Raw genomic sequence first — 72,089 nt, forward strand, 5'->3', positions numbered from 1 at the left:
GACACTTGAGGGACCGGGCTCGGGCCTGGTCGGGCAGAGGGGGAGCGGCCCTTCACGTGGCCTGTCCAACAGGTGGGCAGCGAGAGGCTGTGGGCAAACAGATGGACAACAGGGGGTCTGTGGGCAAACAGACACTGGATGGTGGTTGGGGTTGGGATTTTGTATACCTTAAGGGGAAAGGTAACTTTAGAAAAATATACTTTATGATTCCTGAGTGTCACAGCCCTGCTGGTCCACCACCTTCTTCCAATTATTTTCAGTAAGCAGAGGAATAGGAACCTCCAACCTACGGTTCGTAAGAGGATAAACTGTCGATTGGAAATGAGAGAGAATAACACCCTGGAGAGGATGTGACATTTCTCAGGTGTTTTAGATGACTTGGGCTGGATCCTCTCTCGGGGAGGTCTTTAAAGGAACCACACACCACTAGTTCAGCAAGTCTCACATTAATGACAGAGGCAAATGGCAAGTAATAATAGTGGTAATAACAGCCCTCTTGTTCTTACCTGATGCTCCATGATGGAGAACCGATAATGAACCCAGGAAGAATACGCTTTCCTTCCCTAAGCTTGGGAGCACCAGTGGATACTGAGAAATATGGTTGCATCGAATATCACACAACAGATAAAAGTCAAAGATGGGTAGATCTTCAGAGGCATATAAAGGAAGAACAAGTAGAAACACACGGGGAAAGGTAGAACAAAACAAAGGTGCCGGGAAATCTCATAAATGGTTATTTAAATAAGTGAGCAGAAACCATACAACTAAGCAGTTGTGACTCAAATTTCTACTGTCACCTAGCTGCTTAATTTACTGGAATGTGATCTTGCTGCAACCTGATTGGCTTGCCTTCTCAGTCTACCCCGGAAGACCAGGCTCCTGTTCTTCAGCTCCAGTTTCCCATGAACCAGTCTCCAAAATCTCCGTGCTCATGGCACGAGCAAGAGATTTTGGGGCATATTATCAAGCCTGGGCGATAAAATTATCGCTGCTTTATCCGCAGGAAACTGCCGATAAAGTGGCGATGATGGGCTTGATAATATGCTCTATGGAATTCCAATCGAAGCTCATGTTAGTTGTCCTTCACATTTAACATGAGCTTCGATTGGAATTCCATAGAGCATATTATCAAGCTCATTATCGCCACTTTATCGGCAGTTTCCTGCCGATAAAGAGGCGATCATTTTATCGCCCAGGCTTAATAATATGCCCCTTTGTTCCCATTTTTCCCATTCTGTTCTTGTCCCAGATATTTCATCTTTGCTCTGTAGTCTCATTGAGTCTCTCAGTGTGCCCATCTGCCTGCGGGTAATAGCAGGCAAATTTAACAATCACAATTACGAGTTCCAATAATGGACGTAAGCTGTGTTCCTATGTTAGTTATGATGACTTTGGATAATCCATGGAGCTAGACCACTTCCTTAAGAAATTCTTTAGCCAGTTACACAGCTATGGGTAGTTTAAAAAAGGGTACCATATGGAGCAGTTTGGAAAAAGAATCTATAATAGCCTATAGTATTGTATTTCTCTGGAATTCTGCTAACTCAAAAATGAAGTCCATTGATAAGCGATACCAAGGTGTCTGTGTTTATGTGGTAGACTGTGGTTGTAATAACCCCAAGGCATTCTTATTAACAATCTTATTTTTGGCTTAAACTACATATTATTGTGAATAGGACTCCATGGTCTGTTTTAAGTAAGGCCTCAAAATATTCAGGTTATCACTTCTAGAGTTTGTTATACCCCAGGATGTCCTCCCTAAAGAAAGTCAAGACAAATGTGTAGGAATTTTTGCTACAAATCCTTCCCTGGGGCAAAGAGTTGACCATCATGGAACAATAGCCTCTGATCTTCCCTTCTTGAGTCTCCCTTTTTTTCCTAACAAAGTCTCGCCTTCTAAATCTTATAGTTTCAGCCTTATCTGTTCCAAAAAGGAGTCTGCCTTACATAGCAAGGATGGTAGGAGGGTCTTCTACTTGAACTTCCTCAGTACATTGTCTGCAGAGTCATCAGCCTTTACCTCTTGAAAACCAGGTCTATAAGTGATGTCATACCATTAATGTGAAAAGAAGGGTACTATCTGGTGTGTCTGGGATTATCACACATCATACTCGTTAGAAAACTGTTTTTTTGTGTTCGGTCCAGACTGTGATGCTATGTGGAGAGTCCCCTAAATAATGTCTTCAACATAATGAGGCTATTTTAATCTTGAATAATTAACAATCCTATATGGTGTCATTTTGTCCAAGCAGTCTGACAAGGAAAGAGAAAAAAAATTCACTTGGTGAAGGTATTCAGTTTCGGGATGTTTCTGAGAAAATATTTCTTCTTTTGCAAATGAAGAGGCATCCGTTTCCACATGAAAACAGGTTTGGTGCAGTCTGTATATCTCATGATCTGTGCTTTCAAGAATTCAGTTTGTAAGGTTTGGAAGCCTTTTTCTTGTTTCCTTCCCCTGAGTTCTAAAATGTGCTTAATGATGTACAAAGTTTCAATAAAAAACAGTAAAGACCAGATCTTTTATATTTGTTTCACAGTCTTAGGAGAAGCCCATTTTTCAACAGCTTTGACCATGACTAGGTCCATCTCAATCCCTTGATTGAAATTATAAATCCCAGAACAGATAACCGATTTGTCTTGAAGATACATTTATCAGCATTTGGATACAGGGAGTTTTTCCACAATAACTGACACCATAGATGTCTTTAAAGTTCTTCTAGATTTGAAGTGAATAATAACATACAAATAATTTAAAAGGTGTATAAAATGTCTAAAATCAACAAAATGACGCAAGGCAGCCAGGATATAGGGAGTATATACTAGAATGTGGAACGGAGGCTACTGGTTGAAGATCTATGACATATTATTATAACTCTGTGGTGTGGATTGGATGTATGTGGGGTTTAGTAGAATTGTGTTATGTAGTGGAATTGCGAGGTCTGTTGTGAAACTGTGGGGTGTTGAATGGAAATGTGAAGTGATTAATTTGTTCCAATTTTAAGAACAGGGTTGAAACCTCCTGAAGCAACGCTGCATGTAGGATCACCAGAAAAGCTGTCACATAAGCCAATTCTAAGTGTCATGTTGATTGAGTAACGGATTTGCTACAATTATGAGGTCAATATAGTACAAAGCATTCCAGACTGAAGTAACATGAATGGTGCTAATGATCTGGCATGAGTGTTTAAAATATACACTTTTGAAAATGTTCTTAATTTGTTCTGTGAAGAAGGTAATAGAGCTAAACTGAACGCCATCTAAATGAAGAGATGCTGGAAGGCAATGGATAGATTTCCAATAGACTAATTCAAAGAGAGCATTGCAATTCCTGTGGCATATACCTTATTGGCCACACTGATAAGAGTTGTAAAAAGATCTGCCAGGTTGACACTTTTTGGTCGTCTTTTGAAAACGTCTGTTGGCTTAACCTGGTACACATCTTGAGCAAGGTATATGGGAATTTGTGAAGGGAATATCAAAGTTATTGGGCCCAGTTAAGCTGAATGGATCATATTGACTGTGAATGTACTAGCTGTTGATAATCATAAAGTTCTCTAGTTTGGAGGTTGGTAGGATCATTTGTTATTTTAGTTCATGAGTGGATCAATTACTTTAATACAGAGGCATAGTTCTTTGGTTGTTCCAGTTAAGATGCAAGTCAACAAGAAAGAAGTTGAGACAAAGTCATTGCATCAATTTTTGGAATATCATCTGTATTATTTTTTATATTTTGACAAGATTCAGTGATGACAAGAAGATGTAGACTAAAAGAGTAAATACACACCTTTTGTTACAAGGGTGTGAGCTGAATATTCATTGAAGAGCATGCATTGTAGTTATGTGATTTCACTCAATTTGGATTCAACGCCACTACGCTATGTGACACACTCCCACAGTCAAACCACCGTTGTGACCTGTTGCCCCGCCCTTCTCTATGAGCAGCCAATAATGAACAGAGCAACTTAACAGTGGGACGGGATAATTAATTGCAAAAATGGAGCTCAGAGCAAATTTAAACACCAGTGCTCCTGGGGAGGGGGGCTGGTAATGGAGGAAAAAATAAGTACTTAAATTGGTAATAAGATAAGGGATAGTGGAGAAATTGTGTACTTAGTCTCTACTCTTGGTGAGGAGTAAACAGAGTTGGAGGCATGACAAATGCATGCCACGGACAAATTGGGAGAAAGAATGGCAGAGCGACAATGAGTCCAGCAAATAGCAAGCCTTTGGGCGGGCTGAAGTCCCTAAAGTACATCCAACAGGTCTCTTTTTGAGCAGCGCATGCACGCCATCTAGTGCCAAGACCTAAAAAGGAAACTCTATGATATTGTTTTGCATTGAAAGTAAATTAGTCTACATCAGTATTTCTCACACTGTGGGTTGTGACCCACTAGTGGGTCCCAAGCCTAGCCAAATCAATAAATAAAGATGCCTTTAAATTCTGTATTTATCCTGTCGTATTTGCTGTGCTTCAAAGGCTGAGGTTAAATGTTGGGTTGGGTCTTCTGACAAACTGCTGCTTATTTTTTAACAGGGGGGCTGATGTTTTAGGAACCCAACTCACTTTGAAGACAGAGAAAATAAATCGTAACTTAATATGTGACAAGCCTGCTGGGGTACATGAAGTTGAAAGGTAAGTGTGGGAAGCTGTCTCTTGATGTAGTATCTCAAAAAAAGATATACTGTGCAAAGACTTCAGGTATTCCATTATGAGTGGACAGGGGTTTGCTCTAGAAATCCCAAGGTGCTCCTTTAGGGGGTAGTGCAATTGAGCAACCATAGGCTTATTGGAGAGGAGTGTTAGACATCCGCAAGTACACAGAATAGTCAAAAAATTATGCACACAACTCCATACGGAGATACACACCAATTAAAAAAATAACACATATCTTCAGTTATGAGTTAGCAAGTCACGTAAAGCGGCACGAGGGCAGTCGCGTACAGTGGTGCAAAGCAGTGTCGGGAGTCCAATGCATACCAGTGGGGATCGGTCTTTGTGAACAGAGGCTCCAGGGTCAGACAGGGAACCCAATCGGGCTGAACCAACAGGGGGCCTCAGGCCTCACAATGCTTGGGGACCTAGGGACACCTTTGGCCCTTTTCTCCATGGGCCAGGGGCGACAGGTGTAGAGATGCCCTTATGCGTGAGTTTTTGTCACCGGGAGCAGTAGCAGAGAGGGGGCCTGCAACAGAGGCAGCATGCAGAGTTGAAAAGTCCACAGCGAGCAAACCAAAGGTGAGATTTGAGTCTCGAAGATGTTGGGTACCAGGTGACAATGGTGGCATTGTAGTCCCACTTCTGCTTAGGATAGTTGGCTCTGGTGCAGTGGTGCTTTCCGGCGTCGGGTTTTCGCAGTCTTGGACCTCACAGCTCAGTTGTTGATACCTGCAAGATGCAGGGGACAGCTATGCTGTTCCACTGGTGTTCCTGCGTCTTTAGAGAAGTGCTGGTGGTCCTCCCTGGCTTTGAAGGGTCAGCAGCTGGCAGGGTGAGACGACTTTGGCGTAATGGTCAAGAATAGGTGAACAGACCAGCAGGGCAGGTGCCAAGTCAGTTGATTCTTCTGTAGTTCTTGCTTTCACAGCTCTTTGGACCTTCTTGTTCATTTGGTCAGGAGGATCAGAGTTTCAGGTGCCAGGTGATCCCCTAAATACTGAATTCAGGGGCATAAGGGAAGTTTAGGGAAGTTACCCTGTCCCAGAATTCTTCAGTTTGCTATCACCAAGATGGTTAACTTTAAAAAGTCACCTCCACTTGAAGTAGCCCACCATAGGGGTGGCACTGGCCAGCGGGTGGTCACCTTTATCTGACTAGCTCATGTTTCCGCAAGTCCAGGTGCCAAAGAGCTCTGGACAAAGTGGGTGGCTTGCTCTCCTGTGAGAGAAACCAGATTTGCATACCAAAGGTAGTGGGCTTTTTGAAGCTTCCCTGTCTTGGAGTGCTTATTTGCAGGTCTTCATGTGGGAGGGGGTGAAAACACTCCCTGCCAAGCAGGCTTGTTTTCTGGCTCCTGAGAGCAACGGCCCTCACCCTTTGGGGTCAGAAGTTCATCTCTGGTGGCAGGCTAGTAAAAACCAGTCGGTCAGCACACCAGTAGCTGATAGATTTTCAGGGTGCACCTCTGAGGTACCCGCTATGTGCAATTTTAAAATGGCTTCCCCGATCACTTGTACTGGCAGTAATTGAACTGACCAGCACCGGGGCATACCTGCTCTTGCAGTTAGGCACTCACATTTAGTATAGTGTACCCTGTTTTAGGGCAGTAAGGCCTGCTATAGGGGTGACTTACTTATACCACATGCAGTGTTGGCAGGTATTACACACAAGCTGTGTTGTGTTTTCACTTTTGTCTGCACCCAGACATGCAGCCTGCAGTGGCAGTTTGCATGAGCTTGGTGAGGGTTCCCTTAGGGTGACACAATTTGTGATGCAGCCCTTAGGGACCCCCTTTAGTACCCCAGGCCCTAGGTACCAGCGGTACCATTTACTAGGGACTTACAGAGGGTACTAAAAGTATTGCCAATTGGGTAAACAATTGCACATTTTTGGGAAAGAGATCTGTCACTGGGGATCTGGTGAGCAGGAACCTAGTGCACGTCCAGTCAAACTCACATCAAATACCTGTCAAAAAGTGGGTTGACCACGTCAAAAAAATACACTTTCCTACAGTAAGGCTGTTGGATGTAATTTCTCCCTAACACACAACAAAATGTAAATACTGTAAACAAACACATTCAGCCGTTAAGAAAGCAAAAATGAAGCACATATTTTATTTTTAAGAAGTGTGATGGAAATAAAGATTTCAATTGGATCAGAACGAATCAAGATCCTTTATTTGGTAAAACACAACTAATAAACATTCACTGAAACCTGATCTCCACACTTTATCATGTGTGTGCAATTTAATTTTATCTTTAAAACTGTGTGTCTGCAAATTTACTGCCCATTTAAATAGAAATAGTGCTGGCTGCAAATAACAATGTGCTACCACCCAATGCTTTACTTTAAAAAATCATCTGCCTAATGACCATTGAAGCTAGATCGTCCACAAAAGATTGTTGTACTAAAAAGTGCGTTTAAACATTCGGGAACCACTCAGCTTAAGTGCTTTAGCATATTAAATTGAAGGTAAACGGTGAAATAAAAGCAATGCCCTTGCAAACACCACAATCTAAATGATCCGACTTTAGCTATGAAAATGCTTCTTGAAAATGTACAGCTGCCAGGAAAATCACTATGTGTGATGATTATATTTATTCCTGTCTGTACATGTATGATCCCTTTTTTTCAGCTTTCTAGCTCCATTTTATACTTTTTAACCATGTATTGTTGTCCAGTGTATGCCAGAGTATGTTCCCCTTCCTCCTTAACGAATTATTCCCGAGTTCATTTGAGTCACTTTGTTTAGAATAATTACGTGCGCAATGAATTGTTTCTAGATGTTTTATGCTTGTATGATTTGTATTTCTCAAATCGAATAAAAGCTTATGACTTGCTTCTTATGTCGTGACGCACCAATGAAATCTGGGCAAGGAGCAGCATTGAGTGACTCTTGCTAGCATGTGTGAAGGCGATAGGTGTGTACACTCGTGCAGGAATTATAAACACGGAATGGGTGAAAGTTAGGGCCTGATTTATGTATTGGCGGAGAAGGTACTTCATCACAACAGTCACTGAGTTCCCTCCCTGACAACATAGTGGTCAGCCTGTTGATTTTACTTGCGGTGGACCTTAAAGTTAATCACAGGGGAGAGTACTCAGTTTCTGCTGTGATTAATCCCCCCTGCAATTTAGATGGGCGGACATGTAGTCATTTTCACCGCCAGCTAAAACATGCCACTGAGGAACAGTAAAAACATTATAATACTCCACCCCGCCATGGGAGAAGGCTCATATGGCGAGGGGAGGATTACTTTTCAAAAACAAAATCCTGTTTCAGGATTTTCGAAAAGAATATTCATTGTTGCATGGCCGCATTCTTTCGACCCAGCCCTGTAGTAAACAGTTAAATGCATTTAAAATTGCAGCTGCTCTCATAAACGCACGTTCTATGAGTAAACATGCCGCTGATATTTTTGAACTCCTGTCCGATGGCCACCTCGACATCTTGTTTATAACAGAAACATGGCTTACCAACACCAGTGCCCCATTATAGAGCTCGCCATTCCAAGGGGTTTTAAAATCATCGGGGCTGATCGAGCAACGGGGAGAGGGGGTGGGGCTGCTATTGTTTTTAAAGATATTTGGTCCTTTCACAGCGAATCCTCCAATGAGCTAGGAGGTGGGGAGGTTCTTCATTTCTCTCTTACCCTTTCACCTCATTTAACGCTGGGAGGCACACTGGTTTATCGACCTCCAGGTCCGTCTGGACCGTTCCTCAGGGCATTGGCGGATGTTATTGTGCCCCGAGCCCTGAGGTTCTCTAGATTTCTTCTTCTGGGCGATTTTAATATCCACGTGGATGCGGATGAGCTACCTGATTCCGTAAATCTGTTAGAATCTACTAGCCTAGCCCAACTAACCCAATGGGTCTTATTGCCCACACACTCAGGGGGCCATATTTTGGCCGTGGTGTGCTCCAATTTTCCTCTAACAATATTTGACCCTGAAATACTTACCTGGTCTGATCATATGCTGACCAGGTTTTCCTGGTCTTTAGAAAAACCCCCTTCCAACAGTATGCCTAACACCTGCCATCAGAAGATCAATCTACCTGCCCTGTCCAATGCTCTTCAGCTGGGTCGCCCAGCGTTAGGCCCTGAGCTGACCACTGTGGTGCAGCTCTTGAACACCTGGATTTGCTCGGGGTGGAGAACTCCGCTAAACGGAGCGTTAGTTCTAAAAAACGTTCCGCCCCCTCTAAGCCCTGGTTCTCGCATGCTCTAAGGGAGCTGAAGCTCGGCTGCAAGAAACTGGAAAAATGCTGGCAGTGCTCCTCTTGCCCTACTGCTAAGGGGATATTACGTACAGCTCAGAGGGAGTATTATGCTAGCATCAGGACGGCTAAGAGTGAATAGTATGCGGGTAGGATCTCTAAGGCCAATAATAATAGTAGGGAAATTTTTGCTATTGTCAACAGCTTCCTTTACCCCTGTGCTGAGCAACCAATAGTGCCATCCTCTGCGGATTGGTGCGAGGATTTGTCCTTATTCTTTGAAAATAAAATCCAGGCTAGTCTGCGCACCACCTGTCTCAGTCATAGATTCTCAGCCCCAGCTCATTCCCCACCTTCTTCTCCCACTATTCACTACTTTAGGGAATTTTCCCCACCATCTGCAGTTCACACCCTAGCAGTTCTAAAAGCTATGAAATCTGGATCACCTACTGACCCCTGCCCCGCGCGTGTTCTTGGAGGGGTGGCGGAGGTGCTCTGTCATGAGGTCACTGAAATCTTTAGTCTCTCTTTTAGGACGGCGACAGTCCTCGATTGCTGAAAAAAGGCCAAACTTCTGCCTCTGCTAAAGAAATCGGGCTTGGACCCGGCAGCTCCTACTAACTATCGGCCAATTTCTCTGTTGCCAGTATTGGCCAATGTATGCAAGAAGATTGCTTTCCGGCAACTGAACACTTCTGTGGAAACCTCTCATCCCCTCCATTCTGCTCAGTCCGGATTCTGTGCTGCACACAGCACGGAATCTGCCTTGCTGGAAATATCCGAGGTTATCAGGGAGTGTCTGGACTTGGGCGACAGATAATATTATTGGACCTCTCTGACGCGTTCGACACGGTTTCTGAGCCATCTCTATTTCTAAGTGATTTAATACTAAAGTTATTGAGTGCTTGTTTTGAGGTAAGCACACGTAGTGGATACTTACAAGTTGGGTTTTACTTCACCTGGTTAACCCACATATATGTAATTAATTAATTTCCATTACTACAGAGCGGGGCCTCTATTTCCTGAGCAGTGGCCAGGAGAGGTGAGGTTTACTCCCAAGAATTTTTTGGGTGAGTAATATAAAAATTATACAATCTTTTTTTGAAGCACTATCTCTGTGAAGGTTGATTTAGAAGCAAACTGATAAATAAACAATTTCCCTTCTTTGACAGTAAGCATGTTGTATATATCTGTGTGTTTTTGAATTCTTGCAGGAAGAATGCCTTAGAAATTCTGGAAACACCGACGCAGAAAGTAGTTCGCGGACGGTAGAGTATCCAGTATCATTTGGTAACATTAATTTATTTTATTTTTTGTACGTTATTGCAGTAGTGTATCTCCAAGGTCCTTATGAAAGCCTGGTAGGGGAGATGTCCCTCCATGGCAGAAACATGTTGACCACCTAACCATCTAGCTTGGGCAGCCATTATTTCAGACGGTCATACACTTCTTTTAATCTTGACACCATAATTCACCCCCATTAAAGTTTTCCCATGTATTATGGTAGCCAATTTTAATTAGCACTTTTTGAGTTCTGTTCATTTTCTCTTCACTGCAATCTTTTTTCCCACACCATCTTACCCACACAGAATACTTGGGGTCGGATCCATCACTGGAGGTCTTGAAGAACTGGAAAAAAACACATTATCATTAGGTGTGTCTCCTTATCTAGACCTTGACCTGTCACATTCCCAGATGATGAGGCTCCGCCACTTGGGTGGGCTGATGGGATTCATTTCCGTGCTTGCACACACATCGTTTCTCCGACACATAGTTTCTTGCTTCTGTCTTCTTGTACAGTCTTTGTTGCTTCAATGCTGATCACTACTAGCCTTTGTGTTTTTGTTACATGTGTACTGGGGGTATAGACTGGTATCTGTGGTCATTAAATATAATTTCCCCTTGGACCCTGTCAAACTTGTTGTGTTACACGCTAAAATAATAGCCTACGCAGATGACACGCAGCTGCTGTTCACCTGGTCGGCCACGGATCTGGACACCTCATCCACCCGGACATGTCTTTCCTCAGTCTTCAATTGGCTGGCTTCTGCCCAGCTAAAATGTAATGAAGACAAATCTGAAATTCTACTCTACGGGCAGTTCCCCCCTCATTTCAGAGAATCTTTGTGGCCTTTGGACATTTCATCTCCCAGCTCTGTGGGCAATCCGGCAAAGAACCTGGGGGTATGGTTCGGGGAAGATTTAAAATTTGAGAAACATATTAAAAAACTCACATGCGGTTGCTTTGGTACTCTCAAAGCCCTCAATCACAGCATTTATATAGCGCACTACTCACCCGGAGGGTCTCAAGGCGCTAGGGGGGGGAAGTGGGGGGGGGGGGGGTCCGCTACTGCTCGAACAGCCAGGTCTTTCTTGAGCTGCTTCCTGAAGGCGAGGTGGTCCTGGGTCAGGCCGAGGTTCGGTCGGGAGGGAGTTCCAAGTCTTGGCGGCCAGGTAGGAGAAGGACCTTCCTCCTGTGGTGGCTCTTCGGATCCGGGGGACGGCGGCGAGGGCGTGGTCGGTCGATCGAAGTTGACGTGTGGGAGCGTAGAAGTTGAGGCGGCTGTTGAGGTATCCTGGGCCTTGGTTGTGTAGGGCCTTGTGTGCGTGGGTGAGGAGACGGAAGGTGATTCTCTTGTTGACCGGGAGCCAGTGCAGATCTCTCAGGTGTCCGGAGATGTGGCTGCGACGGGGGATGTCCAGGATGAGTCGTGCTGAGGCGTTCTGGATCCGCTGGAGTCTCTTCTGGAGTTTGGCGGTGGTTCCGGCGTAGAGAGAGTTGCTGTAGTCCAGACGGCTGGTGACGAGGGCCTGGGTGACCGTCTTCCTGGTCTCGGTGGGGATCCACCTGAAGATCTTGCGTAGCATGCGCAGGATGTTGAAGCATGACGAGGAGACGGCGTTGACTTGTCTGGTCATGGAGAGAGAGGAGTCCAGGATGAAGCCCAGGTTGCCTGCGTGGTCTGTTGGTTTGGGTGCGCTGCCCAGGGCGGGGGGCCACCAGGAGTTGTCCCAGGCGGAGGGGGAAGATCCCAGGATGAGGGCTTCCGTCTTGTCCGAGTTCAGTTTCAGGCTGCTGCTCATCATCCACTTGGCTACATCTGTCATCCCTTCGTGTAGGTTGGCTCTGGCGGTGGTGGGGTCGTTGGTGAGGGAGAGGATCAGCTGGGTGTAGTCGGTGTAGGAGATGATGTTGAGGTTGTGCTGGCGTTCCATTGCTGCGAGGGGGCTCATGTAGACATTGAAGAGGGTTGGGCTGAGCGAGGAGCCTTGAGGAACGCCGCAGATGACTTCGGTGGCTTCTGATCTGAACGGGGGGAGGCGGACTCTCTGTGTCCTTCCGGTGAGGAACGAGGTGATCCATTCCAGTGCCTTCTCCTGGATTCCGACGTTGCTGAGGCGCTGCACTAGGGTTCGGTGGCAGACCGTGTCGAAGGCCGCGGAGAGGTCTAGGAGGATGAGGGCCGCTGTTTCTCCGTTGTCGAGCAGGGCTCGGATGTCATCGATAGCTGCGATCAGGGTGATCTCGGTACTGTGGTTGGCCCGGAAGCCAGACTGGGAGAGGTCGAGGGATCCGTTTGTTTCGAGGAAGGCGGCCAGCTGCTTGTTGACAGTCTTATCGATAACTTTTGCCAGAAACGGGAGCAGCGAGATGGGGCGGTAGTTCTTGAGGTCGGTGGGGTCGGCTGATGGCTTCTTTAGTAGAGCACTGAGTTCGGCGTGCTTCCAGCTCTCCGGGAAGGTGGCGGTGTCGAAGGAGGTGTTTATGATGTCCCGCAGGTGGGGTGCGATGACAGCGTCGGCCTTGTTGAAGACGTGGTGGGGGCAGGGGTCGGCCGGGGATCCGGAGTGGATGGAGTTCATCGTGCGGATGGTGTCTTCGGTGCTGATCGGGGTCCAGGCGCGGAGGGTGGTGGTGGGGGGCGCTGGTTCAGTCGTGGCGTGCGTCGGTTGAGAGCTGAAGCTGTTGTGTGTGTCCGCGATCTTGTTGTGGAAGTAGGAGGCGAGGGAGTTGCAGAGGTCTTGCGAAGGGGTGATGTAGTTGTTTCCGGCGTTGGGGTTGGAGAGCTCTTTAACGATGTTGAAGAGTTCCTTGCTGTTGTGGGCGTTGTTGTCCAGTCGTTCCTTGAATGCAGTTTTCTTGGTGGCGTGGATCAGTTGGTGGTGTTTTGGGGTGGCGAGCTTGAGGGCAGTCATGTTGTTCGGTGTTGGGTCTCTGCGCCAGGCTTTCTCGAGGGCTCGGCAGTTCTTCTTGGAGCTCTTGAGTTCGTCGGTGAACCATGGGGCTTTCTTGTTGCCGGGTCTGCTAGGCGGGGTCTTCAGGGGGCGAGGTCGTCTGCGCAGTTGCTGATCCACTTTGAGAGGTTGGTGGCCGCCTGGCTCGGGTTCGTTGCGCTGGTGGGAGGGTTCATGTTCAGGGAAGTCGCGAGCTGGTCGGCTGTGATCTTGTTCCAGCTTCTGCGTGCAACCTGTTGCTGGTGGTGGTGGATCGTGGTCCTTCTGAAGCTGAAGTGGACGCAGCTGTGGTCCATCCAGTGGAGTCCGGTGGCATGGCTGAAGGCGATGTCCTTGCTGGAAGAGAAGACGGGGTCGAGTCTGTGTCCGGCGTAGTGGGTGGGGGTGGTCACCAGCTGCTTGAGACCGAGGTTGGCGAGGTTGTCCAGCAGAGTGGTGGTGTTGCAGTCGTTGTTGTTCTCCAGGTGGAAGTTGAGGTCCCCGAGGAAGATGTAGTCAGCGGAGGGGAGGGCGTGCGGGCTGATGAAGTCGGCGATGTCTTCGCTGAATTGGGTGCGTGGTCCCGGGGGTCTGTAGATGAGGGTGCCTCTGAGGGTGGTCTTGGGGTCGGTGTGAATCTGGAAGTGCAGGTGTTCGGCGGGTGCGAGGTTGTCGTCGGTGTTGGTCGGGATGCGGATGGAGTTCCTGTGGATGATGGCGATGCCTCCTCCTGTCTGGTTGATGCGGTCCCTCCGGATGATCTTGTAGCCGTCTGGGATGGCGATGGCGATGTCGGGTGCTGAGGAGGCGTTCATCCAGGTTTCCGTGAGGAAGGCGATGTCTGGGGCTGTTGTGCCGAGCAGGTTCCAGAGCTCGACGGCGTGTCTGTGGACGGAGCGGATGTTGAGCAGGATGCACTTGAGGTGGTTGCTGCTGGAGTTCGGCTTGGTCGGTGCTGGTGTGGTGCAGGTCCGAATGCAGGTGAACTTGCAGGAGTGGCAGCAGAAGGGCCCGTGGGTGCGTCTCGGGGTGGCTCGATAGCAGCCCGGGATTCTACCGGCGTGGAGTGCGTAGAGTTCGGTGGCGTCGTAGGTCCGGCGGGTGGGCTGGTGTCTGCGGGAACCAGGGGTCCTGGCACTGGGCGCAGTCCAGGCGCGGACGGGCACAGACGGGCTTACCTTTGGCGCACCTTCGGCGCTCAGTCCGCGCTCCTGCTGCGCACGTCCGCTGCGCGGTCGCTCTGGGGGCGTCATAAGAAGGGAGCCGGGAGGGAGGGTCTGCTGGGAGGCGGGAGCGTGGGAGCCAATCGGCTGGCGTGGGGGCGGGGCCGCATGCAGCGGCGGGAAAACAGGTGCAGGCTTGGCGGGCGGCCCTGTGGCGGCTGGGGCGCTGGAATCGGCGTCGGCGCTAAGCACAGGCAGCAAGTGAGGCTCAGGAGGCAGGAGAGGCGAGGAGCGTGGGGGCGACCAGGCCGAAGGCGCAGTGACGAGAGCTCTCTTTCTCTCTCGCCTCGATTATGCTAATGCCCTGTTCATCGGCATCCCGGCATATCTGACTAATCGCCTACAGATAATACAAAATGCGGCTGCCAGACTTCTTTTTAACATCTCAAGAAAGACCAGCGTCAGTTGCCATCTGCGCAGCTTGCACTGGCTTCCAGTTTCTCAACGGATTGTATTTAAGTCACTTACCTTTGCACACAGAGCTGTTTATGAGCAGGGCCCACTTTACCTGAGGAAACATTTTTCGTTATACCTTCCTACTCGCCCCCTCCGTTCTGCCACTCAGTATCGGATGGCTGTTCCACGCTTCAAACGGTTCCGTCTTGGTGGACAGTCTATTGCAGTGAAAGCAGCAGATGCCTGGAATTCTCTACCTCTGGCTCTTCGTGCTACTCAGAACCTTAATCTCTTCAAAAAAGCACTTAAGACCCATCTTTTCAAAATGGTGTTGTAATTCTCTTTCCTCGTCTGTAGTGTTGCCTCTCCATAACTCCCTGAATGCGCCAGGATACTCTTGAGTAATTGAGTGCGCTATAAAACCACCCATAACATAACATGCCATAACATTTACAAGAATCACCGTGATGGCGGTTCCTGCCAATGCCTTTTTAAATGGCCGCCAGTAGTCTCAGCCTGGTGGACATAAACTCCTCAGCCAGGCCGTGGGAGAATACTTTGTTCACCAGAAATTAAATTGGGCCCGAAGTCCTCGTTCATTGTTATGGAGACACAGTAGTTGTTACTGGGGAACTAAGTGCAGCTGTTACACTTTTCATCTATTCAGACTAAAACAACACTAATCTTTATTTACTTAGAACGTGACGAATCCTTAATCATTTTCATTTGATTTACCTACTTCATACCCTTAACTTAATTTTTTAGCTGGATGTCTGTATATCAATAAATACAGTGTTCCATCCTGTTTATTCAAACCTCCAAACTGACTCTACATATTCATTTAAACTATACACTGCTGTGTGTGAATATGTATGTGTACTATGTATACATACATGTATATATGTGATCAATTGGCGAGGGGGTGAGTCTTGACCAGCCAAGATGGAGGACACTCGTCCCTAGAGTTCCGAACCATCAGCCCTGCCATTCACCATAAACACAAACCCCGGGCCCGGCTCCAACGATGATCTGTGTGGTCTGATATCACCTGCACCAGAACCAGGCAGAAATCCCGCTGGTGATGGTTTTTGGGCCCCACGGATGAGCTGCTTCTGGTGTGGTGGTGTCTCTGCAGAGAATGCCTCATGACTACTCGGAACACAGCCCGCTGAGAGGGGATGAGCCGCTGTCCCTCATTACACAGGGGCTACCTCTTCCTCCGATTACTGCTGCGGCACATATTGGCACTCAGGTCAGAGCGCAGAGGCGACGTGCGAGCCAGAGTGGGCAGCCTCAGTGACAGCAATGTCCAGCGACCCACCCTCCAGCGCCAGTGACGCAGGGAGGCTTACGAGGTGGACAGCCTTCTTTACATTGCAATATGGACCACCAGGACCTGGGCTGCTAGAGGGGAATTGTGTGCTTCGCTTCACTTTCCACCCTGTATTGATCTGAACCCCCCCTCCAGCAGCTCCTGCTATGTCCCAGGGTACCCTCAGCCCCCGGACATAGCTGTTTGCTTTTGTTCGGCTGGAGATTTGACAGCTCCCAACAAACAAAAGCTAACACTCAGGTTCCAGCGGGCATGACCTGTCAAAGTGCTCCCGCTTGCTGAAAGCAGAGGTTTCATCTCTTCCCCTGCCCAAAGACATGTGGAAAGGGAAAAAAGGAGGCAATGGTCTTGCATGCAGGGTGCTGTATTTCCAGTAGATTTCTGTGTGTAAAAGTAATGCCGGATCCTGCAGAAGACGGGGAGCAGCTGGGACCGCGGGGGCCTTGAGGCTCCCACAAAGTCCTATAACACACAAAAATTAAACCTCAACAGTAAGTACTTACACCTAGAAACATAGCAGGTGACCCTGTTGAAGCTCCACTTCTGTAAAGAACATATGATGTTAACTCCTGTGCTTGGCGAAGTCAAACCAAGTGTGTTTTATCTGCAATTCCATAATGAAAAATGATCTGAATTCCTTTGTGGAGGCGAATGCATCGTTGATCTATTGGAGTGCAATCTGTAATGACTGTGACAGGTGGGTCTTTGTTGTCCTGTCCTGGTGAGAGCAAACTCCATGATTCTTCATTTAAATTGCCAGGAGTATTCAAATGTAGAAATCACTTGGATGCTTCACCGTTTGGCCCTGCCCACCTTAGTAGTTTCCAAAGGTCTTCTGACGTTTCCCAGGATAGTGGACAGCTTAAGAAGTGCTCCCATCAGTGCGTTACCCAACGGTTTTGGTGAGTATTTTGTGATGCCGAGGAATATGAGGAGATCTCCACGAAGCAAAGAAGCACTTACTTAATATAGTTAAGAGGAGGAACACTTGTTTGGTAGAGATGTACCTCTTTGTAGTCTCATCATCGTTTCTATAGGAGAATTCGCGTTATCACATATTTCTGGCTAAAGACGTATCAGGAACAATCACATTGCCAAAAGGCACACAAGGTCACTGGTGATAGTTCATCATGCTCCTGTACACAGCTGTAGTGTAGAATACGTACTAGACATTTACCCAAGGAGGTAGCACTTAGTAATTAACCAGTAGTAATAACTCCACTGCATCTATAGTGCATATTTTATTTATTTGCCCGGTTTATAAAAAACCGAGGCACAAGTGGCTTAAACCCATTTGTATGTCCAAGGGCATCACCACTGGCAACGAAGCATTCAGGATCCTAAACACTGATGCAATGGAACCAATAGTAATTGCGGTTGCCAAATTTTTACATTGGATGTGGGCCATTAGCGCCTATAAGATGAGACTGTGTTAACTTGTCTCTTTTTACTGTAGATACCTGGTCTTTTAAAAATAGTCACATACCTGCATGTGGTACCCACCGCAATCCGATCTGGGGATTTTATTGCTAATTTTATACTATGTTTTAGACTTATTTATGGCATAATTCTTGTACACAGGGATGGAATGGCTAGAAGATGTATTTTCCTACTGTCTCAGTTTTGTACTATTCGAGAAATTGGAATGTTTTAATATTTTAAATGTAAATGTCTTTTATGATTTTTGTTGAATTGAAATAAAGACTTATCGAATCCAAAGAACTCCACATGGGTATATATTTTTTTGCCAAACTGTGGACTTGTTAGATCAAAGGGCTGGTGTGGTTCATTTCTGGCCAAGTCACTCACACGGCTACTGACACATTCACACAGACACTTAGAAAACCACTCATATCGTCAGGCATTCACGTACCCACTGACAGACCCACTCAGACACTGATACAGTCACAGTCACAGACCCACACAGCCCCTCACAGACCCAAACAGGCATGCACTTAGACACCCACTCAGACATCCATTCAGACACTCACGCATCCACTCATAGACCCACTCCGACACTCACATAACCACTCACACACCCAGTGAAACACTTATGCAACCACTCCCAGATCCATTAAAACAGTCATACACCCATTCACACACCCATTGAGACACTCATGCACTCACTCACTCTTAAACTTTACAGGTTACAGTTAGGAAATAACATTTTTAAAAACCTTAGAAAATCACTTGAAAAAACTTAGTTTACAGGGACGTTATTGTTAGGAAACAATATTAAATAAACCTTAGAAATTCACAGAAAAAACAAACGTTACAGGGATGTTATAGTTAGAAAATAGAATTGAAAAACCTTTGGAATTCACTGAAAAAACAAAGGTTACAGAGACACAATAATAAGGCTCAGATCTCACTCGTACAAATCCATTGAAATCCAACAGTTGTTACATGAGTTAACCACAACTTATGTCCCCGCAATGCACTGCTTATTACCTCACATATTACATCACTCATGACATGGTCAATGACATCACTCATGACATCACTGATAACATTTCAAATGACATCACTGATGGCATCATCCACAGAACAACTCATACACACACTCCCACCTCTATACAACGTCTCACATACCCACTCAAACATCCACACAAACACTCACATACTCATTCACAGACCCATAAAAGTACATACATATCCACTCACTTCTCCATAGAGCCACTCACACACCAACTCCCTCACTCATTCATACAGCCACTCACACAACCATTCACTCACCAATACTGCCACTCATACAACTATTCACTCAACCATACACCACTCACAGACCCATATACTCACCCATAAGCTACTCACACACAGACCTATTCATCTATACAACCACTCACACACCCACCCACTCACCCATATAGCCTCTTAACACAGCCACACACTCAAACATACAAGCACTCACATGCGCGCTCACACCCATACAACCACTTACATAGCATTCACACATCCATATAAGCACTCCCATATCCAATCACTCATCTATACAGCCATTCACACAAACACTCACTCTCCAATATAGCCACTGACGCACCAACACACTTAACACCCACTCACACAGCTACTCATTTACCCATACATCCACTTACACAACAAGTAACTCACTCGCACAGCCATTCAGATACCTGCTCATTCATCCATAGTCACTCACACGCCCATTCATCCACCCATTCAGCCACTCACTCATACAGCCAATGACACACCCACCCACATGCCCATACATAAATATATATATACATACACATATATATATGCACTTAAAAAAGTTACAGTAATGTTATAGTTATGTGAGAAATTCAGTGACAACGTAAAGTTTTAAACATAAAAAAACATTCAAATTCATCAGTTATAGTTACCTCAAGTAATTATAACTTGTGTCCTAAAGTAACTTTAACGCGCTCTCTGCCTGGCCTAGTTTTCTTATCAATAATTTAATTTCAAATGCTGCAGTGATATTATCAATGATGTCATTGAAGATGTCATGAGTGATGTCATGAGTTATGCAATATGTGGGGTAATTAGCAGTGCTTGGTGAGGGCGTGAGTTAGAGCTTCTATATGGCACAAGCCATAGTTGCTGGACATAACTTTAACTGGTGAATTTCAGTGGTTTTGTACATTTAAAATGTCACAGTGTCACTGAAATTCTCACTTAACTACATATAACATCTAGAGTTTTTTTTATGTAAAGTAATATTTTGTTACCATACATAAAGTTAGCCCCATGCGCTGGCCCTGGTGTGTGCCAGGCCCTGAAGCCAAACCTACACTGACTTGGCTTCATGGCTTGGCCTGAAGCCAACCCTTATTAGGCCCCATGGACCCTATTCCCCAGGGACGAATTTCATATCATAAGGGTAGGATGCCACATGCCCCCTCCCATTTTTTGTGGAATTCAGCCCCGGGGGCTGGGGTCCCAATAGTCTTTTTAGGCTCATGGAGGAGGCCGCAGTGGCCCACTCCCCATATTAAATGGAATTCAGCCCCGGGAAATGGGGTACACAGGCCCTCACTGAGGCTCTGGAGGGGGCAATTAAATGATTTGAGCCACCCCCTGGGACTTGTCCCACCATGGAGGGTTTTTAGAGTAGCATAGGAGGTGGCACGTTATTACAATTGATATAAGCAAACCATATAATGCATTTCCTATGAATAAATGATCCTAAATATCCTAAATGATCCTAAATATAACAACCCAGTGGTAACCACAGACACATAAATCTAGACACACACAAATAGATACACATAGACTGCAAATTGAACACATGTCAGTTAGTCCAACCTAAAGATATGGAAACTAAATGAATCCGATCAGATGACATACTACCAGCAAGGATAATACTACAGGCTGAGAGCCAGCATGCAAGATTAACCTTTGGTTGGACAAGTACCTTGCGGTGTCCAGCCTGACATACGCACTTCAGGCCTATCAAACCTGTGCTTTGCTAGAGAACCGAAGGTATGCAGCTCAGATCCCCAGCCTCTTGTGCAGTAGTATGTTGGCTTACCCCAACAATTGTTTTGTGTCAATGTGGTTGGCCTGTCCCCACTGGCCTGGGATCCCAGAATGTGGTCAATCACTCTGTGGGTTTATCTTGAAGCCACACAGTTTCCAACACTTGTGAATGATCTGATGCTCTTCCCGTCATGCACATAGCCAGTGACGGCACTGCACATGACGGGAGTGGAAGAAAGCAGTCACTTTGCCATCTCACCCTCCTACTGACACAACACATGCTTGTAGGTTCTACTTGAAAGCCAGTCCAACATGTACTGTTGGAACTCAATGGCAGTTGGTAGATATCTATTTTGGTTGCACCCAATTTCATTTCACATTTCTGATACTATTAAAAAAAATACAATTAAGTATGCTGAATGTTTTCCATTGCTTCCAAGGGGTTGACAGTGCTTTGCAAGGAATGAGTTAGAGGGCTGTAGGAGGGTCATTAGAACATTTGGGCGTTGATTTGTAGCTGCCACTATTTTGTTTTGTATTAAGCTTGCTGCCACTTACTGACCATACAACGGTCCTGGATAGAACGCCTTAGCACTAGAATGAAATACTGTGATACACCATGCACTCCAGACTACCTGCTGCCCTTCTGCTTCGAGCATGGCTGTATTCCAATAGACTTTATACGTACTGTAACTTTTTTTTTTAATATATCGATTGCTACTAGAACATACATCGGAAGATTTTAGAAGAGGAAAATGGGAGATTATAAAAAGAAATAATCGGGAGAATGTATTTCTCATATTGACTTCTTTTGAGGCCTGAATCTGGGCTTTTGGCATGTATTGGACTTGTAAGTGTGCTGCTGCAGGATCAGATATCAGAAATGCAAATATATGTTTTTCATTACCTGTCAGGAGCATGGAGGAAGCGCTATGGCAGGCAGTGAGTGTGTGACAAACATGTTGTGCACTGGCCTGCAGGGGGGAAACATCTATAGCAACGCAGGCATTACAAGGTAGTACCTTTACAACGGAGTCAGTACCACAACTGCGACGTTACCATGAGTTCCATTACAACGCAAGTTATTACAATAACCTGCTTTTGGGAATACGGTGTTGGACTGGTGTTGGATTTTAAGTTCAACACCTTCCCTACTGATACACCGACTGGAGTTGGAATAGACACTCAAATTATTTCAAAGTCGAGCGCTTCCCTAAAGCAAGTCATTGCAATGACTTGCATTTAATGGAACTTGAGGTAACAACACACTCGTAATATTGACTGTATTGTTTTAGCATTCGTGGTAACAGATGCTATATATCGCCGGGTTTCCTTGGAGGCAGCGCCAGCACAAGTCATGCTAGAGGAGAAACGCCGCAGAAGGCACCCTCGCCCTCCTAATTTAACCCCTTGAAGTGTGAAAACATCACGTTCAAGGTATAATGAGACCTTCTTGAAACAAAAGAGAACAGGTCACATTACTTCTTTCTCTTTTATCTTTATAATTAGAAAGTACTAATTATAAGACACTCACTATTAATCACGCACCCCGGTCCTGAAGAAAGCCCGATAGACCTACCTAGGCAATAAGGGCAGAAACATGTCGACCATCTTTTAATTACCCGAATACGTGCATATGAATTCCTAATAATTCACCAAACGCACGATTTTTTCATTAAACGGGTTATCCAAATCCAGACTGAATAAAGTATAGAATCTGGCTGTCCGGATATTTTAATCCCATTTTCCGCACTGTCACATCACTTATCACTACTGCTTTTAACCATGGGTAAGAACCTCCGGGTGGAGGCTGCATAACCAATCAACCCAATGATTATGCACACAAGTGTATGAAGAGTGGAGAAACAAGATATACCGCTACCTCGACCTTCCCAACACGTGCATGAGGGTTTTTTATTTGCGACTCACGAATCATAAAACCTGCATACCCTGGTTGTGCAGGACCAGTGATCCTTCCCCCTTTGATTAGTATATACTTAAACTTAAACCTAGGAAGCTGAATGGATCAGTAACTTCCTCCTCCCCCATTTGATTGAAATATAAATGTAACAGATGCTATTCGCCTGCAGGAGAAGGTTACTGGCAGTGCATGCTCCGATTCACACAAGACCAATCTCTGCTGGCTGAAGCCCACCTAGGAATTGGGTTTTTGCATGCAGGAATTGGGAGGCAGGAGACTAGCCTTTAAAACTGTAGTCTCCCACAGAATCGGGAGGGTTTGCATGTACGCTAGAGATGGCCGAGCCAATGAAATATCAATCCAGATGCCTTGCTCTGGCTCAGCCCAAGGGCCTCCTGGTCCCTTGAGCCCAAAACAAGACGAGATTTCCTGTGGCTTCTGCCTGCCATCCACTCTTTAATCTTATGTGCCAATAATTAAAGAACAAGCATTGATACACCCAATAGTTCTCCCCTCAGAGACCTATTGGCTTTAGCCATGTGGTACATCATCATCGATGTTGGGTCACATCAGAGCTCTTGACACGGCCAGCTTTATCATTTTGGAGGTGCTCACACTACACAAGTGTGAGCCTACAAAATTTCATGGCTGTTTTTCTTTTTGTGTTTAGAAACCGATCCAAGTGGGATCTGTAACTAAAAAGAAAAAAATGCACAAAAGTGACCCTTTTTAAAAAAACATGTAGTGAGAACTACAAAGGGGCGCTGCTGGTGGCAGATTTTTAAAACTGGTGGGAGAAGCTACCCTCAGCCAGAAGCAACACAGGGTGGAAGTGACATGGGGTGTCGTGGGGGAATCAACACTAGGGCGCAGGTGGGGAGATCAAATGAGTGAAAAAAAGCAATGTGGACCTGGTGGGAAGAAAACACAAAGGCAAAAAGACAATACAGGGGCGTGGGGGCACACAGGTGAGAGAGGAACACAGAGCTGGGGTGGAAGGAGAAGTTCACAAGGGAGACAGCAGGACAGCACTTGAACTCTGGTAGATATATTAACTTGTCCATGCTCCTGGGGCGGCGCAAATACAAAAAGAGCAAAGAAATCCTACATAGCTAACAAATAGGAAGCAAGCACATCACATGAGAGTTACAATGAAGCCAACCAATCGTAAGGAATGGGGAGGGCTCAAAGGACACTGTAAGATAACAATATGTCTTGCAACACCCAGCAGTTGCGCAGTCTTAGACGAGACCTAAAATGTGTTAACCTTTGATGTAAAATAGGAGAGCAGAAGAGATAAACAAAACACCTAGTGGCTGGATTGCACAATGAGAAACAAGAAAACCTGGGATCAGTTTTGGCTTTCCAGCGTGGCCAAATTCGGTGATCCTAAATTAATGTTTTACTTCACCAACCCTTCTCCTTCTTTATTATCACAAATGACAGCACTTTCAAATATGTGGGTTCAGAAAGTGTGCTGTACACAAATCTCTTTTGTTTGATTTAATGGCCTATAATCAGTGCTGTAGCTTCGGCGGGGGGTGTTTGGGGTGTTACCCCCCCCCCCTAAAAATGCATTCTATAGTAAATAGTTTTGTACAAGTGTTTTCAGTCGGGTTAGTGTCTGTCCGATTTCACTTGAGATTTTTACATGTCCACAGTGACAAAAACACACACACTCTCTCTCCTCTATGTTTTGAAGGCCTTAAAATATTGATTAGTTTGAAACATATAATGGTACAATCTGATATCCTAAGGTAAAACACTTCCAGTTGTTAAAGAAATACATTTTTATCATATTTTGTACATGATGTTTTTTTTGTTTCTTTGTCCTCAGTTATGATTGGGGCCAGGAAATTCTGAGACTTTTGCGGGGGGGGGGGGGGGGACGATCTCCCCTCAAGGGAGGTTTGTAAACATATCTCTCTTCCTGCAAGCAAAATTAAAACAAAGATGACACTTTTGTGTCTTAAGAAGTTTCGATTTCTCTCTCCCCCGCAACCACCCGAAAAATTACCAAAGCCAGGCTTACCTTGATCTCTTGACCCATACTTACCGAGAGGATCTTACCTACTTTATGCCAGAAGGTCTGGATCGAGGGGCACTGCTGAAACATGTGGGCGTCATCAGCTTTTTCTCCACCACACTTGGGGCACTTTCTTTCCACCTGATTTCCCGGCTTCGACTTCTTCCTTGGCGTCCAGTAAGACTTGGGGACAGTAAGCAGATGGTTTTTCCTGAGCAGCGCGGACTTTGTAGATAGCCACAAAAAAGACACAGATACTTGCGAGAGCGATTCGAGGTCTTGGTTTGGCAGTTCCCTGTTCCACATCTCTGTGGGCAGGGTATACTTCTCCTCCCTAGCCTGGACTAACATCCAGTACCATTCTGAAATTAATTTTTGCTAAAGTGGTCGTTTCTGTATCCTGTCCTCCCAAAAATGATTTCCATTGCCATCTTAACCTAAGCCCTCTGCCCACCTTGCTAGTTGGTAATATTTAAATTTCGATAGACTGCCCTCTGTAATTTCTGTCAGACACTTCCAAGATACAAGCTGATTATCTTCTATAATTTGCTCCCATTTATGTATACCCCGGTCCCTCAAGGGAGATGCAAGTTTATCGAGGAGGAAGACTGGTGTGCCGGGGAGTCCCATATCGGGGCAGAGCTGCTATAATAACAAATTCCTAATGACAGTCTTATTCGGTACCATATCTTACTCGCGTCCACAAGGATCTTGAGTCTCACTTTCCTGAGGTAATTTGGGTCACCAAATTTGAAAAAAAAAAAGCCCTGCGCCTAGGAAAACCTGTGGTAAGAGACCTCAATAACGGGGAAAAGGGGGAGCTGTCCATAATTAGCTGCCTTACGTTCTTTCGGTGAAAGGCACTATAATATGGGAAGAGATTGGGGCTTGCAATGCCACCCTGTTCCTTTTTTCTACAGAGCTTCCTCCAAGCGATTCTCACCCTTTTGGCCCTCCAAATAAAGCTGCTAAAATCTCCTTGCAACTTCTTAAACCATGTTGGTTTGAATTCTAGAGGGATTGCATTGAAGATAAAGGTGAATTTGGGAAGAATTGACATTTTTTAAAGGTAGCTCTACCTATTCATGAAAGAGGGAGACCTCCCCATACCTTAAGTAATTTTCTGGCTCCGGAAGCTACCTTGTTGAAATTAAGCTGAGATTACTTCTCTAAATCATGCATTACTTGGATTCTCAGATACCTTATTTCCTGTCTAATCAAATTACTAAGATGTTGAGTATTCCATCCCATTATCTCGGGTTTCTGTTGATTAATACAATACCTGATACTCCTCCAAAGTCTTCCCAGATATTCAAGATTACTGAAAGGGACTTTACCAGATCCCCTGTAAGTAAGTAAATTAGTAAATTTTATTATGCTTGATTAATTAAAACCGTGCATATAGTACATGAACAATAAAATCCAAATTACGATAAATGAAGAGTTTACATGGCTAAAATAACTGCGTTGTGTTATCCATAAAAAAAGTTTTTAAAAAAAATTACATTCCTAATTGAATCATACGTGCTAAAATCACTGGTGCAATTAATGCTCAGTCTATAAAAAAGTCAGTTTGATTAGGGTTATCACTTTGAACTGATGGGATGCTCCTGCACAGCGTGAGACGACTGCCTGGTGTCTCTGCTTGTAGTTTCACAATGGCAATTTGGGAAGCCATAAGGTAGCATTACTGGGAAAGGTCTTGAGGAACCACGGCCGTTAAGCGGATCTAGTCCATAACAACTGAAGATAGATTTTTCAGCCTTTTTCCAGTAAATTCGAAGAATTTAGCAAGACGGCAATTTAGCTGTACTAAAGTTGGATTAACGCACAGCATCACCGCTTGTCTACAAGACCTAACGCCATGCAGATTAAAGAATGGTTTCAATAAGGAGATCCGTATGTCCTTTAAGTTCTTGCAGATACATATGATGTGAATAAGACTCTCCGTGCCACAGGTGCACAAACGGCAAAGCTGGTCACCTCCTTTTCTTTCCAAAGGCGGTAGGAATGGATTAATCAGACCGACTCCCAAACCGAAGTCTTAAGAACTTTTCCTTGGTGGCAATCTTTGTATATGCTGTAAGGTAGGGTTGGGGTTTAAGGATATCGTAATTATTATGGGGAGAGCACTGACCTGTGAGACGCCGCCACCGCCAGGAGTCACAAAGGGGCCGCCATTATCACGCCGCCACCGCCAGGAGTCAAACGAACGCTGACATACCGCGCCGCCGCTCCGGGACTTCAATTCCCAGCAGCCTTTGTGGCGGCGCGCTCCGTGACACCGCGCCAGCGCCAGGAGGCGCCAGGGGGCATAAGAACAGGCTACGCCCGGCGGAGTGGGGGAGAGCACTTACCTGTGAGACGCCGCCACCGCCAGGAGTCACAAAGGGGCCGCCATTATCACGCCGCCACCGCCAGGAGTCAAACGAATGCTGACATACCGCGCCGCCGCTCCGGGACTTCAATTCCCGGCAGCCTTTGCGGCGGCGCGCTCCGTGACACTGCGCCAGCGCCAGGAGGCGCCACGGGGCATAAGAACAGGCTACGCCCGGCGGAGTGGGGGAGAGCACTTACCTGTGAGACGCCGCCACCGCCAGGAGTCACAAAGGGGCCGCCATTATCACCCCGCCACCGCCAGGAGTCAAACGAACGCTGACATACCGCGCCGCCGCTCCAGGACTTCAATTCCTGGCAGCCTTTGCGGCGGCGCGCTCCGTGACACCGCACCAGCGCCAGGAGGCGCCAGGGGGCATAAGAACAGGCTACGCCCCGCTTCGCGGGACGCCCGGGGCAAAACCCGGGCAAAGGGCGGGCCCTCTACGGCCCTCATCGGCAGGAAGAGACAGGGACAGGGCCCTGACCCCTGACCAAATCGTACAAGTAAGTCGTCTTATCCCTATTATTCTTGCAAGAGGCTGTGATACCTCTCAGCGTACTACATTACACGGATTTATATAGACGCTGCTCGATAAAGCTGCCCTCCAACATGTCTAAAGCAAAATTGACTGTCCCCCTTAATTCCATAGACAATTATATGGTCCAGAAAGTTGCCAAGATTAATAACGACAGGAGATCATCCTTGGGGCTGAGCCTTTCCCCTGAATTGCCTTTTGACAATACGCCCTTACCTACTCCGGCTCTTGATATCAGTAATGAGGTGTTCCAGACCCCGGAGAACAATCCTCTGACCCAGCTTCTAATAGCTATTGCCGATCCAGTCCCCGAGAGCATACCTGATGAAGAAATAATCCTCCTAGAAGAGGAGGCCCCTGCACCGGTCCCAGCACCGAGAGCAGTGAAGGGAGGGGAGAAGAGTATATCTAAACGGGGCGGCCTCCGATCAAGTAAAAAGCGTCCTGATGCATCCCCCCTGGAAAATGGTGAAGATGATACAAGGGGAATCACTGGAGGGAAGGTACACTTGGACGAAGATCAATTCAAGAAGTTGTTAAATGCCTTAGATAATAAGATTAAAACTATAACCAAGCCGCTCCTAAGCAAAATAGACCAGCTCACAGAAGAGGTGTATAGATTGGGGGGTCTCCTGCAAAAATCAATAGAAGAGAAAGCGAATATTCCAATGCCGAAAACACTCACAGTTGAAACAAAAAATACCCAAACCGCCCCCAGATTAGAATTACTTAAAAACACTCCCCTGATCTCCATAGAGAGGACTTATCTAGGGAGGGGGGGCCCCAGGGATCTAGATACCAACAAGGGTGATTTTGAAGGGCTGAGTCAAAGGGACAGTAGGGTAGATTGTAACCTAGAGAAGGGGCCTGTAGAATTAATAGTAGAGGCATCTCCTTTAATACTGGTACTGGCAAATGTCCCCCATCTGGAACCAGGGCAAGTGGAGAACATCCCTTCCCTGATAAAAAAAATCACTCCATTGGTTATCAAGAAATATGGCTTTCACCCCGGGAGGCAGGGACCAGTTGGCGCAAGAAGTAGTTAAAGCTAGAAGAGTTGAATGGATCGGGGGTGGCACTAAAAAATTCAAGGGGGATTGCGTGGTGCTACACCTCTCAGATCCAGAAGTGCTGCCAAACATTCTAGCGAATATATACCCCCCCCAGCGTAGATCAACTGAAATAGTGCCACTAACACTGGATTTCTTTTATACGAAAAGAGGAGGGAACACTTTAAACCCAACAATGTTGAAAACTAAATGGATCTCTGTATTAAAAAAAGCCAAAACCCTTGATATAAGGAATAATTGGGGAATCCCGATGGAAAATAGGTTCTCTGCACTTTCTGGTCTTAATGAGTGTGATTGACTGGAAGTACGGATGAGCATAGAAAAGAATAATGTTGCAGAGCCCCAAAAAAATGGAAATGATGTCTCTATAAAGCTCTTAGAAACAAATCATAGTGATGGTAAAACATCTGGTCTCAGGGTAGATTCCCTTAATATAGTAGAACATTTGCCACCAAATCCCCGCACCATTACAAGCAATGGGGAAAGTAGTCCCACACTCCCCTTGTTCCACCTTAAGCAGAGTGTTTCTTTATAAGAGCGGATTACTCAGACGAAAGCTAGTCTCAAACTTATTTCCTGGAACTTGGCGGGAATTCACCATAAACTTGAAACCCCCGAATGGTGTGAATTTATTGATTCCCATGATGTTATTATGTTACAGGAAACTTGGGCAGTGGCACCTGTTTTTCGGCAGGGCTTCTTAAATGTTTTTGTTCCCGCAAAAAAGAATACTAAAGGGCGGCCCTCAGGGGGTCTAACTATTTGGGTACGACAATCCCTACAATGTACTATCAAGCAGAGGCTTGTCTCCAATTGTGACCTTCTTCCAATTGTGATCGCCTGGGCCGATGGCCATAATATGGTCTTATATAATATCTAAGCCAGGGGAACTCAAGAGGGCAAAGCCTCGGAAGTGTTAGGTGCATTGGATAATGATTTAGAGACCCTCCCTTCACATTATACTATCCTAGTGGGGGGAGACCTGAACACAACATTTGAACCACTAGGAGTCGAGGATAACGAACTGGCCCTAGAGGAAGATACCAAATGGGGGAATGGACAGAAGTGGCAATACAGGTGAAGAGCTTGTGCTTGGCCAGGGGGTTGAGGGCAGTAAATGGCCGCACCCCCTCAGACCTACAGGGCACGCATACCTTTGATAATTTAAGGTCAAGCAGTCGGATACACTACATCCTCATAGATGTTAGAGACTGGTACAAAGTAGAAGACATGAAAGTGACATTGAGATTGGAGAGTGATCACAATCCGTTGTGCTTGCTCTTTAATCAGGATCAAGGTAAAAGCTCATCTAACAAGGAAAGGGGTGTCATGACACTAGAAGTTATCCCAACTAATAATCTCCGTCACATTAAATGGGCAACTTTGGTAGATAAACCCGGGGATATGCAGGACTTATTGGAGGTAGTTAGCAAAGAGGTTAGCAGACTACAGATCCACTGTAATGAATCACATTTTAATCAACTTATTGAAGAGTCACAGCCAATGTTTTTTACTAACCTACAGAGGTTTTTCCTAAAAAAAACAAAGCAGGGGAAGGGTGCTGGTCCCCCGAGAAAAAGAGGGTGGTATGACCACTCTTGCAGATTGGCGCAACAGAACCTCAGTTCAGCATTGAGGACTAAAGTAGGAGTATTAAAGGCCAGGGAGGATTACAGGAAAGCCCAAACCAGGGCAAAAAGATTGTGGGATGAGAATTTATGGTTAGACCTTAAGAAGGCATGTGTAGCCAAACAACAGAAAGAGTTTTGGGCCATCTTAAAGTGGGGTAGTGGGGAATAGCAGACTGCCCGAAAAACCATGTAGCAAAGGAAGCATGGGTGGACTTTTTTAAACCACAATATGCTGACAATCTGCCCCCACCAACCGAATTGCCGCCAGAAAGGGTATTCTATAGTCATGGAATATTCTCACTGAAAGATGTAAACGAGGCAATGGATGGGGTAACTAGAGGTAGGGCACCAGGAATTGATGGAATACCAGCGGATGTATTTTTATCTGACAGGGCCAATTGGTGTAAATATTTTGTATGGCTTGCGAATTCTATCGCACAAGGAGCAATGATTCCAGCAACATGGAAGGGGGCAGAGATTATACCGGTCTTCAAAAAAGGGGATAAGGCTTTACCAAGCAACTACAGGCCCATTAGCCTTATCGACTCGGCACAAAAACTGATGGGCAGGATGATTCAAAATAAAATTCAAGCCTGGATAGACGATAAGGATATCCTGTCCCCGTACCAAGCTGGTTTCCGCCCATTAACTAGCTCTGCTGACCAGGTATTCCATTTTTTAACTTTGTTTTGGAAAAATGTAACCTTGACAAATGGACCATTATATGCTGTTTTCGTTGACTTGAAGTCAGCGTTTGATCTAGTACCCCGACAAAAACTATGGATTGTTTTGCGCGATCTCGGAATAAGCCCCGAACTGCTGACTTTGCTTGTGTGTATGCACGAAAACAACTACGCCAGGATTAGGTGGGGAGCACAGGGAGACGTTACTGAACCTTTCCCCGTGGAACGTGGGGTTAGGCAGGGTTGCGTCCTGGCCCCCACCCTATTCTCCCTTTATATCAACGGCATAGTAGATTTTTTAAAGCAATTTCCGACAGATGCCCCGATTCTAGATGGGGAGCGGGTCCCAGTATTAATGTTTGCTGCTGACACTCTACTGGTCTCGCGGACCCCTAGTGGCTTACAAAAGACAATCAACGCTTTTGGAGATTTCTGTCGGATTCGGGGCTTGGAACTAAATACGACAAAGACTAAGTTCATGAACCTGAGTCCTGCTAAGCAATTTAAGGGAAAAATGCATTTTAATGGGTCTATTTTGGAGGAAGTGAATGATTTCACCTATCTAGGTATCTCTTTACAGGCCAACATGAACTGGAAATCCCATATGGACTCTGTGGTGCTAAAGTTCAATCAACTGGCCGGGGCTATAGCACAAAAACATAAATCTTCATTTACAAAACCAATTCAGCCAATAATGGAGATTTACAGTATGAAAGTGCTGGGCGCTTGCCTAAATGGATCAGAGCTATGGGGCTTCACCAACCTGAGTACTTTGGTTACTGAAGAAAACAAATTTCTCAGCCGAATGGTTGGTGTCCCACAGAGCACTCCCTCGATCCCGCTTCAATACGATCTTGGGAGGAAAAAGATCGAGGACATGGCTAGATTGTGTCCTCTTTTATATTGGAGGCGCATAAAGACTACTCCAGAATTAGGCCATTATGCATCAGCTCTCATGGACATCATTAGCTCTGATCGGTTTCATAAAATACCCTGGCTTAAAGAAATTAAGAACTTGCTTCAAAAACTGCACCTAGATCACCTGTGGACTGCAGTAGACCCCCAGGTCTTCCCATCTAAGGAATCATTGAAAAAATGTATTGGGACATGATATACAATACTGTTTTAACTTCCAATCAACCTTCCATGTTGGCATCCCAGTTCTTGGATTCTAAAATAACCCCTAAATGCGAACAGTACTGGGACTTGATTACCAAACCCCTAGATAGAAAGCTGTATTTCCAGTTTAGAATTGGTTCCCTACCCCTTAATGCTTTTACTGTCAAATGGTCCCCAGGCAATGTAAACACATGTTGTCATTGTAAAGAACACGTAGAGGACATCCCACATTTCCTGTTTGCCTGCCCATTATATGCTGCCCCGAGAAGTAGATGGCTAAAACCGGTTTGTAGGAATCTGGGGATAAGGAAATATCTTGAGGCACTAAGAATATTAAGATCAAATTGTGCCCCCAATCTTGCTATCGCCTTAGCCAAATACCTGGGTTGGGCCTGGATAATACGCACGCGCACTTTAAACTGTAACTAATTATGTAAAATGGAACGTGTAATTTTAAGGACAACCTCAATAGTTAAGGATTCTGCACAGTGACTCGGATTTTATAACGTATGAATTTTATAAATTGAAGTATTCGCTAGCACATTGTAATTTGATGGTATTTAATATGTATTTTATGCTGATCTTAAAATTCTAGAGTAGTATTTATTCTGCTTAGCTTAGGGAAACATGCTTTTATGACAATGCTGTCGAATAAAGTATTTAAACTTGAAACTTGAACTTGTAATTATTGAGCACAGCCCAGCCATGAGCATGTTTGGACAATGCATTCTTGTCCTCCATTGATGATATTAATCTTGTTGTCTTTGTTACTACTTTTTTAAACTCCAAGTGACCAATTGAGATGTTCCAGGCGTCTGTCAAGCCTAGGGTTTTAATGGATTCTTGGAGGTACATGTAGGCTGGCAATTTTACGGTGCGGTGCAGCTCTACCCAGAGATGGTTATTTAAGGACCCTATTTCAGCAGCTCTAATTTTATGCCAGCTTTTTAGGAAGGCTCCCTTTCTTTCTACTGCCTGTTTCTGAAGGCCAAATTCCAGCCTAATTTGAGCTGGTGAAGCGTAATTGGGAAGGTGGAAAATTGCTCTGTAGGAGGATACCATTATGTTATCAAGAGTTGCAGCGTCTCTACCGGTCAAAGATTCACTTCCGTAGGTGATTGTAGGTTTCAGTTTGGCTCGGAGGACTGGGTCGAGAGTTAGATCCGGGAGCATCTTCTTCAGGGGTTTCAGCGCTAGATAGAGCGTGACTCTCTTCCTTCGCAAGGATTCCAGTTGAGGCTTAAATGAATTGTAGTGATCTAACAACACGCCCAGATACTTGTAGCTTGTTACTTGGTCTAGACGTTTGCCGGCCAGACACCAACTAGGATTTGCCTTCTTATGATGGTTTACTGCCTTGGTTTTGGTTTTTTGGAAATTTATTTTCAGGCCATTCTGTTGCGAGAATTTTTGAGTCGCATCTGGGAGGCGCCGAAGTCCAATGGGGGTCCATCTGATCAAGACTAGATCACCGACATATAACAATCCCCTGTATAAACCATCAAATCAGGGGCATAGAGACCAATCTCTTTCTCCCACCTGTTGCAGACAAAAGGGACAGGGGTGGCTCTTCCACTAGGGGGAGGAGAGTCACTGCACTGCTTTCTCGCAGTGTGAGAAGCAGAAACATAAAATGGTAATAACTTTTAGTTATTACCATTTTGTTTGGTTGCGGGCGGGCGGGTGTACGGGGCTGCTCTGCGAGCAGGGCAGAAGTGGAGTGGTGTGCCCAGTCCTGAGTGTGCAATGGCTGTTTGGTCGGCCCTCTGGGGCTGCCCAAACCAGTCATGAGCAATCTGCCCTTCTCCATGCAGGCTGCAAAGCAGCCCGTGTGGAGAACATGGCCTCTCCATAAGCCCCTGGCTGGGTGGCATCCCGACAAATCACTACGATGCATCCAGCGTTGTGATTGGCTTAGGGGAATGGAGCCTGGCTGCCGGCTTCCTATTCCTACCAGAGGCAGGAGAGCAGGAGAGCAGGAGCAGATAAGACACAGGACACAGCCAGCGGAAAGGTACGTTTAATTGTTTTTAAATTATTATGTTTGCAAAACGAGCAGTCGCAATGCACTGTGGTGCCAAGACAGGCCCCACTATCCTCAAGTGGATTTGTGAATTGGTGTATTTTAAAGAACAAAGGGGGATTTATGCGTAGGAGCTACCTGTTACCTCAAGACCAAAAGATTTCTGGACTCCGCTTTCTATATTTTTGCTTGAAAACCCGGACCTGAGCTGAACTTGATGAAACAATTGCCTACACTGGTATAACACAGTATGCTAGATTATACGTACCTCTGGAGGTAGAACTGTATTATGCAAATTGTAAACATGTTCGATATGCTGTACCTGCTGAATGGGACAGGTTGGGTTCGGCGTGTCAAGGAAAATGTTTGTATCCTTTTGTTGCACAACTTATGCTTACATGGTTGGCTACTTGGAACTCTGAATGTTGTATTTTGCAAACTAAAAAAAAAAATCATTATAATTATTAAATTAAACCCCCTGCTTCCTGCGCAACCTCCCCACGTGACCCCCGACTCCGCTACCCACCAGTCATGTTGGCTGTGACTGGAAAGGGATGATATTCTTCCTAGCACTTATTTTGTTTGCCAACAGCTCTATATAGAGGTTGAAGAGGAGAGGAGAAAGTGGGCACCCCTGCCTGGTCCCTCTTATCTGTTTGGTAAGGTTCCAATTAACTAAAATGCTAGCCAAAGGATTTTTATAAAGAGATCTAACTGCCCCTAAAAAATCTTCTCCTAGATCAAATTGCTTGATTACACTGTACAGAGAGGGCCAAAAGCTTTGGCGGCATCGAAGGTCAGAATTGTCAAAGGGATGCTATATTTATCGGCCGGATCTATTGCCCCATTAAATCATGAGTCAATTCATATAATTGCCTTCTTTTAACAAACTCTTTCTGATCTGTATGGACAAGAGCATCGACCATCTTTTCGAGCTGCTTAGTGAAGATCTGTGAGAAGATTTTATAATCACCATTTCAAAGGGAGATGGGTCTGTAAGATTCGTAGGCCTTGGGGTCATTATTTTGTTTAAGAATTATATTTATGGTGGCCTCATCGCAAGAGTGCAGGAAATCTTGTCTGTTCACGAAGGTAGAATTAAAAAGTTCTGTCTAAATAGTTGTCAATTCTCCCTTTAGCATCATATATATTTCATGTGGAAGAGTGTCTGGGCTGGCTGCTTTCCCTCTTTTAAAATTACTAATTATTTTTAAAACTTCTTAATAGCTGATAGCAGCATCCACTTCGTCTTTGAGGGCCGCCTGTAAAGGCGGAATTTCTAACTCTTTAAGAAACATCTCAATTTGGTCTACCCCTACCTCCAGGTATTCTGTGTATAGATTTTGAAGAGTCGTCTGAGACTAATTTGCCCATTTCTTCGCATTTAATGATCTTAGTCGTACTCCTCGGCTGCTCAGTGTTAGTTTTCCAGGCCAGCAGCTTACCACAATCCTCCCCATATTCATGATGGGAAAGTTTGCTGGCCTACCATTTCCTTCTCGCTATTGCTGCCATGTAGTCCGTGAGCTCCAGCCTTGCCTGCTGTGGCTGTTGTTCAATATGCATCAGATTTTTGGCATCAAAGACCTTCTCAGACTCTTTAGGGAGGGTAGTATTAAAGACTCAAGTCTACTGATACTTTTCCCATACCTTTTTATTTTGAGCTGCAGTTAAGACAATTAAGGTGTCCCTTAAAAAGGCCTTATATGTGTCCCAAACAATTTGTAGGGGGGCAGACGCTTTATTTAAAAGAAAGAAATGATTTATAAAAAGCGTGGTGAAATACAATGAGGGGAGGGATAAAGAATAATTAATATTCATGCTATTCCTGTTGTTTTCTCTCTGTATACTATGTTGCCATTATTCAGTTAACTTAATAAATTTTTCTTTGAACTAAAAAAGAAAGAAATGATTTGTGGCTTCTTTCATACTCTCTAGAGTAATGTTCGATTGACGGTTCTTCTCCGGAGTAAGGGCCTGCTCTCTAGATTGAACTCTAGCATTACTGCATAGTGATCAGATAAATGCCCCGGTATATGTGTAACTTTGGAAGTGTTATTGCTAATAAAGGAATCTAGCAAGAAAATGTCTAACCCCTCTTTGCTACTCTTAAACGTTCAAATATCAAAAGGACCAATATCTTCCATTACCGGCATGGATGATTTATCCTGGGCAGGATCTATTATTACATTGAAATCCCCTCCCAATATAATATGGAGGCTAAGAGCTACAACCTTAATATATAAGCTACATAGAGGGGCGGGATCATCCAAATTTGGACCATAGTACCCTACGAATGCTATCCAGGCACTATATATTTTTGCCTTGGCTATTGCTGATCTACCTTCTAAATCAACCACACACTCCCCCAAAAGGGCTTGGATAGATGTCAAAATGGAGCACCGCCCCCTTTACAGTACATGATGTTTGTTGCCCAATTTACATGCCAAGCATTTTCACAACTTGGGCACGTACATGGACTCTTAGAGCTAAGCCAGGCCCTCGACTCGGCTTTGACCCTCCTTGATAATTTGTTGACTCGCCCACCTCTACTTGCTAGAGGGGCATTGCTCGCAAGCACTGCGAATAACATGTTACTGCTTGCTGCCATTCTCCCTGTTGTACCCATCCGGACTGCGTTCATTTATAGATGACACAAAAATATAGATTATCCACTTTACTTCAGCCTTCTGTTGCTGCATTTTTGATGTTCTGAAAAGTCTTGGCCGCCTTTAAACAAGCAGCTACTGTAGGCAGCAGTCAGGGGGCAGATATTTAAAAACACCACGATCTGCACTCATTTTCACGTATGACTTTTTTCCAATGTCATAATAATAAACAGAGTACCTGTTGTGTGTGGAGTGGGAGACAAGAGAGCGGGGAAGGTGACAATGACACAGAAGTGACTCAAAGGATGAACAGGTAAATGAATGTCACTGGGGGCAGTGCTTTAAATGGGCCGGTACTCACCGGTACTGAGTACCGGCACTTCTCTACTGCCCTGGTGAGTTCCGGTACTCATGAAAAGGTAGGCTCATTGGGTTTGCTGGTGAGCAGGCGTGGGACATGTCTCTGGCAGCCAAGGCGCTGCTTCTGTAGCCCAAATCTGAGCCCCAGCTGAGCTATTCGGCAGGGCTCATTTGAATAAGGTCCAGGTGCTCGCCATCACACTGTGCTTGACAGAGCAGCCTGAGCTGTCAATCACATTCACACTATCCTGTGCTTTCGTGCAAGCACAGGAGTCATGTCAGTCCCCTGACAGTGGCAATCAGGTTACAGCCAGTCCGCCCTGATGGCAATTAAAAAAGCCATGGTAGGTGAAGAGAAAAGATGGCTTCTATCATACCCGAGTCCTTTGTATGTCTATGTTTGTGTGTATGCCTGTTTTTGTAAGAAAAAAGTGAAAAAGAGAGAGAGAATCAAGACACTCTCAGGAGATATTTTAAAGAAAATGTGTGGCACTTTGTACATGTCTGCTCGGCGACAAAGATTCATAAATGGTTGGTGGGTGGGTGGGTGGGTGGGTGAGTGGATGAGTGAGTGGATGGACGAATGAACAAGGGTGGATATATGTATGGATGGATGGATGAATTGATGAATGGATGAGTGAAAGCATGCATGTGTAAAGGAAGATGGATGATTGGATAAAAGGGCGGATGATGGGTGGATAAGTGAAAGATTGGATGGATGAATGAAAGGTAGGGAGGATGGATGAAAGGGTGGATGATGGATGAGTGAAAGGGGGGATTGAGTGAAAGGGTAGATGGAATAAAGGAGTGAAAGGGTTGATGGATGGATGGATGGATGAGCTAAAAGATTGATGGATGAAGGAAAGGGTGGATAAAGAGATGGATGAGTGAAAGGATGAATGGATAGGTTTTTACGTGGATTGATGGATGGATGGATAGGTATGGATATGAAGGGTGGCTAGACGGAATGGTGAAAACTGAATGATTGATGAAAGACTGAATGGACGATAGAATGTAAAGGCTAAATGGTCGACATCAGCAGGTAAAAGGTAGGATGAAAGGATGAATGGATAGACTGATGGAAGAGACAAGAGATATCTTCTGGGGAGGGTCATGATGAGTTGCTTAATTTGCTTGGTGCCATAAGAGCTTTGGTTCGAAGTGGAGGTATTTTCAGTTTCTTCCTACTCGTGTGCTCAAAAATATATAGTATTGTGCCAAACAGCAATTAACAGTATGGCATTAAGAAGGTGCAACTATTGCAAAAAAGGAAATGTTAACATATTAACGCATTTCTCTTTCATTTTGTGTAATGCATTAACCTGCTTTGTTTATAAAAACACATTTCTCATGTGTTTTGGTATGTGCTGTAACTAGTATAGAAGTCGTTACGTATCATCATGTCTTGCCCTTATCCCCGCCCCTAGCCCCACTCCCTCACTACACATCTAGCTCACTTTAATGAGAACCTGCACTTATTTTTTCCCATTTAAAGCACTTACTGGGGGGATCCGACGTGCTCGAGGTTGTGATTCTGGAGTGTAAATGCCAGCAGGCACTTGTCACGCAGTAATGGACGGTGTGAGTGGTAAAGTGTTTGATGGCTGGCGGGATCCTCCAAAGAAAAGTTGTGGACTCTAGCAATTTGATATTTTCGAAAAAGAGAGGAAGAAGGAGGAGAACTGATGGGGGGGGAGATGGAGAAGGAAATGAGAAACGAAGTTGAGGGAGCAAGGAAAGCAAGATGGGTAGAGAAGGGGGGCGAGATGCAATGAGATGGGGTGAAGAAGAAGGGAGCAGTATGAACGGGGATGACAAGGAAGTTGAAGACGTTATGGTCAGAGAAAGGTGGAGTGAGTGCCAAAAAAAGAATGGGAGAGCAAAAACAGATGAGTGAGGGGAAAAGAAGCTGAGAATAAGGCCACAACGTTTTAAAACATGTACTACCCATTATTTCTTATGATATATCATTCTTCCAAGCTCTCCTTGAAGTTGTGCTCACTCACTCCTCGCAGTACTGAGGCTGGTTGCATTGGTTCCCAGTTCGGCCCTGATACCCATCAGTGAGCGCAGGGCAGGACTGGCTGCACGCCCGGTCCCAACAGCAACGCTAGTTTCACTTTATGTGCGTGTGTCCCAGGATGGGAGACACAGGCGCGCTTCACATCTGCGGAGTCTGGGTGGTGGCCTCCCCGGGACTGCCTGTGTTCCACATCCTGCTGTGCCCCAGGACTCTGGCGGCTGCCGTTTCCCAAGGATCCCGTCAACGGCCTTGACCTTTGAAAGTAAGGCTGTTCTTCTGTATCGGTGACATTGTGGAGTTGGAGAGCTCAGTTTTCCATTGTCTCCAAACACTGCAATTCTCTAAGGCACTGGTACTTTTCAATGATCTACGCCAGTACATCACTTTTTCCCATATTAAAATTGATGCACCAGCAGTGCAAGGGTTTTGTAAATAAGCCCCCTTGTTTTACATACAATAGTGCATGAAGGATGTCTGATTACACGCATGACTGGCACGTGTTAACGTTGCTTGCTTGCACCTATCCCGATTTTTTGTCTCTTCAAGAGGACTAAAAATGCTGTCCTGTTAAATTCTCTGGGTGAAGACACGTGTTGATATATTGGGCATACGTGGGAAAAGAGTCTCAATATTCGTCATCAGCCTCGCAGGTTGCCCCTAGTTTTATCAATATGATGTTCGTAGCTAAATGCATTTCTGCCTTCATTCATCCTCGACTTCATGTGGTATTTAAGTACCATACGTTCCCTGAAGGCAGTCGACGCATCCCATGCTGTGGGAATCGTAGGCTCTCATGGTTGACTCGACAGTCTTTCTCTTCAACTTCCCATGACACTCATTTCCCTCCCTCAAATTCCCAAGAGAGCTATAGTATGTATGTGTGTGTGTGCGCGTGCGCTAAAATGTGAATGAATATGAGTATAATTGTGAGAGTATTAGTGAATACGTACGAGTGTGAGTGATCTTACATGTCAAATAATTCATTGTTGGGACAGAAAGAAAGATATTCACAAAAAGGACGAACGTTATAGTTATTTTATTCAAAATTATAACATGTCAGAAATAAGCTGCATTTTAAAATGTTTTATGAGATTAAGGCACCTGCTGCAGAGATCTTTGTGCACCCAGCAAGTTCCGTCCTGAAAACAGGGACATTAGCCTAGAGATTAATGACCATGCTGATGAGAAATGTGTTCATTCTAGTTACATCTTTGACTTATCATGAAATAGCAAAGAGCGGTAATGGGCCTGTTGCGAAGCATAGGCAGTGTGTAACATGCAGGTCAGTTCACATGTTTTTAGGTTATTCAGATAGCTGAGTGGGTTAATGTTTTGTTGCTGGAGGCCTTGTGTTACTGACACACAAGTTACAATTCTTTATAATTAAGGCTCCCAGTGTTCCGTTATTACAGACAGTAAACAATCCATTTTCCTGTCTGTATTTTTTTTAAATATGGAAAAATACAGAAAACAGGATTTATTTTGGATGTTTCTCACTTCTGTCAATCATAACTGCTGGGTCAATACCTGCACAGATTGACAGGGAGGGGAGTTAAAAAAAAAATGATTCCCTAGTAAAGTTTAAATAACTGCAGCAGTACACCTGTTCAAGCTGTTCTACAATATAAATGATTTCAGATTACTGTAAATGACTAAAACCCATTGGACGTTCAAACATGATTAAACATATTTTGGTTAAATAAATGTGGAATCATAACCATTACAGCTTCATTTTATACACAAAGCATAAACTAAATATGCATAACTACAGGCAAAAATGTCAACAGGATAAATATATAAATCAAAGAACTCTATTTATGATATATGTACCTTAGTAATACTCATACATAATAATAGTGACAGGTGATGTTGCTTATCATTTATTTATGAACACCGAAACTAGAGGACCTCTTCAATGGAATCCGGTTTCACAGAAATGAGCTATAAAATGTGTCCCTTGCCAGTCTTTTTCAATGTTTCCTGGGCGAAGAACCCTTCCCCTCCCCTTTATGTTAGTCTGACTCTCTCACTTTTGTCAGTCATACTCACACCCAACTTTTACTTCTCACTCTTTGAAAAGTCACCAGCTGCCACTGACCTTAACTTTATAGCAATCTTAACAAAAAACGATTCCAGTGCATGAAATGGAGTTTTCTGTGCTACATAAGGAAACCTGGGCACTAAGATCATTTTGCACAAAGCCGCCCTCACTAGCAAAGAAAGTGGCATCCTCCTCCAGTGTGTTACAACATCCATGAAGTGACCTAGAAGATACACGTTTCAGATCCCCATGTAGTTATATAAAAAAGGCACAAACTTTCGGCAGACAAGTACCTGTTTATTTTGAAGCCGTCTATGCTGAATATCTCCAGAAGCCTAAGAACCGTGGCCCCAGGATTTGTTATATGTGGAGTAAGTCATTAGCATACAATGATACTGTTATACCTGGCATCCTTTGGCGTGATTGTCCCTGTCTTTTTGCTTCTAACCTCCTGTTTTTGACTGTGTGCTGCATTTCGTTTTTGTAGGTTTTAGGACTTTGGGTACTTTACCACTTCTGGGCAGTGCCAAAGTGCAAGTGCACACTGTGTAAAATGTATTGGTGATTGGTGTCTCCATGATTGCCATATGTGATTTACTAGTAAGTCCCAAGTAAAGTGCACCAGGTGTGCCCAGGGCCTGTAAATCAAATGCTACTAGTGTACATTAAGTGATGATTGTACCACCCACATGAGTAGCCTTGCACACATCTCAGATCTGCTCCTGCAGTGTCTGTGTGTAAAGCTTTAAACTGCTATTTCAACTTGGAAAGTGCACCCACTTGCCATGCCCAAACCTTCCCTTTCACTATATGTAACTCACACCTAAGGTAAGCCCAAGGCAGCCTCATGGGCAGGGTGCAGTGTATGTAAAAGGTAGGTCATGTAGTGGGTTTTACATGTCCTAATAGTGAAATTCTGCTAATTTCGTGCTTCACTATTGCAAGGCCTACCTCTCCCATAGGTTTACCTGGGGACTGCCTTGAAATATCTTTTAAGTGTAAATTCCTATTGGGAGCAGATAGAGATGTGGAGTTCGGGGGTCTCTGAGCTCACATTTAAAAATACATCTTTTTGTACAGTCGTTTTTTAAATTGCCTGTTTTAAAATGCCAATTTTAGAAAGTGCAAAAGAAACAATTTATGGACGGAATGCTGGATGTTGGACAGGCCACGTGACGGGCCGCTCTCCCCCGGCTCGACCAAGCCCGAGCCAGTCATACAAGCACCACACCCCACCATTGCACGTCCTACGTCCCCTCAGGGACACCTGCCCCCGAGCATGATAACCTCGTGGGTCCGATCCACGGCCGACCCACGCGCCCAGCCCGGGCCGCCATCTTGGACACTTCGCCACGAGGCCGCCTGGCCCCCGATCGACCTCAACCCTGGGCCTAGCCCGGCCTCAGACATTCCGGCACCACCCTCCACCCAGGAGGTGAGCGAGCTACTTGGCCAGTCAATGGGAGAAAGAGGTGTCGATGGTTCTCCCCCGGCCAGTGCCGCTCGCCCATCGCCTCCCCGGGCGCTGGCTCCACCCCCCTGCTGGGTGTCTGGACTCCCTCATCCCGGACCTCCCGACCTCCAAGTGCGAGGGTCCGGACATCAAAGCACGCCAGCCCTATAACTGGGGCAGCTCCAGAACAGGAAGGCAGTTGTATCTTGGAGTCGAGAGACGAAAGAAGAACTCATCCTGGACGGACTACTGGCGCTGCCGTAGCTCTGTCCTGTGCACCATCATCCTGCCTGGTGGCGCTGCCACAGCCGTCGTAACCTTCATCCTTCACCGTCGTCCGGATCTGCTGGCGAGGCCGCGGACCGTTGTAACTGTCATCTGCATCGGGACCTGCTTGGCTTCTCCACGGCCCGTCGACCATCCTTCATCCATCTCGGGACCTGCTTGGCTTCTCCACGGCCCGTCGACCACCCTTCATCCATCTCGGGACCTGCTTGGCTCCTCCACGGCCCGATCAGCAACCACGCCGAGCTCGAGGATTGAGAGCTATTGAACTCATTGGTAACTAAGACTGTCCCGCTACCCTTTTCCTCAACCAGAGATCAGAACCGAGGGGACCCCTGAGTCCAGACCTCCTTGTATTATATCATCGTAACCTAAGAAGTGCATATAAAGTCTCGTTAACCTTCAATCTTGTGTGGTGTCCGTCTGTGGGGGGGAAGTTACTTATCTGTACAGTCGTTGGAGACGGCTCTCCCTGGAGACCTCTCCCCGTAATCTCGGCCGACCCTCCCGGTCCGTCTAACATTGGTGGCCAGCGGCGCGATCCGAATCACCGCATAACGTACAGAGAGTAGCTCACCCCACAACGAACAACAATGTCGACTAAAGAGAGCGGATCAACTGAGAAGTTCCAAATGGAAAAGCTAGAGGAATACAGCCATCGTGAACTAAAACAGTTCTGTATCGAACTAGGTATCGCTACCACCGGACTAAGTACCAAGGACGATTTTAAGCATGCCCTAGAATCTTGGGCAGAGACCGGGGATGTCGAAGCCCCGGAGCAAAGCACCGCGAAAAAGACCAACACGGTCCCTGAAGAGCAAAGAACGGGTCTCTCGCAAGACGAGATCCAAGAAAGAGAAAAAGCCCGACTACACGAACTTGAAATGGCCCGACTCAAGATGGACATAGAACTCAAATTGGCCGAGCAAAAAATAAACTTAGAGCACCTTCGCCTCCGAGAAGAAAGAGAGGAGAAACAGAGGCAAAGGGAGCTCGAGGAAAAAAGACTAACGTACGAGCACGAGCGGAACCTAGCCGAGATCAACCTGCGCAAACAGAATAAAGAATTAGGGGTGGCCGACAGACCGTCCACCCCCGGGACCACGGACAAAAAAGTGCACATCCCCAAGGATGTGGTCCGAGAATATTTTCGAGAAGACGACATCCAGCAATGGTTTAAAGCATATGAAATCGCGATGACTGCGCACCGGATCGATAGAGCCGACTGGGGAGCCGGCCTATGGGGCAAATTCCTCAATGAGGGCCGCGATACTCTGTTACAGCTCCCAGACCACCAGATGACCTCCTACGACCATATGAAAGCGGCCCTCCTCACTCGCTATGGCCTCACGCCCGAGATGTACCGTCAGAGGTTCCGAGACTGCACACGCATTCCAGGTACAACTTGGGTGGACTATGTAACGTACTTTAGCCGAGCCTTCGAAGGCTGGATCAGAGGGAACAACGTCACGACCTACGAGCAGTTGTTCAATCTGATGGTATGGGAGCATCTGTCCAACAACTGCTTCATTGAACTACGCCAACACCTCCTCGACAGCAAGTTAACCGATCCCCGGCAGCTCGCAGCCGAAGCTGACCGGTGGGAGATCACCCGAGTGGGCCGGAATGGGTCCTACGAGCAGAACAGGAACAACAATGGTCACCACCGATCCAGAGGAGGAGGAGGGGGCCAAGGACGAGGAAGAGACAACACTCCGGCCGCCCCCATTACCAGCACCACCCCCCCGGCCAACCGGGGCAGCACCCCGGCGCGACCGGGATACAGAGCCAATGTTACATGTCACCGATGCCAACGAGTCGGCCACTATGCAAATGACCCAAGCTGCCCGCAGTATCAGAGCCCAAGACCCCGCCAGGTGACCGCCGCGGCACTAGGGGAAGAACAGATCTCCGAGGAACAAGAAACAGACGAGCAAGAGTATCAAGGGTGGGAGCCAGCCGCCATGACTCTCGCGTGCTTAGGGGGAAGAGACATGGTCCCGCGGGTCCCCCTACCCGCTAACACCCAGAAGTACGGCCAATGGGTGAGCATCAATGGACAACGGGCCGAAGCCCTCCGAGACACCGGGGCCAGTGTGACAGCCGTCCGCTGTCATCTGGTAACCCCAGAGCAATATCTACCGAACATTCTATGCCCTGTACGATCAGCCGACAACTCGGAGAGTCTGTGTCGGATGGCCTGCGTCCCCTTTGAGTGGGGAGGGGTCTCCGGCATGTTGAAAGTAACGGTCCGAGACGACGCCCCCGTGGACTGCCTCCTCGGAAATGACCTGGAAAGCTCCCCGTGGGCAGCCGTGGAGCGAAAAGAACACTTGGGGATGTTGGGCGTCCCAGACTGGGCGTGCGTCACCACCCGGTCTATGGCCGCCCGTGCCAACCATCACCCGGAAGAACCAGAATGGCCGGCGCCTCCGCCTCCGGTCGCCCCCGCCGAGACCCCCGACCAGTGCATCCCCCTCGAACCTGCTCAACCTTCCGACCTTGCTAATCTCGACCAGTGGGCTCAAGAAGGGGGGCCCACACAAGAACAATTTCGTCAGGAGCAGAAGACCTGTCCCTCCCTTGAGGGACTCCGACAACAAGCGCTCGCCCAAAGCGCAGGGGATACCTCCGGAACTCATTGGGTCTACTGGGACAATGACCTACTGTACAGCGAGCAACGAATCGCCGAGCTGGGGGCCAACCGAGTACTAGTGGTGCCACTCCGCTTTAGAGACTTCCTGCTAAATCTGGCCCACGATGTCCCCCTGGCAGGGCACCTGGGACAAGATAAAACCTACAGCCGCCTAGTGACCCCCTTCTTCTGGCCAAAAATGAGAAACGATGTGCACCAGCATTGCCGATCTTGCCCCACGTGCCAAGCCAGTGGGAAGAGCGGCCGCAAATTAAAGGCCCCCCTGCAACCCTTTCCCGTAGTCACAACCCCATTTGAGAGGGTCGGAATAGACATTGTGGGACCCCTAGACCCACGTACAAGACAAGGCCATCGCTTCATCCTCGTACTAGTGGACCACGCCACCCGCTACCCTGAGGCTATTCCTCTCCGGACCGTCACAGCCCCAGTGGTCGGCAGGGCCCTGATGGGGATCTTCTCCCGTGTGGGGTTCCCCCGAGAAGTCGTCAGTGACAGAGGCACGAACTTTATTTCCAAATACATGAAGTCCCTCTGGCAACAGTGTGGGGTCACCTACCGCTTCACGACCCCCTATCACCCCCAAGGAAACGGACTTGTTGAGCGGTTCAATCGCACACTAAAAGGGATGATCGGGGGATTGGAAGAACCCCTCCGTCGCCAGTGGGACGTGCTGCTGCCGTGCCTCCTCTTCGCCTACCGGGAGGTCCCACAGAAGTCCCTAGGCTTCAGCCCATTCGAGCTGCTCTATGGGCACCCAGTACGGGGGCCACTCAGCCTGATCAAAGAAGGCTGGGAGTTGCCTCCGGCCAAGCGTCCTCCAGATGTCTTCCGGTACCTCCTCACCCTCCGCAACCAGTCCCAGCGGTTCAGAGACCTAGCGAAAGCCAACCTAGAGGCCAGTCAAGAGGACATGAAGAGATGGTATGACCAGAACGCCTCATCTATTGAATTCGAGCCGGGGCAACAGGTCTGGGTAATGTCCCCCACAGAACCGTGCGCTCTCCAAGACAAATGGACGGGACCCTTCAAGGTAATCGAGCGCAAGGGACCCGCCACCTATCTGATCGATATGGAGTCCGCCCGGAATCCGCTCCGAGTCCTCCACACCAACAGACTGAAACCCCACTTTGCACGAACAGAACTCAGCCTCTTGATGGCCACAGACAACGGGGTTGAGGACGACTCCGAGCCTCTCCCTGACCTCTTGCGGACCCAGGAGCAAGACGGCTCCGTGGATGGGGTCCGACTCTCGGAGACCCTCACCCAGGAACAACGCCAAGAGTGCCAAGCCCTCCTATCACGATTTGCCAGCCTGTTCTCCCTCACCCCAGGTGTCACTGCCTGGTGTGTGCACGATGTGGACACCGGAGACAGCCCTCCTATCCGCCACCGGGCCTACCGCGTACCTGATCGGGTACGGGCCTGCATCCAGGCGGAAGTAACTAAGATGCTCACGCTCGGGGTCATCGAGCCCTCCGACAGTCCATGGGCCAGCCCGGTCGTACTGGTCCCCAAAGCAGCCGCCCCCGGAACCACACCCGAACTCCGGTTCTGTGTCGACTACCGGGGCCTGAATGAAGTCACCAGAACGGACGCACACCCCATCCCCCGGGCAGATGAACTGGTCGACCGAATGGGCGCTGCCCGCTACCTCAGCATCTTCGATCTAACGGCAGGCTATTGGCAGATCGGCCTCACACCCCGAGCACAAGAACGTTCTGCCTTCTCCACCCCCGATGGCCACTATCACTTCACGGTCATGCCCTTCGGCATGAAAAATGCCCCAGCGACTTTCCAACGGCTCGTCAATCAGGTCCTGGCGGGGCTCGAAGAGTTCAGCGCCGCCTACCTGGACGACATCGCTGTGTACAGCCACCACTGGACCGAGCACCTCCACCACCTCCAAGCAGTGTTGCAAGCCCTTCAGCGAGCTGGCCTCACGATCAAGGCCAGCAAATGTCAAATTGGACAAGGGTCAGTGACCTATCTCGGACACCAAGTGGGAAGCGGTCTAGTGGCCCCTCTTCAACTGAAAATTGCCGCCATCCAGAACTGGCAACCCCCTAACACTCAAACTGAGGTGCGAGCCTTCCTGGGCCTCACGGGCTACTACCGAAGGTTCGTGAAAGACTATGGTACCATCGTGGGGCCTCTCACCGAACTCACGTCGAAAAATCAGCCCAAGAAGGTGAACTGGACCCCAGAGTGTCAAGCGGCCTTCGAACAGCTAAAGGCCGCCATGTGTTCCGCTCCTGTACTCCAGGCCCCAGACTACAGCCGGGAGTTCGTCGTCCAGACGGACGCCTCCGACCAGGGCATTGGGGCGGTCCTGTCCCAGGTGAACACCGAAGGCCTTGATCAACCGGTGGCCTTCATCAGCCGGAGACTCCTACCACGGGAGCAACGCTGGAGCACCATAGAGAGGGAAGCCTTCGCTGTGGTATGGGCCCTCAAGAAGCTCCGACCCTACCTTTTTGGCACCCACTTCCGGGTGCAGACTGACCACCGACCCCTGCAGTGGTTGATGCATATGCGGGGGGAAAACCCAAAACTGCTACGCTGGTCCATCTCCTTGCAAGGTATGGACTTTACCGTTGAACACCGGCCTGGGTCTGACCACGCCAACGCGGATGGCCTGTCCCGGTTTTTCCGCCTCGACGAAGAGAGTCCCCAAGAGGATGGGTAACTCTCCCCGCCTTCAGCTGGGGGGGACGCATGTTGGACAGGCCACGTGACGGGCCGCTCTCCCCCGGCTCGACCAAGCCCGAGCCAGTCATACAAGCACCACACCCCACCATTGCACGTCCTACGTCCCCTCAGGGACACCTGCCCCCGAGCATGATAACCTCGTGGGTCCGATCCACGGCCGACCCACGCGCCCAGCCCGGGCCGCCATCTTGGACACTTCGCCACGAGGCCGCCTGGCCCCCGATCGACCTCAACCCTGGGCCTAGCCCGGCCTCAGACATTCCGGCACCACCCTCCACCCAGGAGGTGAGCGAGCTACTTGGCCAGTCAATGGGAGAAAGAGGTGTCGATGGTTCTCCCCCGGCCAGTGCCGCTCGCCCATCGCCTCCCCGGGCGCTGGCTCCACCCCCCTGCTGGGTGTCTGGACTCCCTCATCCCGGACCTCCCGACCTCCAAGTGCGAGGGTCCGGACATCAAAGCACGCCAGCCCTATAACTGGGGCAGCTCCAGAACAGGAAGGCAGTTGTATCTTGGAGTCGAGAGACGAAAGAAGAACTCATCCTGGACGGACTACTGGCGCTGCCGTAGCTCTGTCCTGTGCACCATCATCCTGCCTGGTGGCGCTGCCACAGCCGTCGTAACCTTCATCCTTCACCGTCGTCCGGATCTGCTGGCGAGGCCGCGGACCGTTGTAACTGTCATCTGCATCGGGACCTGCTTGGCTTCTCCACGGCCCGTCGACCATCCTTCATCCATCTCGGGACCTGCTTGGCTTCTCCACGGCCCGTCGACCACCCTTCATCCATCTCGGGACCTGCTTGGCTCCTCCACGGCCCGATCAGCAACCACGCCGAGCTCGAGGATTGAGAGCTATTGAACTCATTGGTAACTAAGACTGTCCCGCTACCCTTTTCCTCAACCAGAGATCAGAACCGAGGGGACCCCTGAGTCCAGACCTCCTTGTATTATATCATCGTAACCTAAGAAGTGCATATAAAGTCTCGTTAACCTTCAATCTTGTGTGGTGTCCGTCTGTGGGGGGGAAGTTACTTATCTGTACAGTCGTTGGAGACGGCTCTCCCTGGAGACCTCTCCCCGTAATCTCGGCCGACCCTCCCGGTCCGTCTAACACTGGACAATGCAAACATTCACCCCCAGTCACAAGGATCAGGGTTAAATACATTGTTATTTTGCTCACCACACCACCCCAGTTTGGACCCAGCCATATGCAAATCAGGCTTGAACCTGTTCCTTGTGGGAACAGTCCAGCCCGAACTGATAAGCGAGGTCGTCTCTGGAACGGAAACAAGCATCCTGGGACCGGTTTCAGAGCATCACCCTTCATCAGCCAGACTAACTTGAATCCAGTGGTCTGGTGAGCATGGGACCCACGTCTGGGCATACCCTTCCCACTTAGGGCAACAAATGAAAAAAAAACAATTGATGGCTCTCCATGCCACTGGAGTCAAGCTATCCTGGCGGATGAGGGCTGAAAGCCCGAAACCGGTCCTAGGATGCTTGTTTCCAGTCCAGGGAAGGCCTAGCCTGGAAGTTCGGGCTGGACTGTTCCCATTGGGTGCAGGGCCAAGACTGATTTGCATATGGCTGGGTCCAAACTGGAATGGCATGGTGAGCAAAAAAAGGATGGATTTAGGCCCAGATTTCTGTACTGGGGTGAATGTATGACATTGTTCTGCGTTCTGTCCATCAATTGTTCTTTTTGCATTTGTCACCCCGAGTTGGACGGGTATGCTCAGACGTGAGTCCCGTGCTCTCCATGCCACTGGGGTCAAGCTATCCTGGATGATATGGGCTAAAAGCCCGAAACCAGACCTAGGATGCTTGTTTCCAGTCCAGGGAAGACCTGGCCTGGCAGTTCGGGCTCGACTGTTCCCATTGGGTGCAGGGTCAAGACTGATTTGCATATAGCTAGGTCCAAACTAGAATGGCATGGTGTGCAAAAAAAGATGGATTTAGGCCCAGATCTCTGTATTGGGGTGAATGTATGACATTGTTCTGCATTCTGTCCATCAATTGTTCTTTTTGTATTTGTCACCCTGAGTGGGACGGGCATGCTCAGACGTGAGTCCTGTGTACTCCATGCAACTGGAGTCAAGCTATCTTGGCTGATGAGGGCTGAAAGCCCAAAACCGGTCCTATGATGCTTGTTTCCAGTCCAGGGGGGACCTGACCTGGCAGTTCGGGCTGGACTGTTCCCATTGGGCGCAGGGTCAAGACTGATTTGCCTATTGCTGGGTCCAAACTGGAATGGCATGGTGAGCAAAAAATGATGGATTTAGGCCCCGATCTCTGTACTTGGGTGAATGTATGACATTGTTCTGCATTCTGGTCATCAATTGTTTTTTTGCACTTGTCACCCAAGTAGGACGGGTATGCACAGACGTTAGTCCCATGCTCTCCATGCCACTAGAGTCAAGCTATCCTGGCTGAAGAAGGCTGAAAGCCCGAAAAAGGTCCTAGGATGCTTGTTTCCAGTCCAGGGAGGACCTGGCCTGGCAGTTCGTGCTGGACTGTTCCCATTAGGCGCAGGGTCAAGACTGATTTGCGTATGGCTGGGTCCAAACTGGAATGGCATGGTGAGCAAAAAAATGATTGATGTAGGCCCAGATCTCTGTACTGGGGTGAATGTATGACATTGTTCTGCATTCTGTCCATTAATTGTTCTTTTTACTTTTAGAAAGTGAGCATTTTATTCTTTAACCTTTCTGTGCCTCTGCCTGTCTGTAGAATAAATGTCTGGGTTGGCTGAGAGTTGGACTCTTGTGCATTCACCCTAGACAGTCACACAAAGGGAGATGAGGTGTGCCTTGCATATCCTGATGGGCTGTCACCAGGCTGATGGGCTTTCCATGGCTAGAAATTAGGGGTATGGTGGGAGGAGTTGTCACTGACTTTTGAATAGGGCTGTGCCTGCCCTCATACAAAGCTGTCGTCACCCCCATGTGTCAGGAGCCAGGTCAATGAATGGTAGGGTCTTGTGCAGTACAAATAATTTTCCTTTGAAGTTTTCTTACTTCAAAGGTAGAAAGGGATGTAAGTATTGGACTTGTGACACCAGAAAACAGAACACTTCTGGACTGAGGACATTCTGCCAAAATGAAGAGCTGGGGAAGCTGTCAGGAAGGACAGTCACTTTGCTGTTTGCTTTGCTGTGTTCGCCTGGGGGTAAAAGGCCTGGACTTTGCTTTCTGTATCCTGCTTCCAAGGTTCTCGTGAGTTCAGAGCACTGTGTCTCCAATGTTCGTGGCTCCCTCTCCGGCTCAGAAGCTACTTCAAGGCTGTGGAATCAACAAACTACTTGCTTCGCTGCTGTCGCTTCGACGCAGTGCATCTGGATTTTCGATGCATCGTCCCTGGGCGCTAATTCTTCATTGACACCACACCACAGTAAGGATCTAAGGCTGCATGCCCAGAAACCGATGCATCCCCTACCAGTAAGGAATTGGCACATCACCTCTTCCGCCAGTAAGGAACTGGTGCATCACCTACTGTGCCATTAAGGAACCAACACATCACTCTCCTGTGTAGTAAGGAACTGATGCATCGCTTTGGTTTCTGGTGCCTCATCTCCCCTGTGCCTTGCACCATCTTTGATTTTTGATGCATCTATGGCGCTTTGTGCTAAAACTAATGCATCTATTGATTTCTATGGACTAAACTTGCTTAATCTTTTAAAAGTGATATCTTGACTTGTGTATGTTTTCTTTTTGTCTTTTTTTTTATTCATATAAATATTGACTTTTTTTCTTTTTTCTTTTAACTTTCATTATTGCACATTTTATTAAAAAAACACATCCCCAATTTTCCCCACCTCCACCCTTGCCTGATCCAAACCAACAGAAATGAAACAATTTCGTAATTTAAGGAGTAAGCATACATTGATAACACTGCAGTAGATAAATTGTTCCTGATATGTAATTAATCCACCAGCTCATATTCATATCAAATCCCCCTATACATTACTGATGCCAGGTTAAAAACCTCTAGTGTTTGCTTCGTCGCCCAAAGTGCCCGTGCCCTCCTCCCCCCAGCCCCCCACCCGCTTTCCGCCCTCACGCTTCCCGCCGCTGCCTCCCTGCGGCCCGCCCCGCCATCGCCGACTTCATCTGCCCACATGCCCTCATCTCATCAGACTACATCCTCGTAGGGGACCTGAACTTCCACCTGGAGAACAACAATGACAACAACACCACCACCCTGCTCGACAACCTCGCCAACCTCGGACTCAAGCAACTGGTGAACACCCCCACCCACTACGCCAGCCACATGCTCGACCCCAGCAGCCACGTTGCCTTCAGTCACTCCACCGGACTACACGGGACCGACCACAGCTGCATCCACTTCACCTTTAGGAAGACCACATCCCACCACTGCCCACAACAGATCCCCGGTAGATGCTGGAGCAAAGTCACCGCAGACCAGCTAACCACATCACTAAGCCAGAACCCATCTATCACCACCACTGACACCAACGACGCAGCCAACAACCTCACACAGTGGATCATCAGTGGATCGTCAACTGCGCCGACCCCCTTGCACCACTGAAGAACCCTCTAGGCAAGCCCGGCAAGAGGAAAACAACATGGTTCACCGACGACCTCAAAGAATCGAAGAAATCCTGCCGAACCCTTGAGAAAACCTGGCGCCGCGAACAGATGGCAGAAAACATGTCATATTCATATCAAACCCCCCTATACATTACTGATGCCAGGTTAAAAACCCCTAGTGTTTGCTTCGTCGCCCTAAGTGCCCATGCCCTCCCCCCCTCAGTCCCCCACCCGCTCCCCGCCCTCACGCTTCCCGCCGCTGCCTCCCTGCGGCCCGCCCCATTCGCCGCCCCGCCTCCCAGCTGCTCCTCCCCCCCCATAGCCCTTCTTATGGAGGCCGCGCGGTGGTAAAGGGAGTGACCTTTGACCCTGTCACCAGGTAGGTCGCCCCCTCAGGCACCACACGGCCCCTCTGTGGCGCCTCTGTCCCGCTGTGCCGCCTGTAACCGTTGCAGTCCTTCTTCTGCCTCGGACTGTTTTTGCTTTTCTTTCCTTTTCTGTGCCATTTGTACTGCCTTCCTTTTCTCACCTTTACAGCTCTCCTCATTTGTTTGCTTCGTCGCCCATAGTGCCCGTGCCCTCCTCCCCCCTGCCCCCCTGCCCCCACCCGCTCCCCTCCCTCGCACTTCTCGCTGCTGCCTCCCTGCGGCCCCGCCCCCCTGGTGCCCCATTCGCCGCCCCGCCTCCCAGCTGCTCCTCCCTCCAATAGCTCTTCTTATGGAGGCCGCACAGCGGCCGCGCGCACGGGCGCGCCGCTGGTGTGCCTGCACCCGTCCGCGCCTGGACCGCGCCCAGCGCCAGAACCCCTGGCCCCCGCCGAAACCAAGAAACCCAACTGAGATACGACACCACCACCCTCCACGCACTCAACACCGGCGAACAAGCCACCTGCTACCAAGCCACTCCGAAGCGCACCCACGGACCCTTCTCCTGCCAAACCTGCAAATTCAGCTGCATCCGAACCTACATCCCACCACCCAGACCAGGCAACAACAACAACAAACTCAAGTGCATCCTGCTCAACACCCGCTCCATCCACAAGCACGCTGTTGAACTCTGGGACCTCCTCGATACAACAGCACCAGACGTCGCCTTCCTCACAGAAACCTGGATGAACGCCTCGTCAGCCCCCGACATCGCCATAGCCATCCCGAACGGCTACAAGATCACCCGGAAGGACCGCGTCAACCAAACTGGAGGAGGAATCGCCATCATCCACAGGAACACCAATGACGTCACGACCAACTCCGAAGATGCCCTCACCACCGCCGAACACCTACACTTCCAGATCCACACCGACCCCATGACCACCCTCGGAGGAACCCTTGTCTAAAGACCCCCGGGCCCATGTACACAATTCAGTGAAGCCATCGCCGACTTCATCAGCCCACATGCCCTTATCTCATCAGACTAGATCCTCGTAGGGGACCTGAACTTCCACCTGGAGAACAACAATGACAACAACACCACCACCCTGCTCGACAACACCGCCAACCTCGGACTCAAGCAACTGGTGAACACCCCCACCCACTACGCCGGCCACATGCTGGACCCCAGCAGCCACGTTGCCTTCAGCCACTCCACTGGACTACACTGGACCGACCACAGCTGCATCCACTTCACCTTTAGGAAGACCACATCCCACCACGGCCCACAACAGATCCCCCGTAGATGCTGGAGCTAAGTCACCGCAGACCAGCTAACCACATCACTAAGCCAGAACCCATATATCACCACCACTGACACCAACGACGCAGGCCGCAACCTCACACAGTGGATCATCAGTGGATCGTCAACTGCGCCGACCCCCTTGCACCCCTGAAGAACCCTCTAGGCAAGCCCGGCAAGAGGAAAACAACATAGTTCACCGACGACCTCGAAGAATCGAAGAAATCCTGCCGAACCCTCGAGAAAACCTGGCGCCGCGAACAGATGACAGAAAACATGACAGCCCTCAAGAACGCCACCCGCAAACACCACCAACTGATACGCACCACCAAAAAGACATTGTTCAAAGAACGGCTGGACAACAACACACACTACAGCAAGGAACTCTTCAGCATCGTAAAAGAGCTCTCCAATCCCAACACCAACAGCTACGACATCACTCCGTTGCAAGACCTCTGCAACTCCCTCGCCACGTTCTTTCACCGAAAGATCGCCGATATCCACAACAGCTTCGGGTCCCCAGACTTCAGCCCCAGCCACTGAACCTAGCCCCCTACAACCACCCTCAGCGCTTGGACTCCCATCAGCACCGAAGACACCGCCTACGCTATGAACACCATCCACTCCGGCTCTCCTTTGGACCCATGCCCTCACCACATCTTCAACAAAGCCAACACCATCATCACTCCCCACCTACGGAATGTCATAAACAACTCCCTTGCGTCCGCCACCTTCCCAGAGAGCTGGAAGCACGCAGAGATCAACGCCCTACTGAAGAAACCCACAGCGAACCATAAAGACCTTAAAAACTTCCACCCCATCTCTCTTCTTCCCTTCCCGGCAAAAGTGATTGAGAAGATCGTCAATAAACAGCTGACCGCATTCCTTGAGGCTAATGGATCCCTCGACCCATCCCAGTTAGGATTTTGAGCCAACCACAGCACCGAGACCGCCCTTATCGCAGCCACCGACTACATCAGGACCCTACTCGACAACGGGGAAACCACCACCCTCATCCTCCTAGACCTCTCAGCCGCCTTTGATACAGTTTGCCATCGCACCCTAATAACCCGCCTCCACAATGCCGGGATCCAAGATAAAGCCCTGGACTGGATCACCTCATTCCTCTCCGACAGAACCCAAAGAGTCCGCCTCCCTCCCTTCCGCTCCGCAGCCACCGAGATCATCTGCGGCGTACCCCAAGGCTCATCGCTCAGCCCAACCCTCTTCAATATCTACATGAGCGCCCTCGCCACCATCGCACGCAAACACAACCTCAACATCATCTCATACGCTAACAACACCCAGCTGATACTCTCCCTCACCAAAGACCCAGCCACCACCAAACTCAACCTCCAGGAAGGAATGAAAAATGTTGTTGAATGGATGAAACTCAGCCGTCTGAAACTGAACTCAGACAAGACGGAGGTCCTCATCCTCGGACCATCCCCATCCGCCTGGGATGACTCCTGGTGGCCCATAGAACTGGGCACCGCACCAACACCCACGGACCACGCACGCAACCTGGGATTCATCCTGGACTCCTCTCTCACGATGACCAAGCAAGTCAATGCCATCTCATCTTCATGCTTCAACACCCTGCGCATGCTCTGTAAGATCTTCCGATGGATCCCTACCGGAACTAGAAAGACGGTCACCCTGGCCCTCGTCACCAGCTGACTAGACTACGGGAACGCCCTATACGCAGGAACCACAGTCAAACTCCAGAAAAGCATACAGAACGCATCCGGACGACTCATCCTCGACCTCCCCCCGCCACAGCCACATATCAGCCCACCTGAGAGACCTGCACTGGCTCCCCATCAACAAAAGGATCACGTTCAGGCTCCTCACCCACGCACACAAAGTGCTCTACGACATAGGCCCTGAATACCTCAACAATCGCCTCACGTTCTACACTCCAACACGCAAACTCCGCTCCGCAAGCCTCGCCCTCGCCACCGTCCCATGGAACAGCAGAACCACCGCCAGAGGAAGATCATTCTCCTACATGGCGGCCAAGACGTGGAACTCCCTCCCCGCCCCCCAAAGACTGACCCAGGACCACCTCACGATCAGGAAACACCTCAAGACCTGGCTCCTCGAGCCGTAGCGGCACTCCTCCCCCCTCCCCCCAGCGCCTAGAGACCCCCACGGGTGAGTAGCACGCTCTACAAATGTATTGATTGATTGATTGATCGTCCTCTTAGAGTTGCCGAATCCAACCCTCTCCTATCCCGCGCCCGTTGTTGCTCCCTGGTGCTCTCTAGACTTGCCCACCCCGTCAAAGATTTTCTCAATTTCTCGTTGATCCAGATGCTCAGGGGTAGCCAGGTTTCCATGCCTCTATTCTGTGCTCAACGCCTTCACCAGGCATATACTGCTGACTCTAATCGATATTCTGCCAAGAGTCTACCCATCCACTGTTGGCTGGTTGGTGGAACTGGGTCCAGCCAACAAGTGACCAGACAGAGTCTTAATAATGTCATGGCGATGAATAAAAATACCTGAGTGTGCCGTGGAGCTTCTATGTCACCCACCCCTAGCACAATTAGTTGGGGGGAAATTACTATTTGGTGCCCCAGCTGTGTTTCAAGCATACTACAGATAGCCCTTTTAAGAGGATCAAGGCTGGGGCAGGATGCAAACATATGAACAATATTGGCTGCATAGCAGCCACAGTGAGGGCAGTGTGAACTGGCAGAGGCCCCCCACATTCTATCTTAGCAGGGGTGATGTAGAGATTAAACCAGGTTTTGAAGTATTGCATCTGAAGGTTGGCTGCTATAAAATAGGTCTCAGTTAAATGGAGAGAGTCTTCACATCCCCCGCCCAACCTGCATAAGTCCATGCCAGCGATCCATATGCCTAGCTAGATCATCAACGATTACCTCATTCAATAGATAGCTTATAAACAGTACCCAAAGATGGTGCAGCTTTCAGCAGCAAATCAATCAGTGCAACCCTTGCAAAACCCATTCTTCCCCCCACCTTTTTGACCAGAAAGTCCCATATTTGTAAGTACTTGAAAAATTGCCTGCTCTCTATACCAAACTCATCTTTAATTGCTTCAAAAGACAAGAGCCCCCCATCATCCGTTAGATCCCAAAAATTCCTCAACCCCAATTCTTTCCAGTATTTCATATATCCATCCTTACAAATATCTGGGAGCGAGCCATTATTGTACATGGAGGTATAAGCAATGACACGGCCAAGCCCAATTTTTTTCCGGACAGGCTGTTAATACCCTAAACGCACAATTCGCAGTTTTGAACATGACCTTTTAAAAATAGCCAAACTCAGTATGGTGTAAAAGGCAGCCTCTGGTTTCAATTCCAAATAGTAATTCATATATTGAGATAGGAGCCGTCCCCTCTGCACCTATTCTACTCTTAATAAAACTGCCATTTGCTGTAGTATAGATGCCCAATAATTAAGCTGGAAATTAGGAACAGCCCAGCTACCTCATTCCCCCAGGGGAGTCAGAAACTTTAGAGCTCTCCTGGGGCGCAGGTAGGCCCACATAAATCTGGAGACCAACTGGTTTAAAGTCCTAAATCAGCAACCTTCTATCTCCAAGGAGATAGCCCTAAATAAGTACCTTGCTTCTCCCAATCAGTGTGAGTTTTAAACTATTCATTCTGGTAAAATCTGCCTTGAATTTCTGAAATAGCAGACCCAAATTTATTTAGACAATTTTCCCAACGTCCGCCATCATTTCCCCCCCAAGGCACACCGCGTGCAGAACTACTCGACTATCGTTCAGATGCACTGACCTATTAACAACGATCTGTGTCTTGTTTTGATAAAGCAAGTACCCTGAGATATGCCCACACATGGCAGCTTCTTTTTCAATTTCCATTAGGGCGCCCGCTGGGTCGGGAGTTGTAATTGCTAGGTCATGGGCATATGCTAAAATCTTAGTCTCCCCCCCTATTGTGCATAGATAAAATAATGCTGTTCCTTTCGAACTCCCTGATTAAGGGGTCACTGTACAGGGCAAACAATAAGGGAGAGCAGGGGCACCCCTGTCATGTGCCATGGCCAACCGCAATCAAGTGGGACATTCCTCCCCTTACCAATATTCTAGTGACAGGCTTATGATACAGCATCTGAATAGCGCTAAAAAAGCCCGTGCTCAAGCCTTTGTTTATCAATAGTGCCCATAAAAAGTGCCAGGAGACCCTATCAAATGCTTTCTCTGTGTCTACCAGGATTAAAGCCAAAGGGTCTCCGGCGATCTTTGAGGCATCAAATAAGCAAATTGCCTGCCGGATATGATCAATTTTGCTGCGACCAACGACAAGACCATGCTGAACCGGGGAGACAAGTTTCTTGATTACCCCCGCCAGTCGCGTAGCTAAAACTTTAGCATAAATCTTGACATCGCTATTAACCAGCATGATTGGGCGGCATGAACTGAGCTCATTAGCCGGCTTTCCTTCTTGGGGAACACAACTATATTAGCAAAGCTCCATGATTGTGCCTCCAAGAAAACCTCTCTCATGATTTCCTGTAGGCAGGGGGCAAGCATCTTATAGAGTTCTCCCAGAATTGAGTCAGTTCTGACTGCCTTCTCTGTTGGGAGTGACTGAATTGCCCTAGTTACTTCTTCTTCCACAATTTGGGCCTCCAGCAGCTTCCTCTCCTCCGGGGATAGCCTTTTCCCGGGTAAGCCCTCCGAATAATTGTCTATTTCTCTTCTCCCATAGTGAGCCTCCTCCGGGTACAACTGCTGGTAGAACCTCTGAAATGATGAGCGTATATCGTATATCTGTTGGAACAGAGATTGGACTATAAATCGGATCCTTAATTTCCTTGACCCCCCCTGATTTATCCACTATCTTGTACGTATCGCTAGAGGTGCCCCGCCCTTTCATTGCACTCGTACTTCTTACTTCGCCAGGCCATGTATTTCCCTGTAGCTTTCTTTGATGAGATATTGATTATTACAGACTTCACCACTGCTACTCTTGATTGGGCCTTATCGATATCCTCCCCTTCTGTGATTGCTTCCACCATCTGCCTTTCTGCATCCAGTAATTTTCCATATAGTTACTGTACATATTTTTCTCATTTTTCTGAGATGCCCAGCCATATCTTGATGTCTCACCCCGCGTCCCAAACCACGTCAAGCCAGGCACTTCCTTTGTTCTCTTCTATAAACCTAGGGATCCAGATCTTCATATGTTTTTTTTTAAACTCTTTTTATTAAAAACAAAGGAAAGACATTACAAAAAGAAACCAACTCTCAGGTGAGTGCATTTGGTTCCAACGCATGGGTCAAAGTGGCACAATGCAGAATCAAATAAACAACATTTAGTACCTGGATCTAGGGGATTCCCGTGCTCCCAGGTCCAATTCTGGCATGGGTGGTTCGCAGATTCCTCCTCGGTGGCTATTCCACACTCCCCATATCCTTCCCCACTTCTGTGGGCAACCCCTGGCCACATACACTGCTCTCTCTCTAAACATACACCAGTCAAGGTCCTCCGCCCATTTGTTGATTCGGGGCGGCTGGCTGGCACCCCAGAGCTGAGCTATATTTCGTTTGGCCACCATATATGCCAATGTCACCCACTGTTTCTGGTACACATTTAAATCGGTAGGCTCCCACACATTCAACAAACATCTCTGGGCTTCTGGTTGTATCTCCGCACCCATAACTTCCCCCAGCTCATTGTGAACTTTCGTCCAATATATCTGTATCGCTTCACAGTGCCAGACGACATGCATCAAGGTGCCAATTTCTCCTACAAACTCCACTCTCGGCCCGCCCCATTCGTGCCAAACGAGGCCCAGTTATGTAGGATCTATGCAATATCTTCAACTGCACCAATCGGAGCTGCATCTGGATAGGGACTACCTTGGGGGAGGAAACCGCCTCCGTCCAATCCTCATCATCAAGTTCTAACCCATCCGCACTCCACTGAGCTCTAATCCTCACCAATGGGTTTTCCGAGTTGTTGACCAATTTCCTATATATCAACAAGATGGTTTTCACGGAAATATGTCCATCTAGTACACAGTCCTCAAGAAGAGACGCCTCCGGAAACTCCGTGCCCTTGGGGACATGGGTGGTGAGAGCATGTCTCACCTGCAGATATCAGTAGTATTCGTTTTCATGCAAACATTACTGCTTTACGAGGGATTCAAACGTGTGCACTGAGTCTTTCCCCCACACATCTTTAATCTGGGTAATTTCGATATGATCCCATCTGTCAAATCCCCTAGTTTTCCACAGACTGCCTAGCTTCTCAGAGTTTAGTAAGGGGGTGGCCAGTGTCAATCTGCCTTCCCACCCAAGATATTTATTGGCCGCGTGCCACACTTGTGTTGCATGCGCGGTCGGGTCAGTCAACAGAAGCCTCCCAGGCTAGAGTACAGAGCTCTATCTATCATCCCACCCGGGGCTTGACCCCGGTCCATGGTGTAACCCAGATCCCCGTGGAGTCGGTAAACAATATGGTTCACTGTGGCCAACTGTGAGGCCCAATAGTACTTCCGCAGATCTGGGAGTCCGATCCCGCCATCATACCACGGGAGAGTCGGTTTATTGAAAGCAATATGGGCCCCACCATCCCACAGGAGCTGTCTCTGAAGAGTTTCTATCTCACTGAAGTACGCGGTCGGTAGTGGGTCCATCGACTTCTGTAAGGCATATAGAAACCGGGGCAAAGCCATCATCTTGAAGAGAGCGGCCCTTCCGAGCAGGGAGAGGGGAAGGGCTTTACAGGGCTCCACATCTTTCTTACACCTGTTCAGTGGAGAAGCTAAGTTATTATCATTTCATTTCATGAAGCTTTATTCGGCACATATAAACAATGTCCATAAAAGCACACAAGCAAAATGCATTATAACATACAATACAGATACAGGTTAATTGAATAAATAACAAAAAACCATACTTTTTCTGTGCTGTATAGATTTACATAAAAAGGATGCGATATAAAAACATTTGTCAGGTGAGTCCACATTATAAATCAGCTTCATGGCGTCCTCCACACCACTGATACCATACTTTACAAACATAGGTTTTAGATAAACCACCCTAACATTCAAAAAGAGAGTACAAATTAACATAAAGTGCAAGGTACTCTTCTTGGAAAGCCCATCGCATGGACATGGCCCGACAGGATGTTTCTTGAGTTGGGGAAAGGCCACCAAGACATGGGCTGTTCCAAATCTAAGCCTGGTTAAGACAAACCTATGGCTAGGTCTAGTGACCATAGTCAGATACAACTGAAACCCATCCCCTTCTATGTATTTATTATAAAGACATACTGTATTAAGTCAACAGTTAGCTGCTAGACGTTTCTGGGCTTTATATTGCATAAAAATATTTTTCATCTCCTGTTTAGGAATATCTCCAGCCGAACCAGGTTCCGACAAGATATCAAGGCCAAAAATATCCCGAAAGCTGTCTACATCATACTTGAGCCAGGGGATCTTATTCAATTTATCAAGATCGAGACAATCCTTGATTACATTTTGATTAAATGCTGTCTCTTCCTTCCTCCAAATTGCCCGCCATATCATTAGTGGTCTCAGTGAAATAAGGTCGCCTAGATAAGCGGCACCCAGTTCCCTGTGAATCAAATCAGTTGGGGCAGAGGTGGGTAGGCATAGAAGCTTCTTAAGGAATACATTTTCTTCCCTTTGCACAGGATCTATATTAGTGTAACCCCACATACTGGCCCCATAAAGCGCAATTGAGACAGTTCTTGCCTTATAGATCATCATCATGTCCCTGATCCGACTCTCACCAATCTTGGAAGCAAATTTAAATATACCATTTGCACTCTTTGCCATTTTAGTCCTCACACTTGATAGTTCTTGGGTCCAACTCCCACTACTCGTAAAAGTCACGCCCAGGTAACAAAAAGTTTTGACTTGCTGCACTTTAATCCCATCAATAAAAAAGGCATGCTTTTTACTATTTTTGGGACCACAGGTCATCGTATGCATCTTACTCTTGTTAATCAGTAACTTTCTTTCCTTGATAAAAGCAGAGAACCTGTCCAACAGGCGTTGAAGGCCCACCGGAGTTCGTGATAATGGGACAGCGTCATCTGCGTAAAGCAGGACTGGCACACCTAATCCGTTGACCTGAGGGGCATCTGCCTCCACTTGTTTTAAAATGGTGTCTACAGCATTAACAAAAAGAGTAAACAAAAAAGGGGCGAGAACACATCCCTGCCTAATTCCGCGCTTTACATTAAAATTGGGAGTGCACTCGCCGTTTACCCCGTAACACACACAAGCTTGCAGCTTACCATATAGTCTAGCCAAGAAGAAGATTATCGGCTCCGGGGCCCCTAATTCTAACAGGACGGACCACAAAATGGCGTGGTCAACCAGATCAAATGCCCTACTCAAGTCCGCAAAGCAGAGGTACAAATTGCCGGACTTCGCCCTTGTATATTTATAAATTAAAGTTCTAAATTCAGGCATTGATCTTGCGTCCCTCTACCCCTTCTAAAACCATATTGGGAGTTCGCAATAATCCCCTTCTCCTCTGCCCAGGCTTCCAACCTATACAATAACACTCTACTCATAACTTTTACCGATGAGTCGAGCAGCCTAATTGGGCGATAGTTGCTTGCTGCAGACTTATCCCCCTTTTTATAGATAGGGACAATGATAGAGTCTCCCCAAGTTGGCGGCATCCGGTCCGTCACTGCTGCGTTTAGGACCAGAGTGAGAATAGGTCCCCACAGTAGTGGGACGTCCCTAAACACGTCAATGGGGACTCCGTCAGGCCCTTGCGCTTTACCCCCCTTACTGGCCTTTATACTACTTTCAACCTCATTGAGGGTAATATCCAATGGGACTACATTATCATATTGCAACTTTGGATCAAGCGTGATAAATATACCTAGATGCTTGAATCCTGCCGTCTCAATGTGAATAGGGCACGACTCCAGAATTGCCGGCAGGTCTCCCACCAATACAAAGAGCACCGATTTTGCCCAGTTAATGGCTAATCCAGAGTATCTGCCAAAAATAGCGAGCACATCAAGAAAGTTGCAGAAGGATTCCTTGGGGTTGGTGTAAGCACATCGTCTGCATATGGCGAGCTCTATCCCATCTGACCCAGGCCGCCAATGGCTCCATTGCGAGTGCGAAGAGTAGTGGGGACAGTGGGCATCCCTGTCTGGTGCCCCTCCCCAAAGAAAAGTCACTGGACTTACAACTGTTGATGACCACTCTAGCTAGGGGGTTTGCGTATAGTAGGCGCACCCAACCGATAAACTCACTTCCAAAGCCCAGCTTCGCCAATACTGCAAACAGATATTGCCACTCCACTCTATCAAAGGCCATTGTGGCATCTAGGGATACCAGCACCGTCGGCTCATGGATCTTTGGGAGCCCCCGAGGACTCCATGCAGTCTGCGCAAATTTAGTGCTGTGTTCCGGCTCGGCATAAACCCGGATTGGTCCGGGTGAATCAAGATCGTAATCACTTTGACCAGTCTAGTAGCCAGGAGTTTTGCCAGTATTTTGGGTTCAGCGTTAAGAAGCGATATGGGCCTAGAGGAGGAGCATTGTGCCTTAGGCTTGCCTGCTTTATGTATGACCACTATGTTGGCCACTTGCTCATCATAGTGAGGTAATATGAATTTTCATGGTCAATTGTGTCCCCTATCGTAGACCCCAACGGCTCCATGTACATGCTTCTAGTACATGTAAGTTCCCTCCACAACCAGCTATGAAGACGCAAATACATTTGCGTCCAACGTTAATATGTCCTCTTTCAGATCCACCATGAATGGGTCAGATATTCCATTCCTAAGTGTGCCTTGCCAACGTCTTTATGTGGTGCACTTTCATGATTTCTAGCTCTGGCGAGTTAGGCCCTGATTTCTGCCATCGAGCCTTTTTCTGCCTTCTGTCTCTGAAAGCCGCAGCCTGCTGCTTCCTGACCCTTGACTTACTCCCTGTGTGGCGAGCGGTGCCTAGCTCGGCCTGCCTTGCCTGCCAAGACTGTATTCAACCTTCAAGTTATCTGCTCCGCTCCTCGAAAAATACATTCCTGTCTAGCAGTTTAGGTAAACATCCTTCCCAGCTGCAGAACAAAGGGCCCGGCCTCACTGTCTCCATGCAAGTAATTCATAGCTCCCGTTGCCATGGTAGGCCCATGGCCCCCTTGCCTTACACGTAGACACGTAGTTGCATATGCACACACTAGCAGTCAGTGTAGAATAGCCTCTGCCCGAGAGACCTTTCCTTCTAGATAATACAGTTCCTTAAACACAAGATATAGATATGATTTGGGTTTAGGTTGTTCTGACACTCCAGACTTCTGTCTCCTCATGTAGGGCTAAATGTCAAGTCCCCTTCACCCTCCAGTTTCACGTCAGTCACACGTCATACTGCTGCGCGCGCATCTCTGCCACATGTTTTTGCTGACACTGCAGGATTCTTCTAGGGATCCACCTACTTGCGTTACGTTTTCAGTGACGTTGTCTAGCACACACCTTCGTGTACGCCCTTGTGCACGCCTTCTGTTACGAACACATGTTCTTATCTCGTTTCTTTCAGCTGTTACGCCTCCTGCATCAATTTCTATTGTAAATGCATCTACTATATAAATGATACTCTGTTAATAAATCATTGTACATGTCCTATCCGTTCCCTTGCACATGCTACCTGGTTCGAACCAATAACCAATTCCTTTTTAAGGAATAAAACCCCTTTAAAACCTCAACTACCCCGGATTCTGTCTCTTATTTTTGACTGAGTTATTCTTATTGATATTTACCGCATAAATTCCGCATAGGTAATTAAAATTTACCACATAATTGGCGCCCGAATAGGGACCCCTCCCCCACCCCACGCGCCGGAGGTGCGTTGCAGGCCCGGTCCCCTGCCACAGCCGTGAAGGACAACTACGCGTACCCGCAGGATTTCCTGTGTCTCCCTCAGGCCAACGGAGGTGACTGAGGCTGCGATCGACACCCAGACGAGGCGGTGAGGAGTGCGGAGGATCCCGACCAGAGCCTAGCTGAGAGAGCAAAGTCCGAGGTATTTGGAGGCCCACCAGTTCCGAAGTTCCGAAGTACCTGCGTCACGAACCGAGTCGAGTCGAGTCCAGTCGAGTCCAGGGTCCAGTCCAGTATCAAGTTTCCGAGGCCTTCTGTTCCGTGCTTCCCGGTGAGTACCGTTGCTGGGGACGCATCTAGACGAGTGCATTAATTTGTGCCCGGTCAAGACGGGGTTGGGTACACAGCCACGGTCTGCACTGTTTAGCAGTGTATCTGTACTGTTTAGCAGTATATCAAGTATGGAGGTAGCTAGTTTCATTTTAATTATTATTGTTTGTTTTCAAAATGTTTAAATGTGTTTTAATGTCGTGGTATGAGTGATTGTTCGATCTATATTACTGTGCTTATTGTATTAATTGTGTTCAAATTCAAGTAAGTATCAAGTATCAAGTAGTACGGCTGAGACATGCCGCTATTCTCTAAACTGAGACAGATAGGAACTAGAAAAGAATTCTAGAGGAAGCTGTTCCCATTCCACCTAGGGACACTCCAGGGTACTTTATGTACCACAAGCACGGCCTAGACGCTGTATTATATCTCGATTTGTGGGTAGATTACACCAAAGATTTAGCAGAGAATCAGAGATGGCCCGCCACAGGGACATGGGATGCTGAGTGCATCATGAGAGTAGAAGAAGCATTATGGAAAAAGAAAGCCAGACAGTCACAGAAAGATGCCATTGAATTATGGCGTAAAGAATCGCATAGACGCACAGAAAAAGCACTCAGAAAAGCAGAGAAAAGTAGAGAGGATTCAGACAAAGCCCGTGAAAATGTATTAGTTGAAGAGGGGATACAGGTAAAAACAGAACAAGTAGACCGACAACGAAACGCTCTTATGAATGGTATGTATCCTCTTCTGGCCGAGGGTTTACCTAAGGCCACTTCGGAAATACCGAAGAATCTGCCACCTCCATTGGTCCCGACTAAAGTATGTCACAAGGCCACAAAAGACATATTCCTTTCTTCCTATTTAGACGATGTAGCCCCCGAATATGTAAATGTTCCGCCACCACGCACACTACCTGCTGATGGCACTCAACCCCGAAATCATCTACTCCCACCTCCGCAACGAACTCCTTCTCCCGTTCCACCACCTGCACCTGCTCCCCCAACCCTTCCTGCACCTATTCTTCCGATCACTAACCCATTCAATCCTTTTGGTCCTGGCACCTCGGGAGGTGCGACAGGTTTTCAAACACCGCCACAATCACACCGATTGACTTATAGGGATCTAGCACAACAACGTACACCTCAATCAGTCGATTATGACATATTTAAAGAACGTCTCTCAGACTGTCGATATGATCCAGTACCCGGTAAAAATGACGACAGAATGATGCTCGCATCAGTACGATTACGACGAGTTACCAACTTTTTACTGTTACTACCAGGAATGGTTGAACATCTAGACAGAATATATCATTTCGTTCAAACGGGGGAAGGCCCTGAAAGTATTGGCGAGGCCATGGCTTTCCAGAAAGTTGACACTCAAGCCAAGATATTACGGTTTTTCATAAACTGCCTAATAAGAGAACAAGATAGGCCTGGTGTAGACCAGGAAGAAATGAAAGCACTCAATAAATGGGGTCAGAATATAGCCGATGGGAAACATGATAAACAGAGTTGTATAAAGAACATGTACCAAAGAATCAGAAATGCAGTAATAAAAATACATGAAAGAAGATCGCAAGAATCAGAAATAGATTCAGACAAGGTTGAATCCTCAGGGGAGGAGGAAACACCAGAAACTGCAACAGGACAATCACAATTACCAACTAGAGAAACGATAGCATATGTAGGTAAGGGAAGACCTTTTAAAAATGCAATGCGTCCGGTACGCCCAGAAAGTAAGAGACTTTTTCAAGCAGCCATGTCAAATCCAAAAACTCCTGAACACTTATTTCAGGCTACTGATAAAATACTTCAAGAACGAATGGGGTACCATGTACTAAATTCCATGGATGAACAAGAATTAGCCAGGTCAGCAGTCCAATGGGCTGACAGTTCTGACACTTATAGTGATGATGGCTTAGCACAAACATTTTTAAATCTTTCCCCTGATGAACAGAAATTAGCCGGAATATACATGATTCAGCATCTCCTTATATTGTATAAAAGCCAACATTCTGATCCAGGTCCCCTACCTGATATTTTGATAGAACTACTCTCGAACAGAGGGAGAGGTCTAGGTACCGACTTAATTAAAATAATTCTAGAGCATCGGCACAGATACAGTACTTTTCTGACCACACAGTCTGTTCCAGCTCCACCTCCAGAAAGAAAAATGTATTACATAGACAGACAGAATCCCTTGCGAGAAGTACATCCAGTCAAGAATGATGATAATACTTTTAGACGTGTGTTTGTGTACACACCCATAACTAAAATGGAACTGTTAGAAATGAAGAAGTTAGTGCCTAGTCATGACAAAGATCCCGCAGGTTTCCACCGTGAAATAAAAGATATGTTACTCATGGGTGATTATACCTACCCCGACATCATGAAAATATTGAAAGTATTATTGCCTGCTGGTATTTACGAGAAACTCAAGGAAAAAGAATGGGAGGTGGGAGAGGCAAAGATTGATTGGGCTGTATTAGAGAACGAAGAAAATACTCGTACCCCAGGTCTAGGGCTTGGGGACAAAACTAAAGCGTTACCCGGATTGTTAGTACAAGTCTTGCCACGTTTGTTAGCAACGAAAAAGGAGGACTGGGATGCAATCTCAGCCTGTAAACAGAAACCCGATGAAGACACTAGTCATTTTTATTCCCAATTTGAGAAATGTTTTGTTATTAATAGTGGCCTGAAACCAAGTAGTGAGTCATATCCACATCTTTTTGTATCTAAGTTGGTCGAAAATTCCCTGCCCCAAGTTAAGAATCGTGTTCTGAAAGTCGAGAGCACATGGCAAGCTAACACGCCTTCACAAATGTTGCAAATGTTACAGTACCACCAGAATAGAATTAGAGAAGAACATGATCACGAACAAAGACGTATGAAAGACACAAAAATGAAAATGTTAGTTGCTCAGTCAGTACCAGCTGACGGCCAGAAAAAGGGTATGACACAGTCCAGTAATTCAGCAGCTCCTGTTAAAGGGATATGCAACTATTGTAAACAGCCAGGTCACTATGTAAACGATTGTGCAGTTTTGAAACATAATATATCAACAGGTAAAACTAAAGAAAGGCCGCGTCCTCCTAGACAGGACCAGGCCCAACAACAAGTACAACAGAATATCCAGCCTATGCAAGCTTCACAACAGACAGCACAGACTGTAGCCGTGCCACAGCCACAGCCCATTGCCGCAACTCAACATGCATCACAGCAGATGTACCAGTATGCCCAGACTGACTATCCCGATTATCAGCGATACACATGAAACAGCCTAGAGAGGGAAGTTGGCTTGCCTCTTATTGAGGTTCCTGTAGATCAAGAGGGTCCTTATGTACACAGCCAAGTGTTAGGAAAAGATAGAACGTTTTTGATTGATACAGGGGCAAGCAGGACAACTATAAGTCATGACGAGGTTCCAGGGGCACCCCTCTCAGGCTCACAGAATGTTTCCCTTGGATTTTCAGGCAAACCTATTGTAAACGAAGTATCACAACCAGTACCACTTTTAGTTGGTCCATTGTCTCGCACGACAGATTTATTGTTAACGAAATCATGTCCAGAAAACTTGTTAGGCATCAAGACACTGAAAGCTCTAGGAGCTGTGATATGTTGCTCTCCGGAAGGAGTGAGACTGTTTCTACGTGACTTTAAGGGTCACTATGTGTTGAGAGATATTGATCCCAGACTACAGAACGTTCCTGCACATTTATGGGCACAAGGCCCCACTGATGTAGGTTGTATGCACATTACACCATATCGAGTCACACTTAGACCAGGAGTAGTCTTACCACGAATCCGACAATACAAGTTACCACCAGATTCTATAGCGGCTTTACTGAAAATCATTGACGAGCTCATTGCACAAGGAGTGGTTGTAGAAACCGACTCGAATTTATGTAACTCCCCCATCATTCCAATTCTTAAACGTACTGATCCAAATGCACCCCCAGTTTATCGATTAGTTATCGATCTGCGCGAATTGAATAAATGCATCGTACCACAGTATCCTGTGGTCCCAGATATCTCGTCTCTATTGACTGCCATTGATTCCGAAGCCACGTTCTTTACTGTAATAGATCTGAAGAACGCCTTCTTTAGCGTCCCCATTGATCCGGAAAGCCAATACCTTTTTGGATTCTGTCTAAATGGACGAAGCTTCAAATTTGCACGCGCACCTCAAGGATTCACAGAAAGCCCCAGCATCTATAGTCAAGCACTGAAAAGACAACTAGACAGTATACACATGCCTGACAACACTGCTCTGTTACAGTATGTCGATGATCTACTGATCACCGCCCGCAGCGAACCCGAATGTGAGCAAGTGTCACTGACGGTTTTGCATTTCCTGGCTGACAAGGGACACAAGGTGTCCCCTTCGAAGCTACAATTCTGTGTTCAGCAAGTTGTTTACCTTGGGCACTTGCTGACCAAAGGGGGGAGACAGCTAACACCTGACCGCATTCAGTTAATTGTAAACATGTCACAACCCAAGACACAAAAGGAGGTACGAGCCTTTATAGGCCTCACTTCTTACTGTAGACAATGGATCCCTCAGTATGCATTTCTAGCCAAACCACTCATACGGTTGACAACCCAGGAGGCAGCGACCTCGACTGTCCTCCCTTGGACTCAGGAACACACACAAGCTTTTGAGGACTTAAAGAAAGCCTTATGTCAAGCACCAGTTTTAGCGACACCATGTTATAGCAAGCCTTTTACACTTTTTGTCACAGAACGTGAAGGTACTGCATTTTCAGTACTCACTCAGGATCAAGCAGGTGCATACAAACCGTGTGCTTATTTCTCTAGTACATTGGATCCAGTAGCCCAGGCTCTGCCTGCATGCTTGAAATCAGTAGCAGCAACAGCCCTAGCAATCAGACAAAGTGATTCCATAGTGCTAGGACATCAGTTGACAGTACAAGTTCCACACTCCGTGGAAGTTCTTTTAAACCGAACACAGACTCAGCATTTGACTATAGCAAGACTGACAGGTTATGAATTGACATTGTTTCAGTCACACATAGAAATCAGACGCTGCAACACATTGAACCCTGCTACGCTTTTGCCATTAAGTGAGACAGACCCATTGGCACATGATTGTATTGAGGTCATTACCATTACGACGAAACCCAGACAAGACTTGACAGACACCGCATTACCAGATCCAGACCTGACACTTTATGTGGATGGTTCATGCATGAGAACAAGTACAGGGGACTTAGTGGCAGCCTACGCAGTCACAACAGAAACTGAAGTCATAGAAACAAATTGTATTGACACCTTGTCAGCTCAAGCAGCAGAGCTCATTGCTCTGACCCAAGCCTGTATTCTAGCCAAGAATAAGAAAGTTAACATATACACAGATTCCCGTTATGCATTCGGAGTTGTACACGACTTTGGTGTCCTGTGGCGAGAGAGAGGTTTTTTGACCTCTCACGGAGCCAAAATTCAGCACGGTTCCCTCATCCGAACTCTGTTAGATGCAATACATCTGCCTACAGCGATATCCATCATGAAGTGCAAGGCACATACCAAAGTCACAGATATCATTTCCCAGGGTAACGACCTAGCAGACTGCACAGCCAAGCATACAGCTCAGACTCAGACTCACACAACTGATCTGACAAAGACAATAGTCGCGACACCGACACATTGCATGACAGTTAAGGATCCCGCCCTAGATGTAATTGACATACAGACACATGCTACACCAGATGAAATCAAGAAATGAATTGAACTAGGAGGGACCCAGACAGATCAAGGATGGATGACGAAGGGAAAATCCACATGGTTTCTCCCCGACTCTATGGTTCAAGTTATCATTAATACCGTACACAGTCCAGCACATTTAGGAGAAAAAGCCATGTTAGACAGTATTCAACATCTCTGGTTCAATAAACACTTACGAGCAGCAGCCAAACAGAAAGTGCGTACTTGCATGATTTGTTGTCAGTTCAACCCAGGTAAAGGCGTTCCCGTAGAGCAAGGTGGATTTCATCCTCCCGATCACCCTTTTGAAGTCCTCCAGATGGATTATATTCAGATGGAACGTTGTCGAGGTTTCAAATATGTCCTCGTAGTTGTTTGTGCACTTTCCCGTTGGACAGAAGCATATCCAGTCCCAGATTACACTGCCCCGACCACTGCCAAGCAGCTGGTTCGTGAATTCTTCCCTCGATATGGTTTGCCCCGTGTCGTATACTCAGACAACGGTCAGCCATTCTCGTCCGAGCTTATGAAGCAGGTATCACTCCTGCTAGGCTACCAATGGAAGTTCCACTGTGTCTGACATCCTGAAGCAGCAGGTCTCGTAGAGAGACACAATCAGACCCTGAAAACTCATCTTGCAAAAATCTGTAAGGAGAAGGGTGTCGACTGGATAGTAGCTTTGCCGGTCGCCCTTTTTTATATGAGAATGGTCGCACATTCCAGAACAGGGCTATCCCCGTATGAGGTGGTCTTTGGTAGACCACCGAATATGTGGGGGACGCCTTTGCCCAGAAAGATTACTGATGTCGATTGTAATATGTTGACAGATTACCTTGCCTCCTTGATGTCTGCACTCCAATCATGTCGTTCACAGGTTGCTGCAGCCTTTCCCGACAACACCGATGTAAAGCCACATGGGATCATTCCGGGGGACCATATTCTCGTCAGGAACTTCGATCGGAGG

The sequence above is a fragment of the Lissotriton vulgaris genome, chromosome 1_1 (assembly GCF_964263255.1).
Source record: "Lissotriton vulgaris chromosome 1_1, aLisVul1.2, whole genome shotgun sequence".
Lineage (NCBI taxonomy): Eukaryota > Metazoa > Chordata > Amphibia > Caudata > Salamandridae > Lissotriton > Lissotriton vulgaris.